General features: G+C 37.3%; 1 protein-coding gene across 2 annotated transcripts; it reads left to right on the top strand.

Moving 5' to 3' along the window:
- The first annotated feature begins 59,312 nt into the window (after positions 1–59,312).
- LOC134662444 (delta-sarcoglycan-like) lies at positions 59,313–70,939 on the top strand. 2 transcript variants are annotated; one of them, XM_063518672.1, is made up of 6 exons: positions 59,313–59,738; positions 64,418–64,678; positions 66,195–66,384; positions 67,216–67,408; positions 70,274–70,397; positions 70,662–70,939. In XM_063518672.1, exons 2-6 carry the CDS (start codon positions 64,451–64,453, stop codon positions 70,854–70,856), a joined length of 930 nt encoding a protein of 309 aa, XP_063374742.1. In that variant the 5' UTR covers positions 59,313–59,738; positions 64,418–64,450; the 3' UTR covers positions 70,857–70,939. The 2 variants fall into 2 exon arrangements, with proteins under 2 accessions (XP_063374742.1, XP_063374741.1); XM_063518671.1 differs by lacking the exon at positions 59,313–59,738 and adding an exon at positions 60,091–60,199.
- The last annotated feature ends 1,150 nt before the right edge of the window (positions 70,940–72,089 follow it).

Genomic DNA, 72,089 nt, shown 5'->3' with positions numbered 1-72,089 from the left:
AACACTTGGAATAAAACACTTAGCTAAACGGTTAAACAACGTGAGAATCTATAAGCTTTCCGAATAATCCTTCAGGTGTAAGCCTTCAGGAACGTAGCGAATTAGGCACGAGCTTGGCTAACGTCCGATCTCTAGCGCGGTCCGATCAAGAAGAAAGAAGCCAGTTCCAGCGGCGGAGCCAACCGCTCCCGCCTCCAATTCAAGTTGGTAAACCTGCCTGACCAGTCTACCAACATAACGACAAAAATGCCTGCCCGTGCCTACGTTCACTCAAGATAGGTACACATCTTGACGTTCCAAAGCCTTCTACCTGTCATTTTAGTTCAACAATACGCCAAACATTGCTAATCGATTTTATACAGGCGTCTAACTATGAACTGTAATGCTGCAATACGTCTTTCTGGTGTCTCGCTCCGACATATATATATATATATATATATATATATATATATATATATATATATATAATTTCGGGGATCTCGGAAACGGCTCTAACGATTTCGATGAAATTTGGTATATGGGGGTTTTCGGGGGCGAAAAATCGATCTAGCTAGGTCTTATCTCTGGGAAAACGCTTATTTTTGAGATTTTATATGTTTTCCGAGCAAAGCTCGGTCTCCCAGATATTATATATAAATTCTACCTCACGCTTTATAACAACCGTATGTAATATTTGAAAGCTAATGAAAGTATTTACCCAAAACTCAGAACCTAACTGGTTTGCACCTTCGGTCATCATTCGTGATGTGGTTGAATTACTACTAAAACTTTGCTTATAAATATTTGAAATGTTAATGTGATATGTTGCAAAAAATACTGCCGTCGAAGTTCAAGCTTAAAAAGACTTATGGGTTCGTAACTCACAATGCATCTCGCAAATTCCCTCTATCGTATCACGAATACAAACTATAAGAAATTCAGTTAAAATTTAGAAAGTTTTCCGCGTGAATACGGTAAACAATGCAATAAGTTTCTAAATTAATTATGTATTAAGCAGAAACGTCTTAAATTCGTCGTCTCGAAATTAAAAGTGGAAAAATTCACTGTCTTGGGTGGGACTTGAACCCACGACCACTGGATCACTAGTACAGTGCTCTGCCATCTGAGCTACCAAGACCGTACCCAATTCAGCGAATATTTCCACCATATATGAGCCCTAGGGGGGCAGATGGCAGAGCACTGTACTAGTGATCCAGTGATCGTGGGTTCAAGTCCCACCCAAGACAGTGAATTTTTCCACTTTAAATTGATTTCGAAGCTTAAGTTTCTAAATGTTATGGTTTTTATGCGTGGTAGGGTAAGTATAAATAAAAGCATTTCAACTAATCAAAACAGTATTCAATTCAGATTTTTAGAGTTTGAACACGGCTCTTGAAAGCAAAGACATGCGACAGGAAGTAACAGCGGGAGCGCGACGCGTGTACTGCTGCGAGCGCGTAGCCCCTCTACGAGTGCTACGACGTACGACGAAGCATTCTTAATACATTTTATTTTTAGTTGCGATGATATATGAAAATTATTATTTATTAAATTTATTATTAGTTAATTATGAAGTGACCCCTTATAATTAAATTTAGAAATTACCTTACGTAATTAAGTCATGATTAAGTTCCGTTTTCGTATTCAATATTAATGTGTAAAAAGCATGATAGTTTACATCAATGTTAAAAAAATAAAAAAACAGTATCTGTAGCAAAACAATTTGTTGGTGTGCAACTGTGTACACCGATTTTAACGATGTTTATATTATGTATAAGTAGGTATGTAGGTAGGTTCCGTATATGTATTAGCGCGACGAGATAGAGAGAGACAAATGATAATTAACTGACATCATTCAGACATAGTTTTGATGTAAAGAGTACGTTCGAATTGGCCTCTACTTCAAAGTAATATACCTAAATATTTTTTTTTGTTTCGGAACGTATGTATGTAATATCATTTGATATTTACCAGTTGCTTTTCGGTGAAGGAAAACATCGTGAGGAAACCGGACTAATCCCAAGAAGGCCTAGTTTCCCCTCCGCCGGGTTGGAAGGACAGATGGCAGTCGCTTTCGTAAAAACTAGTGCCTACGTAAATTTTTGGGATTAGTTGTTAAGCGGACCCCAGGCTCCCATGAGCCGTGGCAAAACGCCGGGATAACGAGAGGAAGAAGATACCTAAATGTTAGAATAAAAGCTATAATTGCTGTAGTAACAGGGTTTTAATTATCACTTGTAACGTCTTTCAGCTGTGCAAAATTACAGCCATAAACCATTTAAAAGACGGGTAAGTGATTTGAAATAACCAGATTTTAAGATATTAATATATAAATCTACGTAAATGGTCCAGCGATTTGATTCTATAATTTAACTGACGAAAATTTACCTTTAGTTTACTAAGTAAGTCAAATAAACTTCACTTGATCTAACAGTATGTTTGCGTAAAATTTGCCTAACTAGTTTTCCGTATCGCCTTGGTGAAAACGGGTTTTAAGGCAGCATATAAGTACCTACATTAAAACGTTATAACAACCTGATTTAAGTGTTACATGATAACATGATACCTAGTAATTCTGGTCTGCTTTAAATTGTCATATATATGTACTACAATATAATAATTTATAAAAAAAAAACTTAAATTTCGAGTTTTGGAGCAAAGTAGGCACATTTTACTGTATTCTTCAAAAACAAAAGACATTTAATTCAATTATAATTCAATAGTAAACCGAGTTTCATATTATAAATATTCACTTATCAGCCGGGCTGGTTTGATTGAACATGCTAAACTGTCCGTAAAAGTGGGCGTAAGTGAATTATATTTATTGACATTCCCCTGTCTGGTCCTTCATTCAATCAATGCGGCTCGATACTGCATAACATTATCCCCCAATTAACATTTGTGGGTCGATTTTTAAGGCGGTTACAAACGCGGGCCGGTGTAGGCAATAAAGTGTGGTCCCTTATCCGTCATCCCGTCCTTAGAGATTTCTTCTGGGAGAATAATTTACGTTGATCGCCCAGAAGGGGAGCGTAACTGCCTCACTGAAACTTTAAGCTTTCACTCAGAACGGTTGCGATTCGACGTACTTAAACTTTAACAAATAAATTGCTTTTAATCAAGTATCTAGAGCTAATTATTTCCAGTAATTTTCAAGCGGCCTAGGTTTTAAATTAATAATAATTAAGCCTTTATTTTCATCCTTAATCTACCTTAACTACGAGGGGTGTTCAAAATATTCTCGGTATGAGAATGAAAACAAACAAGTACGAAAAGTTTGATATTTTTATTTTTCAATATACTCCCCCCCTATGTTCATACACTTAAAAGATCGATCAATTATTTTTTTTAATCCTGCATAAAAATATTTTTTATCTTTGGTGTAAAAATGCTCCTCCACTGCCGCCTTCAATGCTTCATCATCGGAAAATTTATTTCCACGCAGATCCTTTTTAAGATTGGGGAACAAAAAGAAGTCGCTGGGGGCTAAGTCCGGACTATACGGTGGGTGAGTAACAGTTTCAAACCCACATTCAACAATAGCTGCCTTGGCAATATGAGCAGTATGGACGGGGGCGTTGTCATGCAGAAGCATAACACCTTTGGTTAACTTTCCTCGCCTCTTTTCTTTGATTGCATCCTTTAATTGACGTAGAATGTTAGCGTAGTACTGTCCTGTGATATTTACACCTTTTTCTTTATAATCGATCAGTAATACTCCTTCACAATCCCAAAATATCGTGGCCATGACCTTGCCAGCTGAAGGGATGACCTTGAACTTCTTGGGATGAGCTGAACCCTTAATGTGCCACTGCATGGACTCTTGTTTACTCTCTGGGTCATAATGATGAACCCAGGTTTCATCTCCAGTAACTATTCTTTGCAGCACCTCATCAGGATTTTCACCGCACAGGTCAATAAAATCGGAACAACAAGCTACACGCATGTCTTTTTGAAGCCGAGTCAGCATTCGCGGAACCCATCTTGCACTTACTTTTGACATATTAAGATGGTCATGGATAATATCATGTACGGTACCAATAGAGAGATTGGTTACTTGTGCTATAGATTTTACCTTCACTCGACCATCTTCCAATATAAGTTTTTCCACTTTATCAATATTTTCTTGTGAAGTAGCTACTACAGGCCGGCCAGGTCTAGGGTCGTCTTCAACACTCTCCCTTCCACGTTTAAACTCGCTTGACCACTTTTGAATGGTAGATAAAGAAGGAGCAGACTCACGGTAAACACAATCCATTTCCTCTTTTATGGTTTTTTGATTTTTACCCTGTTTTGTCAAGAATTTTATCACGCATCGATGTTCTAATTTAGTTAACATTGTCAATTCCCACATGATGTTCATGTTTGTTCAGCAATTGCAGAAAAACAAAAGAACATCTCGGTTCGAATTATACTTTTTTTTAATGTCAATGAATAAACCTTAGCGGCCAGTAACGAAAGAAATTTTAGAAGAGGTTGTAAGATATCAATACCGAGAATATTTTGAACGCCCCTCGTATTACATACTGAATATTAATTGTATATTATATTAATGGTAATTAAGGCCCCTGACGGGTGAAGGCCTCCTCCAACAGTTTCCAAGTTGACCTTGAATGGGCTTTCTGTATCCAGTTTTCTCCGGCAGTTTTTTTAATATCATTAACCCAGCGATCTCTAGGGCGTCCTTGGCCTCTCTTAGTCCGTGGGCCCGGCCACGCAGTAGCAAGTTGTGTCCACCTTTCATCTGTCATTCTTGCCACGTGACCAGCCCACTTCCACTTCAGGCGTTTCATATGCTCAAGAGCATCAATGGCGTTGGTTTTTTTAGGTATATCTTTGTCTGTCCTTCAGCCTAATATTCAGGTTTTAAATTATCAACAAAAAATCGTTAGGAATAAAGTGAGCAAACAACATAAACTGCACCAGATGGGAAATTTATTTTTAACGCACGCAATGTACTCGGAATTCTTTTTTAAAATTTGCAGCGGACGCCGCGCTGATGGCGTTCCGTGTCGATGACTGGGAATAAAGCCTTTGACGCCTTTTGCTGCATGTACAGCAGCAAGACACTTCAATTTCGGCATACATGCGATCACGCCCGCAACAGCCATTAACAAACTTTTTGATGAATAAAATGTGTACGTCTATTTTGGTTTATAGCAAACCTAGTCTTCAAATATTTGCTCGTTTCAAACTATAATATTATACCACAATAGTAAATTATAACCTTTACGTAACAAGTACCGCTTCCATTTCATTTTTACTGACATTTGTGAGATAAATAGTATATTCTTATGCAGGGTGATTCAGGAAACGTGAGCAGGATCAAGCCTACGCATACAGTAAGTTATAAACAACTGCTTCGTACCAGTATTTTTGAGATTAACTTTAATTTATTTTAAACTGTTTAAAAAAAGTTTTAATTTATTCACGTCATTTATGGTCACCCTCTTTGTTTTATCCATAACAAGTGCCAAATTGAAAGTCATCAAGTCCGGTTACTTTTGAAAAATCTTATCTTACTCAAGTGTGACATTTTATTTTCTACATTCTGAAACTGTTGTCATAACGGTTAAAAAGGTTTTATCTTTGTTAATTAAATATTGTAGGGTATCCATGATTGTAGATAATTAAATTTGTCCTTACCAAAAAGTATAACAACAAAAAAAAGCGTGATTGTTTTACTTAAATATTTTGGTGAAAGATTCTTTTACATTTACTGATTGTATAGGCTTAGTCCTGCTCACGTCTCATGAATCAGCCTGTAGAGTTATCAACTATCACTTTTTAACTGATTAAAAAATACGTTCAAGTGTAACTAACCAATCTTTATGTACTCTCCTTTTCAGACATAAACTACGTGTACTTACCTAAGTATTTAAAGCAAGTGTGATCGAAAACACAAAGTTAGTTAATGAAGGTAATGTTTAACATTCAGCGCAGCCAACCTCGGCCTCGAGCGGCGTCTTGTTAGCAAAAACGCTAGTTCCACCCGTGGACATTTATTTACCTCATTTTCGCCTTATTTAGAAAACTGTTGACATTATCATCAAACTCTTTTTTATACATTAACTAAAGTGTCATTCTATGGAACTTGCTAACTATTTAAACAAACCGCCATATTGAAATTGTCTCTGAATGATGAATTTACTAGTGACTTTTGTTTACATAGTTAGCAAGTTCCATAGAATGCCACTTTAAGTAAGGACAATGGGTTGAAGACCGTCTATAATGTAAGACCGCCTAGAAGCTCTTTTATAGCGTCAAATCTTGCGTCAGTCAGTTACAGAAGGTCGGTAGAGCAGAAGGAGCGGAGCTCTTCCTATCCCTTCCCTTCTCCACGTACGTATGTATACAAATACGTTCTTGCCCTATGACGGTCTTCTCGACCAAAAAATTTATAGGTATTCCGGTCTGCCCTACATTGACCATTAAATAATCAGAGACTTGTACACATTAGAAATAACACCTATTTAGAAAATAAGATTAAATACTATTTTTAAGAAGGGGCCAGGAAATTAGAAAGGAACATACGGAAGATGTCGCGAACAAATGTTCTGTTGATAATTTTGCTTGTAAGATCCCTCGGCTAATATCACTAGCTGTTTTATACTAAAATTGTATTTCTATTATATCTTACTTTATTATTAGGTACACTAAACAGATATCGTACTATATCATGAGAAACATACAAACATTGCACAATTTAACTTAAAAACTAGCACGAGATCTAAAATTTGTTTGTACACAGCATGTTTTACAACTAACACACTCTTTGGGATAATAATGACATTTATAATAAAAAAATATCAAGAGATGTGACCGCTAGCGACTAAACGGTGACTATCTTTTTCGCGACGAGATCCAAAACTGTTTTATAATTAAGCGGAAATGTTACATATTAATTGAACACCATATCATATTGATGTGGTAATTAGGGCAACAAAATACAGTTGCAATTAAATTGTGTTATTTTATGCCACTCGAAGCCGCCTTTTATCTTTTTAGTTTGGACACTTTTTATTTAATACCTATTTACTCATATCTATGAAAATCTGTCGATATGTGTGTATGAGATCTGTCGTGGCATATATCAAGCAGTGCCTCATATAAGTTGATAGGATATAAAATTTATTAGCTAAAACATATTTTGGCTAACCAATATATCGCGTAGGTCTAATAAAACGGGAAGCTTTATCATGTCACCATAAAGAAGAGTGCAGTGCTTGGTCGATGCAGGTTTGGCATTAATTCTTGTTTACGGCATTTGCTTTTAGTAGCCGTGCCGAACGAGCGGCGCGTGAATGGTATCGGACGCTAGTACACAGTTACTTAGAACTCGTCTCTGGAGTTTGGCCAACAAAACGTGATCCTGACCTTGAAGCGCACCATACCAACCATATAGGGTAAATGTGGGATAGATGCTATAGAGGGATAGATGCCCAAATTTGCACATAGCGACTTGTGCGAATTCAACGGTTGAAATTATTTTTTTATTTGTTAACTTACTCCTTTCCTCCTTCTGGTTAATGACGAACACTTCGCTAAAATGGACGTATTGTGATTTATTGCGAAAAACTATTTTACGCCGCTTAAATGTGGGATAGTTGCCAGTTGATTACGTACAGTTTAAAATAAGTGATGATATAGGATAAGAGTCACGAATCGATATTAAACTTTCGTGAGACATATTTTCAAACTGTTTATACGACAACGGTTTCACTCACTTGAATTTTTAGTCGATGGCAGAGTTCAAGTCTCATCCAAGACAGTAGTTGCCATACTTTTTGAAAATGGTGAATAAAATACAGAAGATAAGCATTTAAAAATCTTATAACATAGTGTTAGTTTGTATACTCATTAATAAACAATATTTTTAAAGTGGCTTGATATTATTTGTTTTATTTGTATACTATCCCACGAGTCAAAATATCATCGCGGCATCTAACCCATACAGTTGGCATCGATCCCCGTCCAAAGGAACTTTTTATTTTGTTTATAACTAAACAAATAATATCAAACTAGTTACCTTGAAAATATTGTTTATTAATGAGTATACAAACTAACACTGTGTTATAAGATTTTTAAATGCTTATCTTCTGTATTTTATTTACCTTTTTCAAAAAGTATGGCAACTATCCCACATTTACCCTATTTGGGCTAAAAGGCCGATTCTATTTTTAAGGTAATTTTACGGTTTAACTCAGGTGTTTTAGTCACTCGCGCGACATGTTTCGGAGAGCCTAGGTCTCCTTTTTCAAGCACTAACAGTGCGAGTAGCGTTCACGACGTCCTCGCTCTGCGTACTGTATTTGAATCGAAGATTGTATTTTTACAATTTGTTAAGTTTATCATCTTGTTTTGATCCCTTGCGTGTATCTGTGCACCAATTAGTGCGTGCGAGTACGGCATGCCTAATGAGACGCCTTTAATTGCATTTCGTAAGCTAATTAGCGTGAGTCTGACAGATCATATCCGTTACAAATAGACTAACTAGGTGTATGCTTGATATTTCAAGACATTATACAATGTTCAAGAATAACAGAACCCTTGGTAAACCGCCCAAAAATTACTCGTTCATCATTTTAAAGTGAAGCTTGTAATTAAATATTAATTTGCAGTCAAAACCCACCCTCTCATCGTCATCGAGGTAGAAAATAACGGAAGTATTTAAAAATAAGACGGTATTTTTCAAGAGGTTGAAAAAACAATTAATCATACTGTTCTTTTATGGCGCACTCGATTGTTCTATAATAGTAGGGTGGATCCATTGTTATCAAAACAGACTGGAAATAACAAGTGTTCAACAAAACGTTGAACTATAGTTTCCGAAAAGGTCGCAAACGGATTATGTTTTTTTAATATTCAGTTCCAGGCATTATCATGATTTATGCTTCTTGAAGGACGTTTGTAAATAGAATCAGCAGAGTGTTCTGTCGGTATTTAGATAATACCTTCAAATAATGGGCGCCACGATGCGCATTAATATTTAGGTAAATCTTATTAGGGCCGCCTAAATGCTGCGATAATATCATATTGTTTTGGAATCACCGTCCGCGTTTCCTCTCTTATGCTCAAAAGGGTCTCGTCCTCGGGGACAACGAAAGCCCCTGAATATCCATAATATTATTACAAACCAACTTACTAACTGAGCATCGTCATAAATATATAATACCTCAATTATGATATATAGGTGGTCAAGCAAATCTTGTCAGTAAAAAAAGGCGCGAAATTCAAATTCTCTATGGGACGATATCGCTTCGCGTATACATTTTTAAAATTTTCCTTTTTCTACTGACAAGATCTGCTTGACCAAGTATAGTTAAGTTTTTAATGGACATTGCCGTAAGTCAAATTTCCCAAAAGTTAAGGTGACAGTCCATTTCCAACCGCAGCTGCACTACTGTTCATTTTACTATGGAAATTGACAGTAACAGCGACGCGTTCAGTACCAGTAGTGCAGCTGCGGTCAGAAATGGAATGTTACGCTTAGATTACTCTATACAGAAGAATCCAAAACATAATAGAAAAGCAGGTATTGGTGAGTTTTAAAGGTTTTCTGAGTTATTATTGGGAGTAGCATTTTAGATGTAATTGTTGTGCTGATTTCCCCCGGGAGGAGGTTTCCCGCGCCTGACGAACTAACCGGGCCCACGTGCTTCCCACCCAAACAATACACCTACTAGCAATCATTTTCGTTTACCTCGTATGTTAAGTTGTTGTATATTTTTGTTATTATTTAACTACTTTCTAGTTCACTAATCGAAATGTTAAGAAATTATAAATTACGTACACGTTCCCTATTTAGATACAAAAAGACCCGCTCCGTACGTATTATTGGTAGAATCTGTGCGGAAAGAGAAGAGTTGTAGAATGTGTTACACCTTACTGCCGTATTCGAACGAAAGTGTCAAATGTGACGCTTTTGTTTGAAGAAACGTCACTTTTGACACTTCTTAGACACTGACATATCCGATCCATATCGTTTCAATATCTAATATTTGACGTATCTTATTGTTCGAATACGGCTGTTACTCACCGGCTTATTTCATTAGTATGCTGTCACAGTATTATATTGCGTAATTTGATTTTTATTTACATTTAATTTGTATGAAAATAACAAAATTAAGATCCCACATATTTTACGACGTTACAGTAAAAAATTGAACTTACAAAGAATAAAGAGTAGAAATTACCCCTTCATTTATTTAAATCTATATAGTCAAAGACACCCTGTTTGTAAATCAGACCTCGCCTGCATATGGTGTGCAACAGCAACATAATTTTCAATACGTTGAATTAATCGTCGAACCACTTTGATCCTTGAAATATCATCAATGTATACCAATTATAAAACGTGCACGTGTAATGATGCACCATTAAACATTCCTCGTGAAACAATTTTTGCCCTGTCAAAGTATCGCAACTGCTGTTAATTCCGGCTAATATTTGGAGCAACCGTTACACAGTCGCCATCACAGGGGCTGATATAAACATGATGGATAACGCTCATATAAAACGAAATAAGCTGGCGTGTTATCAACGCAACGCATATCCAACTCTCCAGCACCTATAACCATCACACTTTTATTGGATGTAAATCGTTTTTATTCATATAATCCGGTGAAATATTGCGTCAAAGTGTTAAAGAATAGAATGCAAATTGCAATATGATCTGACCAACGGCAACCTCGTCTGTTAGACTTACCTCTTAATCATTATATAACTTTGTATTACATTTTTTCATGGTAAGTAGTAGAATAAAATTCATAACTAATTAGACCTCGCCAAAGAATAAATGCTCTCAGCTAAAATTAATTTGTTGCGGTAGAGTAATTTATGATATTAATTTTAACCGTGATTTTATGGGAAGTTAGCGATAGGGAAATATACATTTTATTTGACATTAAATAGTTAATGATGGAAGTAGGTATAACATGTGTATGATATGAATGGAGGCTTCACTTTTACAGAAAGTATAACCCGGCATCTATCGGCAGTTGCAAACAACATCAATCATACACATAATGGCCACGTCCCCCGACACGTTCTTTAATAATTTGTCAGCAGTGACTCTCCACGCCTTTGGCACCTACATATACATATCCTATTCCTATAGTCGTATAGGTCTATGGTAAAACTAAATAATGTTACTGATGTTATGGTTAAATTTGATGAATGAATGTGCACACAGCTGTTTTATAAACTGATATAAGGCATATGAAAGTTTGTATTCCGAAATTTGTCACCTACAAGGGTGGGGTTACATATCAGAATAACGAAAACTGATTTACCTAATGTTGAATCACCTATGCTTGATTCACCTATTTTTAAATTACCTATCGATAATTTTACCTAAACATTGACTGACCTAAGTTTATAATACCTAAGCTCAAATAATCTAATGGACGAAACACCTAATGCACGATATACCTAATGCACGTTTTACCTACTGCACGTTTCACCTAAAAAAATTAAAAAAATTATAATTTAATCTGTTTATTTTTTAATCAAGACCTTAATCAAGACCTAATGCACGAATCACCTAAAGCTGATATAGCTAATGAACGATGTACCTAAACTTGATTTACCTAATGGACGAAATACATAAAACTGTTAAACCTATCGAGCGATACTTAATGTCGATATCCCTAATGCACGGAATACCTAAAAACTAAATACCTAGCACAAAATTCATATCATTTTGCCGAATGATTAAGTGGCAACTCCACCCAACAAGTCGTATGATTTCCCAACCTTACAGTAGAAACTGTTTGTTTGGATAACCAATTTATTAATTGGTTATAAAAAGTTCAATTTATTAATTGGTTAAAGTGGATTATTATACACTTTTAGAAACGCTACGTTTTAGGTAATAGAACGATTTCGTAAGTCTAATACAAAACACAAAAACTTTATTTTTGTAAGTTAACATCATGACAATGAAACTAAAGTCAGTTTTGGTACTGTTTGGTCGCAGTTAACCTAACACGCTCCTCCTCGCTTTGCCTTATATTATAATAAAAAATAGTAACCCAATTGAATGTTTTGGCTAAAAAAAATTGTACCAGATGTTCTATGCCCTAATAATATTCTACTAAACAATAATTATATTTTTGATTTTGATTTTAGGTATTTCGTTCATTAACTGCATCGACTTCAGATTTTAGGTATTTCGTGCATTAGGTATATCAATATTAGGTGTTTCGTGTATTAGGTATATTAGCTTTAGGTATTTCGTGTAATAGAACGTTACAGAGAAATTCAATACTATAACACCTAATGTTACCACTGTTACAAGAGATTCCCTTAGCCTCCTGGGGACTCCAATTTTTGACGTCTATTTTCCAACATTTATCAGTAACACCGTTTCCAAATTTCAAAATTACGCCGACCGTCTTCTAGAAATCAGCCCCCATTCAGCCCTCACCATTCTTAAATTTTGTCTTTTTGTTCCCCAGTTAATGTATGTGCTTCGCTGCAGCCCTTTCTGGAAACATGTAAATTTGCTGCTACCTATAGACTTCATGGTCCGGACTACCTTAGAGCGTATTCTTAATATAAAGCTATCCGATCAATCGTGGTTACAAGCGTCTCTACCCGTTCGGTACGGCGGGCTGGGCTTACGCAAAATCTCTAGCGTTTCACTGCCGGCATTTCTATCGTCCGTCCATAGCTCTGCTGATCTTGTAGGAAAAATCCTAAGGGTTTTACCCACAAACTATGAGATCACAGGCTTGGGCGATGCTAGAAATGCCTGGCTGTCTGCATGCCCGGGAATTGACCCTCCATATAATCTAAAATCACAGAGGAGCTGGGATGATGCTTTATCGAAATTAACATATACCACATGTTTAGATAACAGCGAAGGAGCTGAACGCGCTCGTTTGATCGCAGTTGGTTGTAGGGACGCTGGCCACTGGCTCAACGCATATCCCTCACCCAATACTGGCACTCATCTAGACGGAAACACCCTCCGTGTGGCAGTTGGTCTACGCCTGGGGGTTCCAATCTGTGCGCCGCATATATGCCACTGTGGGAGTGATGTGGATCAGATGGGGCGTCATGGTCTGTCTTGCCAGCGAAGCGCGGGGCGATTGTCTCGTCACGCCGCGCTCAATGACATTATCCGCCGGTCTCTTGTCACCGTCAACGTGCCTGCGATACTCGAGCCGGCCGGTATAGCTCGGGACGATGGCAAGAGACCTGATGGTATGTCGCTGATTCCGTGGAGGATGGGACGAGTGTTGGTGTGGGACGCGACCTGCGTGGACACACTGGCACCGTCTCACCTTCACGGTACTACCAAGAAAGCGGGTGCTGCTGCCGAAGCTGCCGAGACCCTCAAGAGGCGGAAATACGGGGGTCTCGACGCCAATTACAACTTTATTCCTTTCGGTGTTGAGACCCTCGGTCCGTGGGGTTCGGGAGCTCAAAATCTATTTACATATTTGGCCAAACGGCTGGTTGAGGTCACTGGGGACAAAAGAGCTGGCAGCTTCCTCGCTCAACGAATAAGCGTTGCAATTCAGCGAGGAAATGCTGCCAGTATCTTTGGTACTATGCCCCAGGGGCCCTCTTTAGATATAGATTTTTAGTTTTCCTTTTTTAAGTAGTAGTTTTAGTTTTGTAGGTAGTTTTAATTTTATTTAGGTTACTTTATGTTGTTTATATTTTTCGTGTAATAGGTAAATCGGTTTTAGGTATTTCTAGCATTAGGTGTTTCAATCAATCAATCAATATATTTTATTTCGGACCATGTCCATAGTGTTAGTGTACATTCCCTTAATCTTATGTTAGTAAGACTTATACTAAATTACCTATAATAAATTATAAACTACGCCTCTGGACCCCATATGTACATCGTCCCAGTGTTTCCAGAAGGCGCAAGCAGGCGATTCTAGCACTAGACGCAAGAGGCTGTTGGAACTGTCACGCACGTGACGCATCAGGGAGGCCGTTCTATTGCGTATGATCGCACCGAAACAGTCAGTGCGCGCCTCCGCGAACATACCTGACGCGCTGCAAAAACGAGGCAGTCCCAACAGCATCCTGAACCCATTGTTGTACTGGACGCGCAGGGCATTGAAGGCTCTTTTAGTATAATTTGTCCACAGGCATGTGTAAAAGGTCTGGCAAAATGCTTTAAATAGCGTTATTTTGACATTCCCATTACACAACTTTAGGTAAATCGACCATAGGTATTCTGAGCTTAGGCAAGTAAGCCAATTGTAGGTGAAACGTGCAATAGGTAATTCGTTCATTAGGTGTTATTATCTTAGGTTCATTGATCATTAGGTATTTTAAAAAATAGGTGAAACGAGCATAGGTGATTCAACATTAGGTAAATCGATTTTCGGTATTCTGATATGTAACCAAGGGTGGATAGGGGTTGAAAGTCAGTCGGTAGCACTAAGAGGAATGAGTGAGTAGCTGCAATAGCAAGATCTGCATTTCATCAATAGGTGCATAACATTAACGTGGACACTGTAACAGCGAAGTGCGTGTCGGACCACTCATTATTGCAGGGTTCTGTAACTCAGGAATCTAAAGGCTCCACCAGCAAAAGGGTGTATCATTGCGGCACTAGGGCCTGGTTTTTTTTAAGAAATAAAGTTATTAATTCCGTATAGATTATTCCCAAATAAAACATTTTTAGAAAACTTTGGGATTTTTTGTGTTCCATGTTCGAAGCACTTTTACATGGAACATTTAGTTATATGTTCGAAGAAGCCGAATGCAGACAATTCCAACAAGTTTTATTTTAGGTTTGATCTTTTCTCTTAATTTTCACGTTATCAAGGGTAACGGCACCAGTGGCCAGCCGGGTACCACTGGTCAGCCTTTTGAGCCGTTTATTGGTCATAAATATCTGGTATATTCGTTTAAACAAATCGCGAGTACTCAAATAGGAGCTTTGATTCCTTATTGGTTAATACGTCACACGACAGGTGCGGTGAGGGAACGGGGGGAAGAAATATACTCGTTCATACAGGTGCTGTTTGTCGACGAGTGCAATAGTGTCATGTCCGCCATATTTTTTACTGCACGTGGTGTTCTCTTAATAGGCAAGAAAAACTATGTTTTAATGTTAAAAGTTAATGTTTTTGTTAATGATTGGTTTATTTATTAGTGTATCTATTAAATTGCATTATATTTGAATGAAAATATCAATTTTTCACTTATAAATTGAGGGGGCTGGCCACTGGATAACACTTTTTTCCAAAGAATCCAGTGCCCAGCCCCCACGGCTGACCTTTGGGTTATTCGTTTATTTTATTATTTTCGAGCCAATGCGACCGTTAGGACCGTTAAATTTACATTTTCAAATTTAGTTAGGCATGCCCTAGTCAATTTAAAGTAAAACCCAGTAGTCAGCCGCATTTGAAATAACGTTTTAATGCGGCTGAGCACTGGGTTTCGCGGATCCAGTACTCAGCCATTGACCTTGCTTGGTACGTCGCCGCCAAAAATATGACCACATTTTTAAACCCTATCTCATTGAAATAAGGTTCAAAAGTGTATACATATTTTTGATGTTAACTATACATAACTATCATTTTGCTTTTTCCTGGTCGGTATCTGACTTTGTTTATTAATGATAATTAGATCTGCATAGACTCGATTAATTATTTTTTACCAAATACCTACTAGGAACATAATTATATATTACCTGATTTAAGTTCAAACTTAAAAAAGTCGTTATAAGGCTGACTACTGGTGCCTTTACCCAATATAAAGATACAATAAAGATTATGATTATGAATATGATTATGATTATGATCAATAAAAACACTTGTACTTACCACGATTCCATAAACGTATCCTACGAATGTTACCTAATCTCAGCCAGCAGTAATTTTAATATATGTACATGTAAATGCCTGGTAGTTTCATGAATGCGAATCGGTCGCCGGTTTTAAATTCATAGATCAACCGGCAACACGAAACCATTACACTTTGTTGACACTAGGGCTTGCAATTCGAATATTCGAATATTCGAATTTGTCGAATATTCGACCTGTTTTGATATTCGAATATTCGGCCGCTCAGGTTTCGAATATTCGAATATTTTTTATTACTATAAAAAAATCGATGTCATCCGCTGTAGTTACAGTTTCTGTGTGTTTTACGGGTATTTACAGTGAATGAGGAACGGTAGGTACCCAAATACGAAGGAAATAATATTTTTACTGTATTCCTCTCGATAGACTTCGTGAATACAGTGAAACCTAACTCAATTTAAAAGAAAACGAAATCAAAAAGTATGTTATTTTTACGGTGCGTAAGTTTTAAGTTAAAGGGTCATTCTGTTTATTCAGTACAAGCGTACGTTAAGCGAATTTTTGAAGTCTAAACCTTGCCACATCGCAATTCTCAAATTTAATCATACCAAACCTGGCCAACTAGGTAATCTAACCATGCACCTTTAGCTGACGAATAATCCACTCAGTACTCAACTAACTTTTTCCCTTAAATATTCCAATATTATATAATTAGCCGACCATTAGGAATAATAACTTGCCAAAACAAATGAAGTCAATAAAGATTCAAAATACAATGAAATTAAAGGCCTTTTTACAGGCCTCTGAGTGATTACAAGTTAATTTAAATCGGAAAATAATTACCTACTAAAAAAAATATCTCACATACCTAGGTGTTTGCATGGTTAAAGTTATATTATTTCACGCAACGACGCATTTATAATAAGTTTTATCTAGAAATATTAAATACGTCTAATTTTGGCGTTTTACTTGTTTTTATAAATGTGGGCATCTTATAAATAGTAGGATGATAAAATCTAGTCAATTAAGTGGATTTCTACCAAATATCCTTAGTTTTAGCAATATGTGAAAAAAGCTTTTGAATAAAACGATAATAAACCGATTTCTCGTTCATTTTCTTATTTTTTATAATATTCGAATAATTATTCGAATATTCGAATACGTCGTCAGAAAAAGTCGAATATTCGAATATCTGAAAGTTTCGAATATTTGCAAGCCCTAGTTGACACCAACGAATGCCCTTTACATATCACCCCGAGCACACAAAGATTGAGCCGTGAAATTGAAAATGGTTTCTATGAACAAAAATTTATTCAGCTCACGCTCTCGACATATCGTCACTGCATGAAACTACTTATTTTTGTTTCATTTAGGTACTTATAAACTGAGCTGTGGAATGGAAATTGTTTTCCGTTGCCGTTCCTTTGTTCTCTTATCTCATCCAATGAGTTATTATGGCTTATTTTGTGACGCGTGATTAAAAAAAATAGGCGTAGGGATGTGATAAGTAAACGGAGGGCTGCTTGTGGCAAGCTGTAGGGGAGTAGCGATTCCACGTATCGGAGTGCACCTGAGGGATCTATGTCACTCGACAAATGGGTGCGATGCCTCTGGCAAGCCTTAGCTGGATAAATAGCATCACTCGGATTCGAACCCAGGACCTCCTGCTTCGTAGGTAGGCCCATTACACACTAGGCTGGTAGATTAGGCTATTTAAGTGTCTAAATTTGTAAGAAAGCACAGAACACTTTTTAAAACTGCTAGTGATTTATATCCACGGAACACAAGAAACGGTAGCCGACTTGTGGTGGACAAACAACAAAAAACAAGCCGATTTAAGAAGAATTGTACGGTGACGTGTGTAAACATTTATAATAAAATACCACAAGAGCTCAAAGAAGTGCCCGATAGCCAATTTAATAAAAAAATACGGGAGTGGCTTTTAGAACGCAGATTCTATAAATTGAATGATTTTTTGCTATAGTAATATAAAGGCTTAAATAAAATAAAATGTAAATTATAAATATTGTAATGTAATGTTAGAAATATTTATTATTTAGGTATATAATATTATTTAGTTATTTAGTCAATTTTCAATGAATTTGTACATATGTAAATAATTGTGAATATTTTGCATGCTATAGAATATGGCTAATTAAGGAATGTACATAACATTGTAATAACACCTGTAAACCAACCCTTATTATAGCAAAATAAATTGATTGATTGATTGATTGATTAAACAAATCTTTTTTGAAAATAAAAGTGAGCTTAAATTAAGGTGACATTTGTTATATAAGTATAGGGTATTTGACTACTAGTCAAATCAGTTTCTTTTTTCGAACTATCAAAACGATTTTGCTGCTATCTAATCTAATACCTTTAAACGAGCAATTCTTGTTTATTTATATATTTATTTATTTATATATATATTTCGGGGATCTCGGAAACGGCTCTAACGATTTCGATGAAATTTGCTATATGGGGGTTTTCGGGGGCGAAAAATCGATCTAGCTAGGTCTTATCTCTGGGAAAACGCGCATTTTCGAGTTTTAATATGTTTTCCGAGCGAAGCTCGGTCACCCAGATATTTTAAATTATATGAAACATTAGCATGTGACGTCACAATCAAATCACCTACTACTCTGTATAGTTTTAAAATAGAAATTGTGTCAAAAAATAACTGCTGTCTACTTTTCTCTATGAATCTTCCGGTGGTTTATTTCATGCATGGTATAAAATAATTTATTTGAAATACATTAAAATACCCTGTAATTAGGGCGAGCGAAGCGAGCCCTATCACTATTCGACAAACTATGCATTCTTGTGGTACACTTTACGGAAAAACTACTGCACTGTTAGGTTTGAGATTTAACATAGTAATTTAAATTCATGTCTAGATGTGTTATCAAACATAAAAATATCATTTTATAAACCTAAAAAAATTTAATAATGTAATAACACTTTGTATTACTACTAGCGCCATCTGTTGGCAAAATAATGAATTAACATTCGTGCTAATGTTAATTATTTATTTCTCTAACAGATGGCGTTAGTAGTAAAAAAAATAAATATTGGACGTCGTTATACAAATTGACTAAGCTCCAGAAAAGCTCAAGAAGGCTTGTGTTGTGGGTACTCAGACAACGATACCTATGTGGTGTTTTCAATTTCAATAATGTCGATGGCGCTTATACGCCATTAACAACGATGAATACAAAAGTGGGTTAAAATTTTGGATTCAGACCCACCTCGCTTCGCTTGGTTTGATTCCCAATTTAGCAATTAAGTTTCTGTGAATACCTACTAGAACAATCAATCTTGCTGTATATTCACTGCGGAGGTCAATTTACTCATGTGTTTTGTGACGCTGATGAACTGATCAGTCATGTTGTGTTAGCAAACGTAAATCGGGTATTTTCAGTTCGAGAAACAGTTTTGGCGCCATTCATTTATTACGTAAGACGATTTTAGGGTGGAGGGGGTCGAACATATCTTATTTTTTCCAATTTTTTCTTACTAGGGGGAGGGAGGGGGTTTTTATAGTTCTTACGTAGGTAAGTAAGATCACAAAGATGCGATATTTTTTAATTTCTACGAAATTATGACGTTTAAAATAATAATAATACTTCCACACTCTATGCTATCAAACACGGTGCAGAGTTAGCTTAAACGAGCTCAAGTACCTGTGTCCTGTACAAACGTAAGTACGTACAAATAAACATCCATAAAAATATTTTTTTGAATAATAAACACAAAAAAAACCAAACGTGTACTCATTTTTTCATTTAGATTCTTACGAAATATATGCTATTATAGGGGTAAGAGAGGGAGGGGGTCAGCCTATTCTTATTATTTCTTACATATAGGGAAGGGGGTCAAAAACTGGCAAAAATTGTCTTACGTAATTAATGAATGGCGCCTTTAGTGTTACTATTGCTTGGAACAGCTAAAATTATAAATAAAGATCATATTATAATACAAACTTCAGCGACTTAGGGCCGATACACGACTGCAACTTGTATGGGAACTACACGCCGACTGCACGCCAATTGCAACGTCAGCGTGCAGTTCAACAAAATGACCCAGAACCCTGGCAGTTCCTAGTGGAACTCAGGTTTGGTGCAACACAGGCACACGCTGTCTTAATCAATCGACACGTCTTGATGAGCACTTATAGAGCTGATACTGAACCTTGGCTGTACCTAGTGGAACTTAGGTTTGATGCAACATAGAAACACACGATGTTTTGGACATCCGACTCGTCATGATGAGCACTTGGAAGAGCAGTACCCAAGATAGAGCTGATGCTGAACCCTGGCAGTACCTAGTGGAACTCAGGTTTGTTGCAACATAGGCACACGCTGTTTTGGTCATCCGACTCGTATCGATGAGCACTTCGGAGTGTTAAGTAGTACCCAAGATAAAGCTGATGCTGAACCCTGGCTGTACTTATTGCAACTCAGGTTTTGTGCAACATAGACACACGCTGTTTTGGACATCCGACTCATCATGATGAGCACTTCGGCGAGCAGTACCCAAGATAGAGCTGATGCTGAACCCTGGCAGTACCTAGTGGAACTCAGGTTTGTTGCACTTAGGAGATTAAGTACCCAAGATAGGTTTGGTGCAACATAGGCACACGCTGTTTTGGTCATCTGACACGACTTAATGAGCACTTAGAAGTGCAGTACCCAAGATAGAGCTGATGCTGAACCCTGGCTGTATCTAGTGGAACTGTGTGTGTGTGTTTATGTGCGAAGCAGCGTGATTACCGCCAGTAGGTGTCCAGACGGGATAGTTTTTCGCTCAACTGTGTGGTGTGGACACAAAAATTAAATTCAAGGACATTGGCTCGCTGACCCAACATTATGTAGGAAAGCCAGTTGGCTCCCTTACAAAAAGTACTGGGCGACCGTGTAGGATGTAATAATAAGCGCTTATGAAATTATTGTATATTAGGTATATGTGGATGATATTGGCAATTTGATTTTGTCGTCTGGACACGTTTTTAATGGACAAAGTAAAAGCTGTAACAGACAGGCGTACCAGACAGCAACCGGGGTCCGGTTAGTATATTTCTTTCTCGCTCTCACTTATAGCTGCGTCCTTAACGGACTTATTACGTACCTACTCGATCGAACATGGAACAAGCCTCGGACTGGATCAAAGTCGCGGCCCGGTACGTTTAGTTAGGAAAACTCCGCGAGCCCTTACAAAGCTCTGCTTTTTGCTAGTAATATATGGTTATGACTGTATATGACAGGTAGATTAATTGTTCAGTTCCATTTTCAGACTCTTGTAACACATGACACATGTCATTAGAGATAAGTTCTGAGACTACAACTCCAAAGAGCTAATAGTCGAATAGTGGTTAGCATGAGGGAGTTCCAGTGGCAATCTTTTGGCTAAATTCTCAAACCTTCTTCATCATAAGTAATGCAAGATTCTCGCGACAACAAATCAACCGAGGCTCGACTATGGACGAAGAAGTTTTAGTACCTTAGAAATCTTTTGGCTTCATCTTCAAAACCTCATCATCACATATAAAGGAAATACAACATAGGTAAACTAAGACATACCTATTAAAACAAAATAAATTATTTTCAGATTTTTTTTTATCCTGGGGCACTGGAGGCTTGGGTCACTTTTTCGTAGTATATGACATTTATTTCAGTTTATAAGACAATATCTGGGTGACCGAGCTTCGCTCGGAAAACATATAAAAACTCGAAAATGCGCGTTTTCCCAGAGATAAGACCTAGCTAGATCGATTTTTCGCCCCCGAAAACCCCCATATAGCAAATTTCATCGAAATCGTTAGAGCCGTTTCCGAGATCCCCGAAATATATATATAAATAAACAAGAATTGCTCGTTTAAAGGTATTAGATAGATTAGATACCTAATAAAAAATGAGTAAGTAACCCTTTATTTTACTTTCTTTTCTTGCGTATTAATTATTATTCTTCGTTTATCTATTTATAGCGAATCCGACATAGATACCTGAGAGGACTTGTCGGTAAGATAAAGTAGATAATATCTATATTATGGTCCTGAATTATGTAATAATGTATACAGGTACTAAAATAAAATAAAAAAACTATTTATTCCTTATGAGCCTGTAAACATGTAGTGCGCTCAACTATGTATATATCAGACGCCAGCCCCTCTCAAGCTGTTTACCCTGTAAGTATTGGGAAAAGATCGAACTTAATCCCAGCGGGTTCGAAGCGCTGCGCTGAGTGTGATAGATACTGAAAATTGCATAAAATCCATCAACACAACGACTTTGTGTTCGTACAGCGATACCTTTAAGTAGCTCCTTATCGCTAGCTGCACACATTTATTTAAATCGCTTCTAAAATGAAAATTGTATCAAAAATAATCTCGTGTGCGCTACATAGCTACATACTCCAGGCTTTCTCTGCACTTATATAAACTACTTAAGCCATATTAATGTTTTTTTCGTCAGAATAGATTTTTGTTTTTGTCTTGTAGCTTTCAAAAACCCACTATGCTTAGGTATATAGCAATTCGGTATATGAGTGTATATGCATATTTTTAAGGATGCCTAACACTGTGGACGTTACATTACGTATCGTACATAATAATATCAGATAAATATTATAATATAGTCTGGCACGCCAGTTTTGTCAGTAGAAAAAGCGGCAAAATAGAAAAATGTAGACGCGAAGGGTCGATCTCCCATACGTTTCGCGCCGTTTCCCACTGCACTGACAAGTTGGTTGGCCAGTAATTTTTCATATATAAATTGTTGATGTGAATTGTTTATTATACATACTACTTACTATAACGTACGCTTTTATATGTAAATCTGCATTAAATAGGTCAACCACCACGTAACATGAAGTGAGCACGAAAAACAGTAATAAATCGCTTCAAATTTCGTCTCTGGATGAAAACAGAATCATTGAAAACGAACGTCTCTCGTTGAAAACAACATATTTTTCCGTCGCTTGTATGGCGAAACAGAATCACTAAGTCAGCGTTTGATCAGAGGGCACGGACCCTTGCACATGTGGCGCACCGATATAAGTGCGTCAGGCCTCCTCCTGTAAACATCTTGCTAGCTGTTTATATATTATTTCTCACCACACTATCTTGTAACGGCTCTCTTTATTCTCCTAAAACTGATGATACATTTGCATTTTATACATAGATGGAAAAGTATGTTGATGTTTATTTAGAGTTGTTTCCTCATCTTGGCTGGTATAATGAAATATATTTTATTTAGCAAATTACGTTAATGGTGTATAAATACAGTCCTTAAAAAAATTACATAAAAGTATCTAAATTTATCAATAAACTACAAATAAACTATTCAAAACGCCAATACCATTCTCATTTTAAGTTAAGGTCACTTCAAAGTATTTAGTCTCACGCTCACAGCAAAATCGAATGTTGCGCACTGTTTTTAAGTTTTATTCAATCCTTTTTGAGCTACTGAGCTACTGAGGCTAAAATGATTTGCCATTTCAAAATTAATTTCTTGTGAAAAATTTCAGTACCTATACCTAATTTCGAAGAACTTTTCCTACATTTTGAAAACCTTGTACGATACAAGTGATAAATTAGAAAAAACAATAGGAACATGCTTCTTCTAAATGTGTTACCTAAGTTAAGTCTGAAGCTTGTTACGTTTAATGCACATTAACGACTTTGGTATATGTGCTGAGTTATTATTCATATCACATATGTATGATAGGCAAACTTCCCCATAGAACATCAGGTTGCATTAGCAACAATTCTCTGTCCACCAAAGAGAGGCCATTATGAACTACTAAAACAACATCAGTGGCGAAGTAGGACTCGAACACACTCAGGATTTAACTGGACTCGTTAAATGTTACTGTCTGGAATTGAAATTGCATGTACAGTTAAACTATCAGCTAACCCCTGCATATATGTTTGCATGCAAGCTAATAGTTTTGCTAACTAACTAACCATAATTGTCCCTTTAAAGACTTCTACCTATCTAACTTTTCGCTATTAACATGCGACAAATTAGTCATGTTATTTAACCCGAGTTTATTTATTCATTACTCCAAAACTAGCTCGATATCAATGGGTCGAATTGTGTTAGGAATGATTGATACGCCGACTTTACACTGGTGATACTCAGTATTGACGTTAAGTGATGGATAGCCACATAACGGTAGTTTTTAGACCAGTACGGATATGATGGTCGTTCTTGTCTACGTGACAGCGTGATAAAACGGTGTCCGTCACTTTCTTTCCCACGGTGTTAAACAGTGACAGTTATTTTATCACGTGGATAAAGATGGATAAAGCTATCCATAATAGGCTGGCAGAAATTACATCCTGTTATAATGATATATTTATCGCCTGTATAAATATCAAGTATTAAACATGGTCGCTCACTTTTAAACAAAAATTAAATTCACGCTTGTAAAGTGCCAAACAAATTACTAACATATGAAACAGCAAAATAGTACCAAGTAAATTACATTAGGTACCTATTGACTGAATATCCAGGATATACCAATTTTATCGTTTCAAATATGATCGGATACTATCGCATGTATATCATGGGGACAAATAGTTGCAAATCACAGAGAAATTTTGACAAATCTATTAAATACGCGTGTTCGTGCTCGTATCCACCCGCTTGCGCCGCCACCGGCCGTGATTGATCGGTGTTATAACACGGCTCATCGCCCGTCGCGACACTAAAGCCTCTCGACAACACAATCGGTTTCAGCCCCCACGATTCCTTACATCTGAATTCTTAATGAAAAAAATGCATATTTCACGCCAATTCACAATGAGACCCATGAATACTAAAAACCTCATCATTTGTGGATCGTGCGTGTCGTATGAAATTGAGCCGTAAGCCAGTAACACAAATGACTATGTATGTCATAAATTTACGAGCATTTTGCCATGTGCGATTTAGTACACAAGTTACATTCGCGATGAGCTATAAATCATGACATCTGATTTAAAGGAATGATACTCGTCGTCAGAAAACAATTGGAAAAACGTGAGCAGAGCACAGATTCGCCCCAGCGGCGCGCGGGGCGATCGCTATACGTCTCGTACCGCCCAATGCATACTAAGTTATGCCTTCAGTTTCAATTTTACATCTCTCTCAGATACATCCATATAACACTTTAATATGCACGTTTGGCGCTTTGTTGGTGTTGATTTGTATTTTTTTATGAAGTCGGATTTAAAACTAAAATGAATGCAGAGCGCAAGATTCACAGCTCGCTCGGCGCACTCGTACGTGCATATATCTGACACCAGCAAGTCCTCTCGCCTCTGTTCGGAGCCGAATCCTTATAAATAACTTATTACATGTTGCATGTTCCCAGCGTGACTGCTCTCGCGTCGCGTGCCGGCTTCAATCAACTGACGTGTAACAAGGACCTTGCTTTAACGCTACTATTTTTGTTTTATAGCCATGCACCGTACCAAAAAGCTAATAACTAATCAAATGTAATAAGCTTTTGGCAAAAATTAAATTTATGGTACAAGCTTTTATCGCTGACTGTACTTTTCTTACGACAGACAACTAATACTCATCGAGACAATTCTAAAAACCCCTAACACAATTAGGTTGCGTTGTTTCATCACATAGTTCCTATGGCCACCTCCTTTCTCCATCATCAGATCAGCTCGATGGTACCATAATATTGCATTGTCACCCGACTTACATGTGTATGCAAAATTTCAGCTCAATCAGAAACCGGGAAGTGGATCAAATTTAACTTGCAAGATTCCATAACATAGTTACATAAGGTCGACCTAATAAAAGCTTGTTAATAAAACAGCAGCAATTCTATATTTAAAAATGTACTTATTTTTTGGATATGTACCTTCTTTATCTAATTACTAAATAATAATTATGATTTATTTTATTTCGATACTTATTAGAACTAATTGGAATTGCTTTTTTACATCCAAAATATCACCTGTGTCCTACTCGTATCAATAAAACAATTTTCTCTTAGAGTTTGTGCGGAAAGAGAAAAGTCGTGGAATGTATGGGGCCCAATACATTCCACGACTCTTCTTTTTCCGCACAGACTCTAAACAACATTTTTTAAACAAATGAAAGCCCAATACAATTCATAATTAACTGGTACACAACATCTCGTCAATAAAATACCAAGTAAAATCAATAAGCATAAATCGAACTATTCAATTAAAATGGCTTGAAACTGTGACGGCGGTACTTGCTATTCAAACATATGCAAATTACAGAGGTACTATGCAATAAATGCCGACACACGGATCACAATTCGACAATTGCCATTTACGTGGCATCTACTTAACGAATACCTACCTAACAGGTATATATGTACATTCAATGATTTATAACTCAAGATAGGTTATAGGCGTTCCAAAATTGAAGCGCTTACCTTGTGACAAATTGGACAAGTTGGCTTTAGTCGCGGCTGGACAAGCGAGAAATGTGCACGTGCTAGCACACCAAAAGAGAAAGAGACGACCTTATGTTTAACAACGAGTGTGACGAAGACGGATAGAATGAGAATATTAATCAAAAATAACAGATTTCTTCGTAGGCACAGAAATAAATATGGAAGTATTTTTTGTGCTCCTCAAAGTATGATTATAACATATCTATGGATATAGGTATAATATCATTGTGTACATTACATTTCTAATTAGTTTGTTGACCAGCTTTCCCTTGTTTGATAACCAAATCGGTGAAATTGATTATCTAATACTTATAAACGAGCAATTTTTGCATATATTGTAATATGAGCATAAACCAGGTAGGTATTTATTTATTATGGTTTATGTTCAGTCGAATGACATTTAAAGTAATATTATCTTATACCTTTAAACGAGCAATTCTTGTATATTTATTTATATGTTTATATATTTAGAGGATCTCAGAAACGGCTCTAACGATTTCGATGAAATTTGCTATATGGGGGTTTTTGGGGGCGAAAAGTCGATCTAGCTAGGTCTTATATCTGGGAAAACGCGGATTTTTGAGATTTATATGTTTTCCGAGCAAAGTTTGGTCTCCGTTCCTAATACTCGATCATTAAAAGGCGAGATATTCTGTTGTTCTAATTGTAACTGCATAATTTATTGAATAGTTTAAACTAAAAACTAATTTAATCTTCCCTGAGATCAGCATTGGATCACCTATAACTGGAATAGAGGAAATTGTTCGTGTGTGGTGTTGCGATAGAGCGGATTGTGCAAATCGCGGCGAACACCGCAGCGCGCTCGGGCGAGTCTTAAGCCCGCTGTTATGTGGGCCTTGCATGTGGACCGGGCCACTCGTCTGCGTACACTACACACGAAACGAATCGGTTTACCTAATGTTAAAATACCTATCCTCGAAAAACCTAATTTTAAAATACCTAACAATTACTTTACCTAAACATTGAATGACCTAAGTTTATATGCCTAATTTAAGATAACACGATAGAAGAAACGCCTAATGCAGGAAATACCTAATGAACGAAATAGTGACATTTTGGTAATATGGGGTCAAATTTAAGAGGCCTCAAATATAAATAATTTATATTTAATACAGTTTACATAATTATAATGTATTACAAATTACATATTTAGTATGTATTAAATATGTAGCAGTATAATATGTAATTATATATATTTTAGTATTTTTATTGTGTATTCGTAGTTTATCTAGTTTTTCAGTTGTTATTTTATTTTATTTTTATTTATTCAGGTAATTATAACACATTATCTAAACTTAATTACAAAAGTATCGTTTGTCTCGATACTCCATCCGCGATAGATTTTATACAATATTTTTTTAAACAACATAATAAACTAGTTTTAATACTAATACTAATACTAATACTCTAATAATACTTAATACTGTGATAGGTACTCTTATATTTTAGTTTTATTATCATATTTCTCTTAGTTTATTGTTGTATGCACAAATAGCTCTGTTTTACTCTGTAGAAAACAATTTGAATTAACATGATGTTAAAATATTTTCATTAAGGAAACTGTAAGTCTAGTTTAAAGAAAATTTCCAGTGTTATAACTATAAAAGACTGTTTGGTTCTTGAATAAATAAATAAATACTTACATATTAATAACGATGTTAAGGATGTTCTAATAAATACCTTTTTACTTTTCTCCTTGCATCATTTTTCACGTCTTTGTTATGGGCCGATATGGTTAACTGGTATAGAATACCATTAGGCAATAAGTCCGCCATTTGTAGGTACATTATTTTTGTATTTTGTGCAATAAAGTTTAAATAAATTAAGTTAATTGAATCGAAACATTGAATGGCCTAATTTGATAATACCTAATACCTAAAGTACATACATTTAGGTATTACGTCCATTAGGTTAATGGGCTATTTTGTGCGTTAGGTATATCGGCCATAGGTCACAATTGTACTTAAAACGTGCACTAGGTATTTCATTTATTAGGTCTTATGAGCTTAGGTTAAGTTAGGTCATTAGATATTAAAAACAAGCAACAACGGTTGCACTCCGGGAGTGCCGATAGAAGTGAAAACTCACCTCACTATGTTACCGACGCCCGGTAACACGATACATACGTTTAGCGGAGGTATTCTATTTATTTATTATATATTATTATCATTCTCAAATAAGATCACACTTTTTCATTGACATGTTTATTTACATACTACCATGACAACGTCAAATTATTTGAACATAGGTAAAGAGTCTTGAAAAGGAGTCCGCAACATTAATGTCGAATAACATTGAGTTTTTGTTTATTGAGTTAAATGCCATTTAAATTATGAGTGGCCACCTTACGGGGCTTACGTCACGTGATCGCCTTACGCTGTCTCGAATTTATCATTTTTCCCCACCTCAAAAAGTGCCCAACGCCGCTAAAGAAGAGCATAGGTATTTTAATATAAATTAATTAGTATTTCGATAGTCTAATAATTATGTAACCACAACCTGATACAAACATAAATAAACAAAGCAGGAAAATTACACTACCTATTAAAGTCTAGCTACGTACTTTATATGAACAACTCACGAGCCAACAGGATTCACGTTAATGTTCCCTAGTTTTTTTGCGAAAAAGGCAGAAATGTAAGTCTTGGGGTCTGTTTCTTTCCACTTACACTATCGATAGCACCCGCATTGCTATACCAACGACCATTAGCGTAAATTATTGCGGTCCGAGCATTGAACGGTTTTCTTATAAAACGATTAATATTAAATGAAAAGAACGAGTATTGTATAAGCTGATTTAAGTCCGTACCCAATGAAAAAAAGTATCTAGGGGGTAAAAATGAAAATGCAAACTGAGAAGGACAGTCTTAGAAGGTAGAAACAACTGCATAATCAGCTTTGCGTCGAGTAATATCGTCATGCCCGCGGGCCGACCGCGGTCTACGCTCGATATTGCGAAGACAAAGAAATAAATTATTTCCACCATTTCTTGAACGTCTCTTTGTTTTAGATACAACACGATCATTCTAATAGTTTTTTTTTTTAATTTTCCTCTCCGGTTACTAATTAAGGTATACGATCTATTTTAATTTGTTTTGCAAAGACATAATATCTGCAGTAAAATAACTTTTTTAAGATTATAAACAAGTGCTTTACTCTTAGATTGTGTCATTTACGTAACGTGCCTATTATCTTCATTAAAAAAAACCGAGGCTATTCCTGGTATAAATTCAATACAATTTCAATAATATTATGTTATGCTTGCATACACAGGCTTTATGATACAAATAATAAACAACGCGAATTTAAGTATAAACGCGACAGAACGAGTATTGCACATAGTGGGACCGGAGAACGCCCAGTTCGCGGGTAAGTCCCACGATATCGAAACGCCACTTCCTTAGGCAAGCCATAAACACAAATTTAGCGCAGGAGTAACAGTGAAAATATTCTAGGTTGTTCAACGAGTGGTAGGTAGTCACTGTTGGTCCCGTGCCAAACTGTGCATGCACGGTAATATAATTGTTTGCTGCGACGTCTAATGCACTGGTAACGACGGAGGTAATGGGTCTGCTCCACCTTTCAAAAAGCAAGGAAATGGGCGCAAAAGTATTAATAACCAAAATTTTCCTCCAATACCAAAATTTTCCTCCAATATGTCGTCAGGTGACAAGCAAAAGTCACTAATTACTATAAAATATTTAAACAAAAATCAACCTTCTTTTCGTAATAATATGGTTCATGGAGTTGTCCCACCGCAAGCGATGAGCTATAAGCGAGTAGAACGATAAACTAGAAACGAGTGGGCGAGCGGCGAGAAGCGAGTGTTAGCTTCAATAGTTTTGTCGCTCGGCTATAGGCGAGTGTTCGAGTGCGACGGGCTATTACTCGCTTCACTCGCTCGGACAGTGCAGCCGAACATGCAGACGTCGCAGATTGGTCTCGCAGCTTGAGTTCAACTACCAAGCGAGCATCGGCGAGTACCGCTGAGCTAGTTTTATCTCATCGCTCTTATCTCGGCTACAAACTAGTAGAGCGAGTGTTCTCGCCGGCAGTGTGAACAGCCAGCGATGAACTATAAATATATGTATCTCTTTTACTAACACAGGATCCCTATCTTTCGCGAATCGCCGATAGCTAATCGCTTACTCGCTCTTGGTGGGACAACTGCCTAAACGGTGGTCGCCTGATCAGTATTTATTATCGGCCTATAGTATAATACGAGTAAGCCACGCGCCCTAGGCTTTTGCAGATATTTATAATTTATTTTGGAATCAATAAGATTAGGTGTAGCAGAAACGTTATGAAGGTTACTTTCATAATATACACAATTAAAGGACCAACCTCTATTTAGCGAAAAAAAATTTACTCAACCAAATAAAACATCTATAGTCCTAGAAAGTACTTGAGTTTAGTAGCAAATCTATGAACTCGTACTACACTAATCATCAACATGTAATCAGGCCCTAAGGTAAGTGTACACGCTCGTAAGAGCCTTATAAGGTGAAAAATTATTGATTATCATCAAAACAAAGTTAATTAAAATAACAGCGTCTTAGATTAATTAACTTCATTTATGCTCAGGAATGCACCCTTAAAATTATAAGAGTTCAAACAACATAGTCACTGCTAATAAACCGGCCAAGTGCGAGTCGGACTCGCGTTCCAAGTGTTTCGTACATTAAGTCCGACTCACGCTTGGCTGCACATTTCTAATAGGTTTTTCTGTCATCTATACGTAAAGAACTATTTTGTGTAATTTATTCAAAATTTTAGACCCAGTAGTTTCGGAGATAAGGGGGGGAATGGTCATTGTTTACCTATTTTCTTGAATAACTGCTAAACTATTTATCCTAAAATTATAAAAAATATATATTTGAGATTGAGATTTAGAGCTCTTTCATTTGATATGTAACACGATATAGTTTGAAAAACTTAATTTTTTAAGTTTCTCATTTTCCCTCCAAATATGGCCTCCATATTTAAAATTCATTTGTTTACGTTACACGTTCGTCTTTGGGTCACAAACTTACATATGTGTGCCAAATTTCAACTTAATTCCAATTAAGGACCAAGGTCCAGTAGTTTCGGAGAAAATAGGCTGTGACAGACGGACGGACGGACAGACAGACAGACGCACGAGTGATCCTATTAGGGTTCCGTTTTTTCCTTTTGAGGTACGGAACCCTAAAAACTAAGTAAATAGTGTTAAATTTAAATCTACTCATATCTTAATAAATAGGAAAAAAACATGTTTCAGTAACTCATGAATGTTTTCTTATATTTATTTAATTTAACCCAGATTAAATAAAATGTGATATTATTTAACCGCAAAAGTTTTCTGAATTAATATTGTAGGTAAGTACCTACTCGTAATTACCTATATCATATTTTGATTAGATTAGTATTTGGAACGTACTCTTTTGTGTAATATCTTAACAAGAACTACCCGGGCAACTAATATTTGGTCGATATCAAACATTAAGCGACTACAGCAAACACAATTGAGCGCACCTTATCCATAACTCATAAAAATGAACGAGCGATCCAACAGCGGGTCGAACAAACACAAAACGTCAAACAAGTGACGTATATACTATTAATCTATGGATTGGAACGATAGAAGGGAAAGAGTGCCATGAAAAAGCCAGGTTTTTTTTAATAGAACAAAGAAGTCTTTAGAAATTAAATTAAAAAATTGTAAAAATGGTAGGTACATATTACCTACTGTAAAGTCCTGTACTTTACCGCACTAGTGCGATAATTGGCAAATTACGTGACTGTCGAAAACTTAAAGGGCCATTTGTAGTGTAAAAAGTTGTACGATACATCTGTTGTGTTTTATTTTATGGGATTTGGCCTAAAGAGCTATCCGGGTCATAACATTTTATTAAAAATAAAAGAAAAAAGAACATGAATTTAAACACTCTTCGTAGAATTGACAGGGAAACCTATATGGCGCCATCTGTCAAAGGCTTCTACGGGTCAACCCTTTGATAAACTTCCGATAAAAAAATGTATTAAAACCCGGCTGTTTCAGACCACTTGTCTCCCTATCTACACTGTTCAGTGGACAACTGGATATGCCTTTAAAACAGACAAAAGATCTCCTAGGACAAACTGCCTTTGGTGACGTGACATCGAAGTTTTCCTTTTCATTGTACGACAATAACTTCCATTGATTATAGAGTTACCTGCGAAACCGTTTTGGAACCAAAGCGTAGTGACACGGTATTTTCATTAAATTCGTTGTAACAAGTAAAAACTTGGTTTTACTAAAGAATTTCTAATTAAAAATTTAAGCTCTTCACGACATAGCAATATTTCAGGCTCGTGAAGGTATTTCCAATAAAGGACTTTGCCAAGTCATAATTCTTGAAAGTTCGGGTAATGAGATGTGGATGTTACAGCATCTTAAGAGTAAGATATTGTCTACGCTTCCATTTTCCTAGCTACCTACTCACAAAGTTTAAAGATTGGGCTGCATTCTATTCTATATAGTAAACGTCAGTTTGCGCAATTAATGAATGAATCTTACTTAAGGCACTTGAGTTCAAAAGTTTCGTTGAGTTTCGTTTGCAGAAAAGAAACGCTAAGATAAACTTAAATAATGTATGGAAATGATAGCGTTTCGTTCTGCAATCGATTGTCATCTTGGCTAGGCCCGACCGTGCGTGCGTGCCAAAAAAAAGTAACCGTATTTGTTTGATCAACAATGAAATTATGAATTCCTAGATTTTTATGTTAATAGCTTTTGTGCAAAAATAGTTTCAATTTTAACGCGCGTTTTAATACTAAAACTAAGTTCTTGATTTTTTTCAAGCGAACGTTGTGTAATCAGGTTTCATGTATCAATTAAATTACTAGAGAAAGGCCTCAAGACTGCTATTCATATTTTTTGGCAACCGTATTATCAAGTATTATGATCTAAAAAAGTGCAAAGATTTTTCAAACACTCTGCTGGTTAAACCCACTGCATCTTAATAAAAGCATATAATGAGCGCGGAGTAGTATCATAGAAAAAATAACTTCATACGCCCGTTATGAAATAGAAAATTATGTTAAATATAGCCTAGGTCGGTACCTAATTCCAGCGAGGAGAGGAATGGCGCTGCAAATGGCGCATAAATTTAACTTCGGGAATAAGTCGAGAGCATTAAGAAAATATAGATTACATGTACGGAACATAAAAATGGTCCTGCAGCGGTAACCTACTGCTTCTGGATTTATGTCTTACCTTCACTGTAGCTGCATGGAATATTGTTTATGTCCAGAAAAGAGTTCAGTAAAAAATAAGTTTATGTATTTTATTGATAATACTTACATGAGAGAGGGGTTTGTATGTACCTAATCTTATGTTAGGTAACTGCTCTATCTCAGGTAACAAATAGATACATTGGCAATGTAAGAAAAAAAGGGTTTCTACAAAATTATCACTCTATTATCTATTTTAACAAATGTCACCATTGTATGCCGTACAAATGTAATACCTTTAAACGAGCAATTCTTGTTTATTTATTTATATATTTCGGGGATCTCGGAAACGGCTCTAACGATTTCGATGAAATTTGCTATATGGGGGTTTTCGGGGGCGAAAAATCGATCTAGCTAGGTCTTATCTCTGGGAAAACGCGCATTTTCGAGTTTTTATAATTATGTATTCCGAGCGAAGCTCGGTCACCCAGATATTAATGAATGAAACGTCACAGTTACTTTTATATCGATACTTAAACTGCCCTCCATCCTTTCCCCTTAGTAAATGTTTCACCTGTACAACTGTTTCATCGAAATCCGATCAGACGTTTTTGCGTTAAGGAGGACTGAACAAACAAAAATTTTACAATATTTCATATTTATAATGTTAGTAATATTACTGATATATTTATCTATATTTTTTCCGTAGACAGACATAATGTGTTGCGATGTTTTGATAAACAAAGGTCCAAATATTAACTGGTACTAATTATCAATTAGGAGTCAAAGTTTCATAATAGGTACTCGCACGCCGCCCGCCGCCGAGAGACTCACTAATGGGCTTTCCAATTTTCTTCACCACATTGCTCTCCCTTATTATTTCTTCATACTGAGCAATATTTGCCATAGTTTATCCCTTGGAGGATATAATCAAACGGAGACGCCATGTCTGTAATTTTCTGTACAAAACAGTCTGCCGATTTTTGCGGGGGAGGGGAACGTCAAATGTATGCGTAACGTAAAAATAGCCATGTCAGATAAATGTCAGTCCATACATTGTGTATGACCGTTGGCCGCCTATTTTCGACAGAGGGGAAAGCCTGTTAATGGCTACTCCGTTTAGTTGTATCCTCCAAGGTTTATCCTGTAATATTTATAAACTTTAATATTAACGTTTTTACTATTTCACTGTGTTTATCCTTGAATCATTCAATGCTACGGGCCTACAACGCGGCGCCGTAGCCCATAGCAGGGTTTTTCCGCTACATAACAATAATCGTCCGTAGACTCATAACAAACAAGTGTCCCCACCAACTTGAAATTGGTTAAACACTAATAATAATACGTCTTCAATAACATTACTCTCACAATAATGACAGAGAATTCCGGGCAATGCAGTTCTATACCGAAACGAAAATACAGTTCGATAGCGGTGTGCCATCAAGGTAAGAGGATCAAGCGTCCGTAATGCCCGGCCTGCTCACTGCAACTCGTCTATAAACTACTTAAACTTATACTATAGGTACATGAATAAAATGCTCTTCACTAGTTGTTTTTGATCTCGTATCTATTGCATTCTTTGATACTTATTTGTAGTGATTGAATCAATTTTAGTTTCATTTTTATTTAATTTCTTCTGAAACTTGAAATAACATTTTATTATTTATTTTCTCAGCACTATTCCATTTTGTAGGCCAATGGAAAGTAACTACTTACTAGTTAAGCTTTTAGGATAGATAATTAAATAGACCTTCTTGTTATTAGCTCTTTTTCTATAAATATCGACATACTTCAGAGAAACTTAGGTATCGTTTCCAGAATGTTTTAACACTATACACCCAACATAACCCTAACGTTTCTTATACAAGGTGTTTCACAATTCATGACCGGAACAACGTCTATGCCAAATTGACTACGTTTCGTCTCTTGGATTACCCGGGTGCTATTAGAACGATAACCATCATATCCATCATATTTAATTTTGTCTACAGCAGTGTAATAATTTTAAAGTATTTCGCGACTTCTGAACGCTAGTATCTTTAGTGCAAGCGACGAATTTCCATAATACGCCGGCGTACACGAGTGATCAAAGCTCTGAGATGGCAGCAGTACGCAATTTTGTCCCGAAAGTCGACATTTGGAATGTGGTCACGTAAAATTTTACGTTTGAGCTCAGCATCGGTGCACCGACGGCGTTTCAAACCTAATCCAATCAGAAGCAATGGTGCTGGACACGGGTGTCAATTTTGCAATGCACTGCCGCGCTCACACAAGCAACATCATAATAGTCGAGACGTTTAAGGTTTACTATTATGAGGTTATCGGTATTCCATGTGCAGTTGTGCACCATGCAGACTCGGGAATCGCGGGATAAAGATTGTAGAGTCGGACCAAGCTAACTCTGCATCCATTTGCAATGTCAAAGTGTGAATACCTATGTCATCATTAACGTTTATAATGACAGTACATCGCCTTGTTTTATTCGAATCGGTGCAAAGTTTGCTTAGACGATTCTGTTAAATAAGTGCAACATAATATACATACATTTTACTTACTACTTAAAATTATTTTAGAAAGTAAGTATGTAATGTTTTTGTTTTGATTTTACAGTAACTGTTAAGTACTGGATATACGCACGGGAGGAGACATTAACAAGAAATACTAGTACAGACGTTAATAAGTAAGTATTTATCGAAAAGCTACTAATTGCGGCTTTCATTTATGCACGATACAGGCTGAAGCTTCGCCAATTATTTATACAGAGGCTGTACACGTAGTGTCTGTAAATAAAACAGGCAGGGAAGCTTTTAATAGTTATTATTTACGGGCCCTAATAACTGGCGAGACTGCACGCGCCGCGCTGCCCGCTCCGAACTCACCTAGAATATTTTAAGGGCTGCTAGCCAATTTCTTTGCGTGGCCAGGCAAAATGCATGCAAATACGAACCGGCTATAGAAGGTAACAGAATAGTTAAATTATTCTATAACTTATGTATAACTATTAACTCTATTCAGCTTCTTCTGATGAGGCCTAACTGGCTGCTTTATAAAAGTAAAATGTATACTTACTACATATTTAATAGAGCTAATGAGGCGAGAATTTATTTATTTTTGCAATCATTTCGGATAGACATATTATTTAGGTTAATTAAATTAAATTAAATAATTATTTATTTCAGAAAATAGTTTCCATAATATTAGTTAACTTATTATTATAACTCTTAACCTATGTTAGTGACAGTATCTATATAGTATATATATCTAATCTATGTATAATCTATTACTATTAACTTTAAATAATAATTGAGAACCTAATACAATAAATAGATAAAAAAAATATGAATTTATTATATTCCAAGTACATTTGTTTGTTTGTGTTGTGTATATATATGTAGGTATTTTTTTTTTGTAGTATGTATGTTTATGTATTGTATTATTGTTGTAGAATTAAAATTTAAAGGTATTCTTTCTAGTTTAAAGGAGATCGTCGATTTTGGGCCCAGAGAAAAACCATCACGTATATAGTACAGACTATTAAGTATAGTAATTATATACGCATTTTATTACTGAAAAAGATATAATATTGAGTAAAAATTTAACGGGAATTAGAAACACATAATTAAAAGACATTGTATTATTCATTTCCGTAAATCAATGTATATGTAATATTACCAAAAGCATTGCCGTCGTCAACATCTTTATTAGCATTGACATAACGCTCAACTTCACATAAACCGTGAGGTTTTTTCATTAAGGAGTTATATATTCTCATTGCATTAAACTATAAGGTGGGTAGCCCTAAGTCATAAGTAGCTGACATAAGTGCGTTTCGATACTATTCAAAATATCAATAGTGTCATTCATTATTTATTTAATATATACCTACTTTTAAACTCCAAATCGACTATAAAAATGTCTAAAATAAGTAGTTAAGAAATATACTAATTTGACTTTTATTTAGTTACATCGTTTGGAGATTTAAACGAGTTCAGAATACGACGATATCATCATGCTACTTTTATTTAACGAAAGGCAACCATTTTTATCAATCTGTCAAATATTTTCAAGTAACGACAACCTTAAATAAACCTTACTTCATTGAAAGAAGATTTAAAATGGTCAGATGTCAATCTGTTCACTCTTCGTAGAAGTAACAAATGTAACAATGAACTTCCGAACAAGATCAAAATATAACTTTTTTATTGAATGAGGATACGATTTCAGTTTCATTAACATGTCAGAATTTGTCTATTTTCTTTTAAAAATCCATAACACTTTTACAGAATAGTGTGAGTAGTATACGCTTTTGTATATAAAAGTTTTTCGTGTCATGTTCAAGTTTCTATTGCAGTATTTCTCAAAATTCCCGTTATATTTCGTGATTCTGTTTTTATCATCATAATCTAGCAATTATAACGATTAATTTCCTATATATATTACATGTATACATTCAATTTGCGAGGGGGCCCAAACGCCTAAGAAAATCGACGATCTCCTTTAGTTTTTTTTGCACCTCCTAATTATATCATTTTTCATTTCTCCACTACCTAAAGCTTGTCTGGAAGAGATCGCTCTTTAACTATAAGACCGCCTGTTGTTTACCTCTGTCTTCATGTATTATTTGTGTTTCCATGTACATTTATTCTGAGGTTGTGCAATAAAGAGGATTTGTATTGTATTGTATATTTAGTATTCCATTTATTTATTGTTTAGTTAAATTTAAATAGAAAATAAACTCTTCTGTTTAAGTATTATTTATCGTCCCAATTAATGTTTTGTGTAAGTAGGCAATTTAATTTAATTTCATCTTTGTTAAAAGTCAATTAAGATGCTTACTGAATTCTTAATTCACCAGAAAGAATCGTCCAACCGATGTATTAAATGGCCATGAGTACAATAAAAACCTTATTTGAATGTAAAACATGGGTTGGAGCGGAGCCGGTAGCAGTAAACGATTTGTCGGCGTATTAATAAAACGATTAAATGAAGCTCTCGGCGGTAATCTGAGAGCGAGCGGCGCGCGGCAGATGGCCACAATTCCCAAACTTTGATGACGAACGCCCGTCGCCGGCGCCGCGGAATCAACCGGCGATTTGTAGACTTTTGTTGCAGGCTACTCTACCGTAAAAGGAATGAGTTCTTTGAAAGCCTTTCATTCTTGAAGACGAAAGAACCCTCCAAAAACTTACTTACACTAAAAGACTAGCTTAATTTACCAGTGGCACTACCCCCAGATTCCTCATTAACGCATTTCAGCCTAATTTCAGCATAAAACAAACTACCATTTACAATTTGTCGTAGGTAGCAAACTAATGATAGCCATGAGTCTGACGAAGTGACTTCGATCGGTGTCTGTCGCTTGATGAGTCGTCAAAATTGCTTCCGCGCTGTTAAGTGCAGGAAATTGTGACATCTCCATCGACACTCCTGCCAAATATTGACTGCCTTTGCAGGATGTACCTGCCGTTTGTGTTTATTGCAGTGTTATAATTACTATTAGTTTCTTACAATCGGTCGAACGAGCACTAGGAATTATAAAAAAGTTTTTGAACTAAAAGCATTGCTGAAAACATAAGGAATAGTTATTTGTACAACAAGAGATCAAAGTTTGATATTTCTTCGAGTGCTTATTTTGAGTCCCGTGCAAGCGAAAGATTCTATACTAGATTCACGAGCGTAGCGTAATTTAGAATCTTGAGCGTAGTAAGGGACTCAAAAGCGCACGAGATGTAAATAACTTTTGATCTCATGTAGTTCACAAAACTTTTCACCTCAGCAGTGAGAACATATTAGAGAACCCGAAAAATGTATTCCTTCTTCATCACTTACCTCTATGGCTCTATTCACTCATGTTTTCTTAAGGTATACCAACAATTAAGTTTTCACCTCAGCAGCTCGAACAAGGGTACTTTGCTACTTAAAAACAGTGAGCAAAATCGCATTTTGCTCATTCTGTCTCACTCAGTGAGCAAAATGCGATTTTGCTCACTGTTTTTAAGTAGCAAAGTACCCTTGTTCGAGCTGCTGAGGTGAAAAACTTATTTTAGCGTCATCATTGGCAAATAGTTGTCAATTAGACGATTAGGCGATAAATCCCGCGGCCGCGATATCGAGTTGGCAGTAAACTTACTTACTTTTACGGATTCTATATCTTAGTTTAACGGATACTATATCGCACACGCTATTTCATACAAAATGTATGAGAAGTCAAAACCCCTGGAACTTGAGGGATTATAAACAAATTGAACTATATACATACACACCTTGACTATTGAGACGGACCACTCCGTACTCGTTAGCGACGGCGTAAATGCTTTTATGGAACTATAGAGATGTTTGCCCGTATTTAGAATTAATTCTTTTACACAGTTAATGAAATAAAAGACCAGAAAATTATTAGAAACCGTAGACTTAAACTTGTTGGTTGTTCATTTTTATTTATCTTAAGTAGACTTAGGTTTTTACTGTGCTCCGTATATATCCACGTCGGTGTGTGGTCCACTTTGATTGATATAGATTCAATATTATGTATTAAAACACGACACTAGGGTATTTGTAATACCGAGTGTTTATTTATACTCGTACTGAGATGGAATAACAAAGTGCTAGGATTTATAAATACTTTTATGTAAAAGAGAAAATCACCCGAAGCGGAAAATGGTATTTTGGGCAATATTTCGGTAACAGCAGCTGTGAAGTAATGGCGCCGCCACTTTACGCGATGCGATTACGACCACCTAAACATTAATTATATTTAATGTCCGTCATTTATCTGATCTAATCACTATGCGAGGAATTGCCCTCTACTCTACTGTTGCACAAATATGTAGGTATTTATTTAATCTTAACCTACTGCACAAAAGAAAAACTTATCATAAATACAATAGTGAGACTAAATGCATTAAAATTAGTCTAGTTCATTTTGGTATCATCTTGGGTCGTCCCATTCGTTTTTCGTCAAGTTCTTAAATTAGTCCTATTCTGCTTTCGTCACTCATTCTACATTGAAAGCCACCGACGATTGTGACGAATGTAGAATGAGTGACGAAAACAGAATAGGACTAATTTAAGAGCTTGACGAAAAACGAATGGGACGACCCAAGATGATACCTTCATTTTTCGCAGTTTGGTCAAGATTACTAAGACAATACCACTCAAAATAAATACATGAGCGTGTAGTGTCGTCAACATATATATAGGTAGTTAACCCAAGGAGTTTCTAGATGTTTATCTTTGAAAAAGGCTTGCAACAGCGATTTCTTTAAGACACTAGAATTTCCTGTTAGAATAAATAAAGTTTAAGAATCAGCACTGCTAAACGGCTATGTACCTACCGTTCGCGTGAAGGCGGCAGCAGTTGCGGGCCGGCAGGTAACGCTAAATGTTTCACGGTTTAATCAAGCCCCAGCCATCAGGCAAGACAAATAGTCGGCTCATCTGCATCTATACGAGGCGGCGAAACGTGATACGTTTCCAATTATTTTTCCACTCTATTGTGATTAGTTATCGAACAGTTTGCAATCGGACGGGGATCACGTAACATAACATCGTATGTTTTTTTTTTTTCATTAATAGCCCTGGTACACAGATTTTTATTTATTTGAGTAAGGGTTTTTATTTGTGATCTGACTAGTCGATTTTGTACGCTTTTAGCTGATTGAAAGTATTGTTTCTATACATTCTGAAAACAAGGCTTTTCACCTAATGAGTGCCCATTTTAAATTTACCTACTTAATCTCAGGCGCAAATAAAGCGCTGGTGGCCTAGCGGTGACTTGCGATCCGGAGGTCGCGGGTTCAAACCCCGGCTCGTACCAATGAGTTTTTCGGAACTTATGTAGGTACGAAATATCATTTGATATTTACCAGTCGCTTTTCGGTGAAGGAAAACATCGTGAGGAAACCGGACTAATCCCAATACCGGCCTAGTTTACCCTCTGGGTTGGAAGGTCAGATGGCAGTCGCTTTCGTAGTGCCCACGCCAATTACTGGGATTAGTTGTCAAGCGGACCCCAGGTTCCCATGAACCGTGGCGAAATGCCGGGACAACGCGAGGAAAATGAATATCAGGCGTAAAGATTCTCAGGAATGTATATGTTGGAAGTAAATGGTTAGTAATGAGTAATAACATTTCTATTAATAAGATTTGCAGGTGGAACTGCATGTATTGGCGTCTTTGTTGGGTTCACATAGCGGTCGGCGGCGGCCGAGTGCTCAATCGCACTAATGGCAAGAACCGCAAGCGCAGTCTCCGGGGACAGACTAACTAAATATGTAATGGTTATTCGGCGCGCTCTCGTTACACTTAGACCCCACTCCCATTGACCAGTTAAAGTTACCTAAGTACATGCGCCTAAATTACCGTCTAGGCACGGAACCCCGAGTTCGCTTAATAGCATCCAGCATTCACTGTCGGCACACATTAATAATACACGTTAGGTACCTACCTATTTGTAAGTTCCTTAATATTAGGAAATGCTCGCATTAAAATGAAGCTGTAAAACAGCCGTCGTAATGAATAGCATTCCTAAGTTCAAAAGGAATTTCAGAAAGTGTGAGTGACTGCAGTAAAACAACTTTTGAGCCTTATTTACTCGTTCCGAAATTGCACTGGGTTTAAGCGAGATTTCATTTGTATGGGAGCCGGTATAATCTGGAATAATACCACAGTGGCGGCGGCGCGGGCCTTCAAAGACGGCACTCGTCCGCGCCGCGGCTGCCGCGTGTAATGAGTTTTTTTTAAATGCGCAACACATTCGCACCACGCCGAGCTCCACCGGGCTTAACTCCTCCAAGAGCAGTCGTAAAAGCAATATCGTTTAATTATAAATTGAGAGCATTTTATACAGCTAAGCGGAAATAGGCTCTTATTAAATCTTAAAAGTCATCCTTTTAGAGCAAGTTTTGCCATCGAAGGCGCACATACTTCCCGCTGATAGCTCAGTGAATGTAACTGCGGGTTGAAAATGTTGAAATCCAAGGGAAGCCGTCACCCGACCTCCGCTAGACTACTCAAAATTGAACGGATTATGAGGAATTTAAAGTACAATGACTGAGTATGAAAGAGAAACGTATTTTTTAAATTAGACGATTTGTCCCTTTGTGCGATGACGATCCCTTGTAAATGAATGCATTTCTTGAAATCACACTGATTAAAATACTTTGTTATGCTGATTATGAAACATTCACCGTAATAAAAGTAAATTATTTAGCGCGGGAGGAACCTAATAGAACTTTTCTTTGAAATGTTTGCAATTTCTTGGGTCATGTTAAGAAAACGGTATTTGTTAATATGTAGATCCTCGTAGCACTACGCCGCGCCGTAGCCTTTAGTGCATAATTATAATTATCCTATAGGCGCGTGCCGCCACTAGCACCAAAAGAGTTAAAATAAGTATATTTAAATACCTATAGATTTTAGTCATACCTGAGCAGCACAATATAGTTAGCACAATTAGCGCAACCTTGCAGGGTGAAATCAGAGAAGTTATCACAAAGAAAAGAACTAAACAAGGTACTGGCAAATGTAAACGAATTATAAGATTTTCTTGATCTTAATACTTAAAATATAATACAATTGGTATTTCTCTCTACACTGATTTAAGCTTTCACATTTTTACACTTCATTTAGGATAAAGCCTAATTCGATACCCGAATTTTTTGAGGAATAAAAAGCCAAGCTTAGCCAAATGTGTCCATGGACACAATGGATGGATCCATTCACAATTTTCATAATATATTTTTGATAATCTTAATCTTACAAATAAATATAAATTTGAAATCTAATTTAAGTTAAGTTGGCTTATATAAATTCTATCCATTGTTATGTGTGTAAATAAACTACGAGCATTTATTATGTGTGATACTTATAAGTATATTCCATATATGTAATCCGAAAAACAGCCTGTATGTGTGACGAAGGCTCGGATGCACACGCAGCACAGAGGGCGCGGAAGGAACACAGGGTAATTACTGGAGCCCGGGGGCTCAGGGCAGGGGAAGTGCGCCTTCGTCAAATAACGTATGACTCCACTTTTTACGCAATTTAAATATATACCGTTATTTTAAAAAACCGGCCAAGTGCGAGTCGGACTCGCGCACGGAGGGTTCCGCACCATCAACAAAAAATAGAACAAAACAAGCAAAAAAACGGTCACCCATCCAAGTACTGACCCCGCCCGACGTTGCTTAACTTCGGTCAAAAATCACGTTTGTTGTATGGGAGCCCCACTTAAATCTTTATTTTATTCTGTTTTTAGTATTTCTTGTTATAGCGGCAACAGAAATACATCGTCTGTGAAAATTTCAACTGTCTAGCTATCACGGTTCGTGAGATACAGCCTGATGACAGACGGACGGACGGACGGACAGCGGAGTCTTAGTAATAGGGTACGGAACTCTAAAAATAAACACGAAGTTCTTAAGGGTGAATCATCTTTTTTGAGCACCAGTATCCCATGGATACATCATCTGGGTAACACTTAAAAATAGTCATTAAGGTTCTGTGAGTTCATGTCCTTCTCGGAACGCAGCTCAGTGAGCACTGAGGGTTGTATTTTTGAGGGATATCGGGATGTATTTTTAAAATTAATTATACCTACGCAATGCCTAAAATATATTTATCGCACTGCTCTGAGCATCGCTACGTATAGTTAGCGCAAGACGGGCACAGCAGCGGAGCGGCGGCTGTGTGCTGTGGATTCTATTCCAAGAAGGAAGTTACCTTACTTATTAATCAGTGGTACCTATTGTAAAATATTGCTATTTAATACCTAAATATAGTCTTCTCCTTCAACCTAGCGTTTTTCCGGCCTAGCGCCAGGGTCCGCTTTCCTGCTCAGTCTTCTCCACTTTGCCCGGTCTTCGGCATCCTCAGGTGTGAGATTGTTCTCTTGCATGTCCGCTGTCACGACGTCCAGCCAGCGCTTCTTAGGCCTACCGCGGCCGCGTGATCTAGGGCCTTGGACATTGAGATTGAAGCATCTATATATCTAATTATATAGTATCTTAAAAAAAAAGTTAATGATAAGGACAGGGATGCACATATACACACGAGGCATGGCGGGCGCGGAAGGAAAGCCTCGCTAATTACCACGCCCGGAACCGTCTTCCGCGCTGAAAGCAGGGGAAGTGCGCTTCGCACCGCGTGCCAACTGCGCGCTGACATTTGCTGTGCATTGCATACGACATCGCGTTCAAGTCGTCACAACAGCCAGCCAGCGGACGCCGCGCCTCTCGATCGCGATGAAAATATTAATTGTAAACCATTACAACTCAAATCAAATTGAATGATTTTAAATATTTATCATTCAAAATCATAATTTAAAAGTCAATTACATCAGCCAATATGAGGAAATAACTCAGATTTAGCTTCAAATTACTGTGCTACTCTTGTGTATTTAAAATGCAAATATTTCATCAGTTTTTGAAAAATATAGAATGCCTTTAGGTACTAGCTGGTGTGGTGAAAAACAACTTAGGCATCCTACTACTACTTTACTGTTGATAATACGCCCTAGACACATGCCCTATGTACGGTGACGATGAGCGCGTAAAAGTTGTCGGCAATAAGAATAAAAACCGGCCAAGTGCGAGTCGGACTCGCGCACGGAGGGTTCCGCACCACCAACAAAAAATAGAGTAAAAAAGTCGTGTTTGTTGTACCTATGGGAGCCACGCTTAAATATTTATTTTATTTTATTTTTAGTATTTGTTGTTATAGCGGCAACAGAGATACATCATTTGTGAAAATTTCAACTGTCTAGCTATCGCGGTTCATGAGATACAGCCTGGTGACAGACGGACGGACGGACGGACGGACGGCGAAGTAATAGGGTCCCGTTTTTTACCCTGTGGGTACGGAACCTTAAAAACGACGTTCAGAAGTAAACTGCTGTATTCGAACTTCAAGATATTCACAAGAGACGACACGTACTAGATCCATTCTAGATACGTTATAGTTTAGATTTCAACTAGTTCTCTTTAGCACAATTCGGGCAACCAATGTCACTTTTACGATAGATCGTGATAGATATCTATTAGATGTGAATTAGATCTCTAAGTAATATCTTGTGGAAATCGTTCAAGAGTATCTCCAGAATCGCGGAAATGTCAAATTTGACAGATTAGATCTTAAACATATCGTTATCGTATCTTGGCGATGTCTAAAAGATATCTAATAGATGTCTATTACAAAATCCGAATCGGGCCCATAGTATCAATTTGTGGGCGAACATCACTTACGCAAGAATGATGCAATGCGTAATTAGGGACCGCGCACACGACTCAACCTTGTGTGCCTACCCACTGTATTTACCCCAAATTGATGTTAAATCGCTTTCTGTTTACGCATCCAATCCCGAAGTAATTTCACTGTTACAAACAATTTTATGGAATCACTGTCTCTTTAAGCCCCCGGGGAGTATTTAAATTGCGACATTTGATTTTATACTTAGGTTTAATAATAGAAAGGAAAAATAATACCTAATATGCAATAAGCATTTTTTTAAAGTTCAAATTAAAATATATACACACTTTTGAGGAGCCTGTTTTAAAATAATAGGTATTACATAGATTGTTAAGGGATGAAAGGCACTCAATTAAGTCGAGGTAGTCCGAGGCTGAAATGATGCCTTTCACCCGAGTTAAACACTCTACTTTTCATTTTGAATACGAGAAAAGTAAAATACATGTGTTTAAAAAACCATGACTATTAAATAAACATTTTTATAATTTCTTAAGGGTACTTTCAGTTAACAATTTAGTTAAAAGTATCGTTATTTATGGAATGAAGAGTTAAATATCAGAATGGAAATTGTACAAGAAATCAATTACAATCAAATTTTAATTGCTTATCATAAAATAAATTAAAAAACGTACTTGGAAAGTAAAATGCTCTAAAGCAGAACCCTATCACTTTCTGCACATTTCGTAGATAAACAATGAACCAGTTTCTGCAATTAAACAATCTCACTGAATTTGATTTGGAATTCTATTTCCCAACATAAGTAGGTACCTAATATTATACATAATCGCATGGGGATATTTAAGACCCCTATAACTTGAATACCTACCTTAATATTTATTTACTAAGTAACAACTACTTACACATATGTGCAATTTATACATTAATATTTAAATGAAAAATATAAACTGCAACAAATATCACAAAATATCAGAGCAGAAATAATGTTATTTTCATTTTAGTTCATTTTATTGATACGTTTAAGATTAGAAAGCATACTGTCACAACGAAGAGCCGACGTGAGTCAAACCTAGGGTTGCCAACCGTACTATATTATATAGTATTGTACTATATTTTGGCTCTCTGTACTATATACCTTTGGAAAAATATAGAGTACGCTAAAATACTATATTTCCGATTAAACGTATATTACGTATATCACTTTATGTTTAGTATTTTATCTAAAAGTACTATATTTTTTTGAAATGTGCTATATTTTTGATGCCTTATTCTGGAAAATACTATATTCCACCTAAAAATAGTTGGCAACCCTAGTCAAACCTGGTGGGTTAATATTAGAAACAGCGCTATGATATTTTTAAATTTGCACTTACTTTATGAGTAGGTATTCCAGTTAAATTTTTAAGTAGTTGGCATTTATTTCGACTACACGAAACGTTTACTACGGATTAAGATTAATTGATTTAGTTATTGAACAATTTAAGATAAGATATATTAAGCTTGGGTAAGTTGAGTCGACGATCAACAGTCGGCAAAAAGAAGGAATTGAAAAGATCAAACACATTTAAGCAAACAAGGCAGTAAGTATAAGAGCCTTCGAAGTGTCGGCGGCAAGAGGCAGCGCCGTGGGGGAAGCCATTCATAATATTGTAATAACGGCTTCCAGCAGCAGTTATTCCGTGCTTAAACGTTTTACTGCGGTCATTATCTACCCGCTGAAAGGATATGCAGGCGATAAATTGTAAGCGTTACCTACACACGAACATCTAGCCTAACCGGATACTAAACTTATCCGAATCGACATGAAAGACTATATTATTAACAACTACAATTATTAACCTCTTAACAATGTTTTATTTCAACTGTAAAAAGGGTGGTAACTTTTCTATTGTATTATTTATTTTTGTTAAGGTGAATGTTGAAGGTCCATTTTTATAATACGTTCAAGTGACCGCTTTATGCCATGACGGTGGCCTATAGATAGGGTGTACGGTTAATTACTATTTAATAAGCCATCATCATCTATCCTGCAAAAGCATAAATGTCACCTGATGTGTTGGATGTAATGCTTAATAAAAGACAAATCAGTTTTAAATTTAACTTACAAGCTTTTATCGCTGACTGTACTTTTCTTACCACAGGCAACTAATACTCATCGAGACAATTCTAAAAACCTCAAACACAATTAGGTTGCGTTGTAGGTAAAAGAGGTTGTCTTTTCATCTACATAATGTAGCCTCGTCGAGATGTTTTGAAACTTTATTCACTACTTGGTACTAATTTAAAGCATAAAATATTGTATTATTTTTAATAAACTTAACTTATGTAAGCGGTGGTGGCCGAGTGGATATGACGTCCGACTTTCAATCCGGAAGTCGCGGGTTCAAATCCTGGCTCGTACCCATGAGTTTTTTGGAACTTATGTACGAAATATCATTTGATATTTACCACTAGCTTTTCGGTGAAGGAAAACATCGTGAGGAAACCTGCATACATCTGCGAAGAAATTCAAAGGTGTATGGTGTATGTGAAGTCCCCAATCCGCATTGGGCTAGCGTGGGGACTATAGCCCAAGCCCTCTCGCGCATGAGAGGAGGCCTGTGCCCAGCAGTGGGACGTATATAGGCTAAAATTATTTTTTATTATTATTTATGTAAGCAAAACAGTGACACAAAATTTTAAAGCAGAACTTTAAATCTGGCAAGCAATCTTTTCCAAAAGCAATGATATCAGTTAGACATCTTAGTGGTAGCCGTGCACGTGTATCGGATATCTCAATGTGCACATAAAGGGACGCGCCTTTCCTTTGGCAATAAAGAGACCATTTAATCGAAGCTTATCTGCCCGGAAGCATTCATTAGATGATTGCCTTACAGTGGCCTGCTACTCCACCCTGGGACATTACCTATTAAATCCGACAAAATACTCGACACCGGTTTTTAATAGCAGCGCTCAAGTGAATTAATGGTAACAATTATTTAAGCAATTCGGAGTGAGTCAATTGAATAAGTGGATAAGAAATATTTGCAACTTTAAGGGTGACTAATAAAAGTAATGAATTACGGCGAAGGCGTGAGGTTGCGACGAGATCGAGGGCTAATTATTGTAAATATTTCCCAGAACCTGCTTATTTCAGATACAAACATAATTCCAAAATTCTTAACTCACATGCCAATTCGAACGTACACTGACATCAGAATGATATCATTTAGTCATCATTCATCGCTCGCACCAATACATGTACGGATAAGTACGAGCGAAATGCACGATATCTGAAAGATCTTAATTTAGATATCCTTCTGATATCAGTGTACGTTCGATTCGAACTGGCCTGTCAGTGCCAGTGCGAGCTACGCGCTACGAGCGTAGCCGAGATCAAGGGAAACCGTATGTAGCAAAAAGCGCCTACGAACAGAGAACACGCGCGCCTACCGGGTCGCTAGCAGTGAATGTGTTGAACAGTATATTATTTTCAGCGTTCTCTTTTGTCATAAAAGTAATTTTTAGTTTTTGTTAGTTACCGAAAAAACCCGTTTTAGTGAAAACACGTTATCCCTAGGTAAAACTAGTTTTCCATATCGCCTTGATGGAAACTAGTGTTCACTGATTAAAGCAACCGGAATGTCGTGGTGAACAATAGTATTAACTAGGATTTTTCAGTCAAAACGCAAAAGGGCCTTGGTGAAAACTAATTTTTTTTTTTTTTCAAAATTTATTTCAGTTTAAACTAGGTTTGACTAAATAAAACGTCTTTTCACTAGTTAAAACTAGTTTTCACGGCATTTTGCTAGATCCAATTTTTTTTTAGGTGCAACGACGAGCGAAGCGAGAAGAAACGTGTTAGGTTGACCGTGACCAAACAGAACCGACGTTATATATTTTATAATGTTGACGTAGAAAAAAAGGTTTTTAATGTTATGTGTATCGTCTAGTCAAAACACATTACATACGTTTTATTGTATTTAACAATTCCAAAATCATTCCAAAAATCATACAGTTAGGTATAAATGAATGTTTTCTTACTAAGGCTAATAATCGTAAGTAGCTCCTATCTTTGTACATCTGTCCTAAACCAATACATGTGAATGGAGGGTCAGTGTAAATGTTTTTGTAAATACGCGAGAGCAAATAGGAGGAGACACGACGGCCCTTGTGTCGGACACTGCGCTAAACGAGGCCGCGCGAGACCAAATAATTCTATTAGTGGAACTTGAGCGATTTCTCTTGCCGGTTGATGTATCGTGCTCTTTAAAATCTCGGAGTAATGCAATTTAGAAAGTCTTATTTTAATTTCGCCTTTTATTATACAACCTACCTATATTTTAAATATTTATTTATTTACGAGTAATGAATGGCAGACTGATTTGAATCAATTAATAAATTCTACTTACTGTTATTAAAATATGATAACGTTGTAATTGGTAACATTGAAATGATATCATTTAACTGCGCAAGTTTGCAAAAGTCTTATATAGGCCTAACTACTCTTCATATCAGTTTTTCCCAATATACTCGTACCACCGTTTGCGGTAAAAGGGTTACATTAGGTAAATAAAAGAATAGGTCGCTATTCTCTCGTTATTTTTTGTGAGTAGATAGTATTTTGGTTCCAGAGATGCGAGAATGAGAATGACGAATGTTTAATGCATAACAATTAACTAGACATTGGATTGAGATATTTAGTGATCCACGGTGTAAACTATCCGAAGTTCTTTATTTTTTTAGTCAGTTTATTATAAGCTTCTAAGTCATGTGACTTAGAAGCTTATAATAAACTAGCTTGAGTCAAACTTTGATAGTGCAACATAAATCTCAATCAAAAAATAATAACTGTACCTAATAGTAGGAAAGCACAACATAAGGTAGGAAAGCAGTTCAAAAGTGGTGCATAGCGGAGAGGATCGCGCGAGTCGCGGCCGCCGGCAGGTGGCTTAAATTACCGCATTTGTTACACGTTTACACGAAACTGTATCAATATTTCATGCGGATTTACACGAGCTATCGCGAGGGTTTGCATTTTGCTGTCCTAAAAATACGCGCACTTGCTATCACCCACACGAAGCCTCTCCTATTTGAATTACAAACTTTTTTTTAATAATGAAGCACAACAATATGAATAGAACGTACGTGAAGTAGCTTATCAAGAACACTTTCACGCAACCAAGGCTTTCAGATAAGTCTCGGCAACCTGAAAAGTGTTCAACTGCTCTCACAAACTATCATTTCAATGAGACTGGCTGTGAATCCTTACAATGACAACTCACTCAAACGTAAAGCGAACTATTTCTGTAAGAATGGCATTGCAAAAGTTTTTCAATTTTCAAGTGACGCAGGTATGATGGGGAACTTTGGCTTTGGACGACCACGGTGCGGCGTGTTCGCGTCCCAACTTATCGTTTCGTAACCATTGCTGAAAACAATGCATTTCGGATGGAAATATCTTCCATTGAATTATCAGTTGATATCTTTGCCGGTAATGTAGTTTTGGATTCTTTGTAGTGTAAGTATGTTATTATCAGTGATCGGCATGGACAGTGCCACACCGCGGGTTTCCGAGTAGAAATCTTATTCAAAAACTCTTAAAAAGCTTATTTAAAACAACACTCAACAGAATTACTTTTTCTTACATTTGAGTAATTTCCATTCATGTCCATATTTATTAAGATTTGTTTTGTTGGTATTATATCTAATTTGGATACCGATTTACGAGGATTTAACTTTGTGATACAATTAAATGCACAATTGCACAATAAACCACACATTTCCTGTTATTATCAATCAACTTTAATTTGTTATTCATTATACAGGGTGGTCCAAACCTTGACGTCCAAAAATTTTTTTTAGATTCCTCTAGTCGTGGGCTATCAGAATATACCCCATGTATATTAGCCGATTTTTTGTAGTTTTCGAGTTATGAATTTTTGAAGTTTTTTTTGGTGAAAATTTTGGGGGTGAAGTAATTTACTCATAAAAAAAACTATTAGATTTTTTTTTAATGTTTCTTCTTGTAGCATACTCCTTAATAAATGACGTAATTATTAAAAAAAAAATCAGCGTCCTCACGTTGATACAAGTTGTAAAAAAACATGACAGAAATAATTTTTTTACGCTCAGGCATGTCAAGCTTAGATTTTGCGCTTAAATAAAAAAAATACAAGCTGTTACAAGGACTTCTGCTGATTTTAAAAACTGATAGACCCTAAGTGTTTTAGAAAAAGGTAAAAAAAAGTGACACTTAATAGTCGAAATTTGTCAGAATCGGCACTCAAAGGAGCTGAGGTCGAAAGTTCCCAAATTAGTGAATCACAAAAAAATACGGTTTTATTATTCCTAACTTTAATAAAACACAGAAATGACCACCATGAGTCAATGTTGTGACATGCGATAAGCGAATCATCATTTGGGTAAGCTTAATCATTATCTTAACTGGACCCGTGTCGCGGCGGGTTGTTATCTACAAAGGGTTCATTTTTACCTGCTCCCACCCCGCCGACTACTGTCTCCATACACACTATTGTTTAATAAGTTCACCTCTTTACACACCCACACACACCCACACTCATACACACACCCACACACACACACACACACACATACACACACACACACCCACACACACGCACGCACGCACACACGCACGCTCGCACACACGCACGCACGCACACGCACGCACGCACACACACACACACTTTAATGCGTGCACGTGTGTGTGTGTGTGTGTGTGTGTGCGCGTGTGTGTGTGTGTGTGTGTGTGTGTGTGTGTGGGTGTGTGTATGAGTGTGGGTGTGTGTGGGTGTGTAAAGAGGTGAACTTATTAAACAATAGTGTGTATGGAGACAGTAGTCGGCGGGGTGGGAGCAGGTAAAAATGAACCCTTTGTAGATAACAACCCGCCGCGACACGGGTCCAGTTAAGATAATGATTAAGCTTACCCAAATGATGATTCGCTTATCGCATGTCACAACATTGACTCATCGTGGTCATTTCTGTGTTTTATTAAAGTTAGGAATAATAAAACCGTATTTTTTTGTCATTCACTAATTTGGGAACTTTCGACCTCAGCTCCTTTGAGTGCCGATTCTGTCAAATTTCGACTATTAAGTGTCACTTTTTTTTACCTTTTTGTAAAACACTTAGGGTCTATCAGTTTTTAAAATCAGCAGAAGTCCTTGTAACAGCTTGTATTTTTTTTATTTAAGCGCAAAATCTAAGTTGACATGCCTGAGCGTAAAAAAATTATTTCTGTCATGTTTTTTTACAACTTGTATCAACGTGAGGTCGCTGATTTTTTTTTTAATAATTACGTCATTTATTAAGGAGTATGTTACAAGAAGAAACATTTAAAAAAAATCTAATAGTTTTTTTTAATGAGTAAATTACTTCACCCCCAAAATTTTCACCAAAAAAAACTTCAAAAATTCATAACTCGAAAACTACAAAAAATCGGCTAATATACATGGGGTATATTCTGATAGCCCACGACTAGAGGAATCTAAAAAAAATTTTTGGACGTCAAGGTTTGGACCACCCTGTATATTACGTTGCCATAAAAGATTTGTTTATTTTCTTTTATTTTTTCGTAAAATATTTTGAACATAGGTTTTCTCTCAAATTTAAGCATTTTATAATTAGTATTTTTATACACCTGTTACAATTTTAACCGACAGTGAGTTAAGATTTTAAATTGATAAGCAAGCTTGTGCAGGGGCGGGCATGGACGCCATTATGCAACATCACGCCGGGATCACGGGATTGTTTCCTAAAACAGAATTGAAGCCCGGTTTGAATTAACGATCCCATACACTCTGCCACTCAGCCGCCAAATAAGACTTGACACAAATATTTTAATTGTTTCTTGTTTTACTGGCTCTGGTCAAGAGTGAAAATATTCACATGCGTTTAAGAAACTCGTATTTTCTGATTTCAATTTTAATTCTTTAACAATCTTAGTATTTACGAAATATTTCGTGTATAGGTAACACAAAAGTAGGTATTTGTACTAGTTTTCCCAGAATCAGTAAACAATTGTGTGTCACTTTACCTATATGAATTTTAGGCAAAAATAAAAAAAACATGTATTTCAGGATTGAAGGTTTTACGGCTTAATGCAAAATAATATCGTCAAACAACTATGGAACTTACAAATAGGAAATATGCACCCATAAAATGTCATTCAATAGAACTTGCTAACAATGTAAACAAACCGCCATACTAAAATTGACACTAAATGTCAATTTACTAGTAACTTTTGTTTACATAGTTAGCAAGTTCTATTGAATGACACTTTAGTCGACCATAAGACTTCACTTTGCTCGGTCGACGAAAGTTACAATAAAAACTACTTACAATAGACACAAGAAGGCTACGTATATGTTATAGTGGGGAATCTGAACGTAGTAGCACTGGATGCCAACATAAGAAAAAGCAATCGGACAAGTTTACACTGTGTCTGTTTTACTACTGATGTGGAAGAGCGGCCTATCCCCCGAGGCTTGCATTTATCTACCCAATAAAACTCCGATGAAAACACTCGATGACGTCCAATATGATCCGGCCTTCCCGAAGGGTCCTTATGCGCAGTCACATCAACTATTTTGCTTTATTACGCCATGTTGTACGACTTTATGGGCCCATTTGAAGTAATAGGATTTGTTCTGCACAAATTTATCCACATTTCAGTTTCATACGCGATTTGCTAGGAAATCTGAGGCTAAAATATAGATAGGCATAGGTTTGGAAAATATAATATTTTTAGATAAGGCCGTTTACCGTTTTTTGATGATACCTCTACTTCTCGAAAATAAATGAATATTCGATTTTTTTAAAGAATTAATTAAATAACTTTTTTAATTTCATGTTATTTACCTTATAATTTGCTTTTTAAGTTATTTTAGAGCATATTATAATTTTTATTTAATTTTGTTACTAGCTTACCAACATATACTTGGTCAACCAGATCTTGACAGTAGAAAAAGGCGACAAATTTGAAAAATGTAGGCGTGAAGGGATATCGTCCCATAGAAAATTTGAATTTCGCGCCTTTTTCTACTGACAAGATTTGATTGATCAGCTATAGATGTGCAAATTTTGCATTGTGGGTACTTACTATATATAGTTAGATATGTATTTAATATTCATTTATTTAACTATAAGTATGTAGGTATTGTTATATTTATTTATTTAAATTGTAAATGTAGGTACTGTCTGCGTAAATTTCCTATTCCTTCATTACTTCCATAACGAGGCCACGTACTCGTCATTTTAATAAAAAAAAAACGAAAATTGATACTAAACACAAACGTCCGCACTCGACCGCGTTCGAGCACGCACTGTGGATTGGGCCACGTGTAGATGCGTACCGCCATCGTTGGCCCAATCCCTTTGATGTGCGGCCGAAAAACCGACACCGCGGCCAACCCATCGCCACCCCGCGCGCCATAAGCCAACCGACACCACTACCCCCTCTACACGTTGGCCCAACATATTGGACCAATAGGTTGGGCCATCGTGTAGAGGAGCCATAAGAAGATAATACTCTGCACAACATTCAACGCCCTCCGACCCCCTGGGTGTCCACAATACCCGATAAACTCCAAAACTATTTTATTTTTTCCTCCAAATCTATGAGACGGATGGATCCCCAATTTTACTCAAATATTATTGGAACTAAAGGCCATTGTTGGTAAAAATTACAGGTCTCTCTCTCTCATTCCTTTGTGCAGAATATTATCTTCTTAAAAGGCATCGTTTGGTTATAGTTTCGAACCAAAAGCTCTGGGGGTAAATTTTCAAAGGCTATCCTGCTACACCCTTTAAAAGTGGAAAAAATACTGTCTTCCAACATGATGTGTGTGTCCAATATGACTTGGAACTCCACTAGCCGTTCAAGAAGAGTAACGCTCTTACGGTAGATGTCGCTCGGGTCCCCGTGACCCGTATGGTGGAGAGATTTGCTGGCTATGGATGAGGCCTTGGTGGCTCAGATGGCAGAGCGCTGGAGTATCGATCCAGAGGCCGTGAGTTCAAGTCTCACCCAAGACAGTAATTTTTCCACTTTTAAATTTATTCTAAGCTTGATCGCAGAGGTTTCTGCTTGTTAAAAATTAAAAAAAATTAAGAAGATGATTAGCTTTTAGTACCCCATAATATTTCAAGCCGGTCTTCAGTTTTTTTGATAGTTTTACCTATAGTTGTGCATTTTCTAGAGAACGTTATCTGTTTTGTATAGAGAAAGTTCTAACTCGGGAATATTCAGCAACTAATTTTTTCCAAGCGCGCAGGTAAATCTTTCGTTTAGATGTTTAGGTAGTATTAGGAAGCCACATTCAACGGGCAGCACATAAAGTGCAGTAGGTACCTATTGGCGGCGAACCTAGCTCAAAATAGCCGAATTATCGATTCACGAAACTGTAGCTATGCGAAACAAATTAAACCGAATGATGCTTATGATTCATTGCAGTGTGGGAGCCAACTTTTCAGCACATTTTCCGCTAGTAGTATTTTTTCAATAAAGTTATAATATATATACTTATGCCGTTTGTTCTAGAAAATTTTATTTTCACAATAGGCTATTTATTAGGGCGAGCGAAGCGAGCCCTATCACTATTCGACAAACTATGCATTCTTGTGGTACACTTTACGGAAAAACTACTGCACTGTTAGGTTTGAGATTTAACATAGTAATTTAAATTCATGTCTAGATGTGTTATCAAACTTAAAAATATCATTTTATAAACCTAAAAAAATTAAATAATGTAATAACACTTTGTATTACTACTAGCGCCATCTGTTGGCAAAATAATGAATTAACATTCGTGCTAATGTTAATTATTTATTTCTCTAACAGATGGCGTTAGTAGTAAAAAAATAAATAAATATTGGACGTCGTTATACAAATTGACTAAGCCCCAGAAAAGCTCAATAAGGCTTGTGTTGTGGGTACTCGGACCACGATATCTATGTGGTGTTTTCAATTTCAATAATGTCGATGGCGCTTACGCCATTAACAACGATGAATACAAAAGAGGGTTAAAATTTTGGATTCAGACCCACCTCGCTTCGCTTGGTTTGATTCCCAATTTAGCAATAAGTTTCTGTGAATACCTACTAGAACAATCAATCTTGCTGTATATTCACTGCGGAGGTCAATTTACTCGTATGTTTTGTGACGCTGCACGCTGATGAACTGATCAGTCATGTTGTGTTAGCAAACGTAGATCGGGTATTTTCAGTTCGAGAAACAGTTTTGGCGCCATTCATTTATTACGTAAGATGATTTTGGGGCTGAGGGGGTCGAACATATCTTATTTTTTCACATTTTTTCTTACTAGGGGGAGGGAGGGGGTTTTTATAGTTCTTACGTAAGTAAGATCACAAAGATGCGATTTTTTTTAATTTCTACGAAATTAAGACGTTTAAAATAATAATAATACTTCCACACTCTATGCTATCAAACACGGTGCAGAGTTAACTTAAACGAGCTCAAGTACCTTTGTCCTGTACAAACGTACGTACAAATAAACATACATAAAAATATTTTTTAAATAATAAACACTAAAACAAACCAAACGTGTACTCATTTTTTCCTTTAGATTCTTACGTAATATATGGTAATATAGGGCGAGAGGGGGCGGGGGTCAGCCTATTCTTATGATTTCTTACATATAGGGAAGGGGGTCAAAAACTGGTAAAAATTGTCTTACGTAATTAATGAATCGCGCCTTTAGTGTTACTATTGCTTGGAACTGCTAAAATTATAAATTATAAATAAAGATCATATTATAATACAAACTTCAGCGACTTAGGGCCGACACATGACTGCAACTTGTATGGGAACTACACGCCGACTGCACGCCAATTGCAACGTCGGCGTGCAGTTCAACAAAATGACCCAGAACCCTGGCAGTTCCTAGTGGAACTCAGGTTTGGTGCAACACAGGCACATGCTGTCTTAATAAATCGACACGTCTTGATGAGCACTTATAGAGCTGATGCTGAACCTTCGCTGAACCTAGTGAAACTCAGGTTTGATGCAACATAGACACACGCTGTTTTGGACTGGACATCCGACTCGTCATGATGAGCGATTGGGAGAGCAGTACCCAAGATAGAGCTGATGCTGAACCCCGGCAGTACCTAGTGGAACTCAGGTTTGTTGCAACATAGGCACACGCTGTTTTAGTCATCCGACTCGTATCGATGAGCATTTAGGAGAGTAGTACCCAAGATAAAGCTGATGCTCAACCCTGGCTGTACTTATTGCAACTCAGGTTTGATGCAACAAAAACACACGCTGTTTTAGACATCCGACTCGTCATGATGAGCACTTGGGAGAGCAGTACCCAAGATAGAGCTGATGCTGAACCCTGGCAGTACCTAGTGGAACTCAGGTTTGTTGCACTTAGGAGATTAGTACCCAAGATAGAGCTGATGCTGAACCCTGGCTGTACCTAGTGGAACTGTGTGTGTGTGTGTGTTTATGTACGGAGCAGCGTGATTACCGCCAGTAGGTGTCCAGACGGGATAGTTTTTCGCTCAACTGTGTGGTATGGACGCAAAAATTAAATTCAAGGACATTGGCTCGCTGACCCAACATTATGTAGGAAAGCCAGTTGGCTTCCTTACAAAAAGTACTGGGCGACCGTGTAGGATGTAATAAGCGCCTATGAAATTGTATATTATATGTGGATGATATTGGCAATTTGATTTTGTCGTCTGGACACGTTTTTAATGGACAAAGTAAAAGCTGTAAGTGCTGTAACAGACAGGCGTACCAGACAGCAACCGGGGTCCGGTTAGTATATTTCTTTCTTGCTCTCACTTATAGCTGCTTTCTTAACGGACCCACTCGATCGATCATGGAACAAGCCTCGGACTGGATCAAAATCGCGGTCCAGGTAGGAAAACTCCGCGAGCCCTTACAAAGCTCTGCTTTTTGCTAGTATATATAATATACTTACACACGCGTGTTTCGGAGGTTCCGGGGCAAACTGCCGAATCCGACACAAGACCAGACGGTTCAACGGAGCCATGCCGTTTTGTCGCCTAAATAGTGTTTAGTTTTTAAGTATAATTATGTGTTAGTCTGTAATATGGGCCTTGTTGCCAAATAAAATAAATATATAACGCCAGCAACACCAAGAAACGATTTTGATTCAAAGCTGGCAACTTGAAGCTTCGTGAAAATGCATTTTTTAGATAGGTATTAGAAAAGTTATTTTCGCTTTTTAGGGTTCCGTAGTCAACTAGGAACCCTTATAGTTTCGCCATGTCGGTCTGTCTGTCCGAGGCTTTGCTCCGTGATCGTTAGTGCTAGAAAGCTACAATTTGGCATGAATGTGTAAATCAATATATCCGACAAAGTCGTACAATAAAATCTAGAAAAGAAAAATCATGCACGATGGAACTAAACATTTTGCTTCAAATGAGAAACCTGCGTAGTTAGGCGTAATATTGAAAAATCTTCCTCTAGGTAAGAGGACGTTGAAAGTTTGAATCGAGAACACATATTACATTGATTAAGGAACTTAAAATTTCGGTGAAAGACATTATGCCAGACAAGAAGTCGCCGGCAACAGCTAATCATACATAAACGCTCCTACCTATCGTTCGCTCTCTCCCTCTCACTTTTTTTCTGTCTGCTATAACTATATCCTAAGAGGCAAAAAAATACCTACATCCGTAAAGCAGACTGACCCACATATATCGGCAGAGCCAAACGACGTACAGCTGTGGGCAATGTTGCCTACAGGCGCGAGTTGATAGGGGTCCGCGTAAATTATTAACAAGTCTGCATGAAGGTGACGGTTAATGATAACGTTAACTAGATTTTGTAATAGAGGCAGCTGTGAGCGACCCGGAGTTATGTCCCGCGCGAGACGGGCAGCAGATTAAAAATTCAACACTTCAAAACGAGTTGAATTCGGCATGGGCTTGGGCGACGCTGGCGCAACCGGCGAGCCCGCCAGTGCTGTTATGACGCCGGGACCGCGTGGTTGACTCCGTCACTCGGACTGCTCACACCACCTTTACTGTTACTATAAAATAGCCTACCTGTAATCCACAACATGTTTTGATCTGAGTGCCCGTGATCTGAGTGATTGAAGGATATTGTCAATTTTGATGGTAAGCATGTAACCAAATTAAATACTTTCTTTCATTTTGGTGAATTCTAGAAAAACTAACTGACCAATTCGAACGTACACGGACTTTGAATTTGATTTTGAATTGAAATTGTTATTTAGTTATCGTGCATTTCGCTCGTACTTGTCCGTACATGCATTGGCGCGAGCGAGACGCACCAAAACGAAATAACATGATTCAAATATCATTCTGATGTCAGAAATTAGATCTCATGCAACATACCTTGGGCACCTTTTTTATTTAAGTTAAAAGGATCGGTAGTGGCAAATATTATATAGAAAATAATTTTGTCGGTATCGTAACTTACAATTACTATAACCTACGTATTTTTGAAACACCAAATTGCAGATCAGATTTACTGCAGCACCGACGTTTATAAAGCAGGAACACAGCTAACAGACATGGACGCTACAAACGTCAGTATTTACGTGGATAGAACAAGGGTATCCGCTCCAGAGCTTCTATTTTTGCGCTATGTCGTTTATTATGAGGACGGGCGGGAGCGCGGCGGCGGCGGTGGGCCGGCACGGCGCCGACACGGCTCGGGCACGCGGCCGAAGCGGGCGGGCGCGCCGCGACTCTCGCCGGCCACTACACCTGATATTATATTCTGGAGCACGCCGCCTAGCCGCCTCGCGCCAGATATTTCGAGTGTTGCATGCACCACCTATGAATTTACCTAGTCTCTCAGTCACAAGGTAGCTCCGGCACAACCTACCGTATCGCGCATTGCCGCATATACCTATTTTGTAATAATATTTATTTACATCTCATTAAAACTGAAGGTAAACGCCGCGCGTCGCGGTCAAGAGCCCCTTTATGAAGGAATGCATGGTGCAGCCCGGCTAGCGTAGCGTCGGTGGCGCGGTGCGTACAAAACGCAGTTTTTTAAACTTTGGTTCAGGTACCAATTTAATATGCATGGCCCTAAGTTGTCAAGTGTTTTATTTCATCATCATTAACAAAGCATTAGCAATGATTAATTAATAGAGATAAGCAAGGGAAGTTACATAATTATATGTGAAAACATAATTTTACAGAGAACCTTCAATATTAGTACAGTATGTGAGGTTAAAGTATGCGCTTTGAAGTGGGGTCTATTGTATTAGACTTGTAGAGCTCGCCCAACAAAGCCCTGTGATATAGCGTGATAGAAAGATGACGTACATTCAAGCTCCATACTCTAGATAACACTACACATTTTTTTCGGATTCGGACGAAAATATAATTACATTTGGAATATAGTAGGTATATAATATACATGTACTTAACGTATGTAGGTATTTTTTCATAAAATAAGCAAATGTAGGTAAAATAATACATAATAACTTAATAAGCCTATAGTAATTTCAAACATCACAATGTCACTTAATGAAAGTGCATTAAAGTGCCGTTCCTTGTAACAGTCCGGATATAAATAATTTAGCGCTAAATGATCTGCATTGCAGACCTGGATTGGCTTATTTTGTTAGGGCTGCGCATTTGAATTAACGTTTTATAACTGTTTAAGATAAGTCAGTTGTTGTCAAAGCGTCAACCTTTATAAAACGGCGTATGTCGTATTATCCACACCTTTAATTAAAGGATTAATTACGAGTAACTAAGTTCATTGTCGTAGGTATTCGAATAATAATATCTCAGGGTGCTACTGGGAGAGCTTCAATTACAACATACTGAATAAATCCAATATTTCGTTGTAAATGCCAATTCTATGTTTAAAATTTAAACTTGATTTTTTATTAGTTATGATATGACATATGACTCGCAGTACATTTCGCGCGCACTCTTAAACGTGAACGTATCATATCAATATCAAAACCATAATATATATAGTTGGTCAAACCAATTTGTCAGTTAGTAAGAACCAGGAAAACTATACTCATCATTTGGGTGCTAGTACAAGTGTAAGACAAAGATAGTATGATTCTCTCTGTCTATGTTTGACATGCGTCAGTCCTTTGACAAACTATATTTTAAAATCTTGAGGCCAATTCGAACTTACATTTTTATATCAAAAATTCAAACATCAAACCCGGTGATAATAAAGAAAAATATACTGCCCACCACGCATAACAGCCGTGTCTGTCAGAGCAGTATTATTAACATCGGCCGATTTCCCGTTGTTTTTGAAAAGCCTCCGTGTTATTAGTCGCCCGGCGCCGCGTTCATTAGCGCACTACGTTGCGCTTTATCCGCGCGCGTTTTGTCACAACCTTGTTATTCATTCACTTTAAACCGACTAATTGTAAAACCGTTGCAAGGTTCCATAGCATATAATATATGCTCGTAACTAGGGTTTGCACGACGGATCCGAAATGTATGGGAATATCCACGGATCCGGATCCAGATCCGGATAATTTCATACATTTCGGATCCGGATTGCAAACCCTGCTCGTAACAAAGTAGTTGATAAACTTTTTAATAAAATATCAGGATAGCGGCAATTTACACGCGTTCTTCCTTCCAATCTTGGTGTTTATTCACTTTGAACCATTTGTTTGTATAAAACCCCAGATATCTTTGCTTGTAATATGGTAAATAGTAATAAGTACTGAAAGTTCTTGTATGTGCCACTTGGAGATAATACATACAATATAAGGATGTATTGAATTTATTATGAAAATACATCTTAAACATTTTTGAGGTACAGTCACGCTCCGTGATTGTTATGCCATTCTAAGGCTCCTAACTCAACTAGAATGACTTCATTACGTTGCCAAAACGCTTTAGTGAACTATTATAATGAACTTGAACAATCGTGTGTCGCCGCGGTCAAGAGGATAAAAGTAAACGATAGAACAAAAGATCAACGAGCTGCTTTTTACTGAGAAAGAAGCTCGTTGATGTCTCTTGTTCTATTCTTTTATCTACTGAGATAGGTACTAACCTAATTTTGGTTTTAATTATTTTGGTTGTATAGTAGAAAAAGTTTAGTATTATTTTAGGTGACTCATAGAAAAAGTATTGATATAGAATAGTGATATAATCAAGCTTTTCAATCTTGTACCTTACTTAGGCCACTCGGCGCGTTGTGGTCTAAACATGGTACCCGGCTAAACAGCTCTCTATTATAACGCGATTGTATAAAATAATATTTTATGCGTAAGTAGACTTTAATATCGATGAGGATGACCCGTGTGATTTTCAGGGTGATTATATCCTAAAGATAACTGTATATCCGATAAAACTGTATAATATGCAGTTAATGAATGAGGTTTCGTCACACAGGCGCGTTTTCCGGGCGCGGCGTGAGCGGGCCGCGCCGCTTTTACATACAAAATGCTCACGCCGCGCTCACGCCCCGCCCGGAAAACGCGCCTGTGTGCCGAATAATGACTATATTTTATTTATTATTAAAAATATATATATGCCCCATATGTAAGGAACGAAACGAACCTTTATCATAATAAACAGTCATAGAATGCCTTTGGAACTCCGATGATGATCATTTTAAGTCTTTACCAACAGTTCCACTTTACCAAATGGTGCTTTGAGAGAGCAAAGGGCAAGTCACCTATAAAATAGGTATACAAATTACTGGGTGTTTTAAGAAGTCCTTCAATTCGTCTAGGAACAATTTTTATTATAATCTGATGTTTTTTATAAAAATATTTTCATATCTTGGTAAAAGTACAGAAAAAGAAAAAGTCATTTTTGTCTATACCTATAACAGTAAACAAGGAATAGTACATTACTGCAGACGCCGGGAAAGAAGGGCTTGGAAGGGTGAGTAGGTATAGCCGGCCGACCGTAGGGAGGCCGGATAGTGATACGAAGCCGGCAAGACCTTTTCACGGCTAGGCATGTATAGTGCTTTTCTCAAACATGCAATGAAATAAAAAAATACACCACTCAAAAAAAAAAAACAAATTTATAATCTTTATAATAAAAATCTAACTTCACAACAAAAGTTTTTTAATTTTCCTTCCAATCCCGCCATAATTGTTTTTTTTTACGGAAGTCGTCCGTATTTTGCGTGTGTTCGAATAGACCTTATTAGGGCCATTATACACAATCCGATAATAAGAATCTCAATTTCTATAAATAAAATAAATGCAGAGGATTTTAAATATTGTCTATGGTCTCTGATGAATTACGTATAGACAAAATTTTAAATTTATTCATCAACACATTGAATCATACAGATTCGTATTCTTAATATCAGTACGTTCGTGTATAACAGGCGTTAACACGGATATTTTGGTCCGATAACCATTCATTCACTAAAAATATTAAAAAAAAAATATAATTCGGCTGTTTAGCCTGTTTATGGACACAGACTCCATGTTTACATTAGAATTTAAAAAAAAATTACTTCCCGGCCTAGGCCTTCAATTTCGTATGAAATTCCTTTACAGTTCTCTGGAGTTGCTCCGCCCTAAACGTGATACTTCGAAGCCTGATATAACGCCCGGAGCGACGACATTTCAGTGCATGTTTGAGAAAAAAAATTTTGCCTCATCTTTTTGTTATGGGATAGAGTATGTGACAGCACGAGGCTCTCAGCTGTGTGCTAATAAAAACAATTAACATGTTTAGAAATTACATATTAAATTAAAACTTTTATTACGCGACTGGTACGCTCCTCGTACCTAAGCCGCTGACACTCCATTAGAGTCTAATCATGTCTAATTGCAATTAGTTGTAATCCTTTGTTGCAGGATAATAGCAGATTGTTAGCGAGGGTGTAAAGGATGGCGGGGGAGGCCCCGGGCTCGCTGCACGGGTGGGGCTGCACGCCAACCGGGGACACGCCGCCAACCGTGGCGGGTCAGAACGCCAGCAAACCGGCGTGCCTGCCAGTACTACTCAGGGGCTGGCGAAAGACTGCCCTCTACTGCATCCTAGTGTTCCTCATGATGCTAATTTTCTTAAATATCGGACTGACCCTATGGATCATTAGCAGTTTGAAATTGAGAATGGTACGTGATAATGATAAGTTATGGAACTTAAAACTATAGAAGACATTTATAAAACAAATGTCACTTGTTTGCAACTGCTTTTTTTAATCAAGTCAAATCCAGGAGACAAAGAACATGAGTCTTGAAAAACCTTTTGTAGGTATAACGATGTACTCGTTTTACTTACGAAGTTTTTTTTCAACGTCGTCAGGCGCCGCACCGTACATTGATCATAATAATGTATATTCACTGAAAATCTTTATTTCCTATTTTCATGTTTTTTTCTCGTATTTTATACCCACAATTCAAACGGTAGAGCGGGGGAGACACGTTTTATTTGTTAATGCGTGTTATTCTGTTTTTAACCTAATATAATGACTACATTGGAAAATTTGGAAATAATCACTTTTTATTACACACAAGTCGTATTAAATATATTTACTGTAATTAATATCTTAAGCATTCGTAGTAAAATTATTCGCCGCATTTCCTCGTAATAATATTGGGTAAGTCCTTGCCAAGAACTTACCAAGAGCCCGTGCCTACATTTACAGTTGGTTAATAAATCGCCAAATGACTTCATTAAATTTATAACATTGGTGCAGCATCTCTTTGAGCCAAGTAATAACCATTAACGCTACGCCGCAGACTACAAACTGCATAAACCGATGCATTCATCGTTGAATTTCATTTGTTACCTTACCTACCTCCTCGCCTTTCTTACTCATCTTTTTGAAATATCTTCGCCTTTAAAGCGATTATAATGATACTGGAAATTATAAGTACTAAATGAATTGTAACTTTTCATTTCTTTTATGTACGTGGCGTGGTGCTTATTTTTGTGGTTAAACTGGCAAACCCGGAACCCTTATAAATCTTATAATACTCGTATCGTCATATTATTATTAATTTTTCTGTCTCTAAGTATGAATTAAAATATGTATTTATGTATGTATTTCTTACTAATATAGGTTTTTACGTAGCAAATACGACTTGGTGACAAGTCGACGAAGCCCCGCTTTGGAAGCACCTATTTTCCGCCCTGAGGGGCAAAAGATACCTAACTAACCTACCCAACTTAAAATAACGGTTGTACTTGTCTACCCTATGCTGTCAATCAATCTTCAGGTGAGAACATGATGAGAAAGAACGGAAGAAGATGACGTCTGTGGCGGTTCCTGGGTCTAATCCACTGGTTTGCTTTGAATAAGAAGTGTAACGTGTGCTATGATTTGTAATCAGTCTTATCCAGTAAAGACTGTGAGTTGAATAACGTATTTCATTGACGAGGGCTCGTCATCCATGATTGAAGGTCCTGATGTGCTCCTGATAGTATGATACGCCCACGATTCCGACATGTACATAATACCTACATATACCTATCAATTAGCAACCAGCAAAAAGTACTTTTGCGTATAATATGCCTAATTAATAGTATGTATATGTATTCATTACGACTGAGTTATATATTATATTCAGACTATAAATAAGTAGTTATATATGTGATTCATAAAATCTAAGTTGTTATTTGTTACAGGGTGGGTTTGGTCCAATGAACATCGTTAAAGGTGGCATAGAGCTGCAAGGTCAGGCGTTTGTGATGAACAACTTAATCGCGTCGACAATAAGCTCGCGCGCTGGGCAGCCCATAACGTTTCACTCGCACCGGAACTTCAGCATACTGGTCACAGAGTCCGAGCGGAAGGAAACCGCCAAATTGGTGCTCAGTAAGTTGTTGACAACTATCAACTTATCAACCCTGTCAACCCAATTCACTTTAAACGTTTGGTTCAGCTCTGAGTAGGGTTACCAGATGACAGGAATTTTCCTGACATGTCAGGAATTTTGGCCTTTTGTCAGGAATGGGGACGGAACACGAAAATGTCACGAAATTTTTGAATTGATAGACTTTCGAATTTAATCGAATTTAAACTTGAATTGATAGACTTTATTATAAAGTACCTTTTTATTTACTTAACTTTATTTTTTATTTGCTTTACTTTATTAATCAAAAACATTGTTAAAAAGTAATAAATGAGATCCACTCAACTTATCAATAACTTCATAATTATTAACAAATCTTTAATCAAGCATACATATACATCGCTAACGGCTAGAGAAGTCGTCGTGAAAAATATGAATGTCAGGAAAAATATTCGGAAATCAGGAATTTTGTCAGGAAATTCTAAATTTGTATCTGGTAACCCTAGCTCTGAGCTCGCTAAACACTGAGTGGACAGCCGTGCGTGACCGGGATCGCGGATATCATTGTTATTTTTTAGAACTTTAAACAAAAAGAAAGTAGATGAGTTCGATCAATAATAAAATTGCGTATTTTTTTAGAAGAAATTTTCTAATTTTAGCTTTTGTACGAAACATTTAATGGGGCTTTTTAGACCTATGTTCATGTTTTTTTCTATCGAGCGAAAATTGCTTAATCAGGTTTCGAATCAATGAACTAGGTTACTAGAGAAAGGCCTCAAGCAAGATTGCTGTTCATATTCAGATTAAAAAAAAACCCTGTTGTTGAACCCACGCCACCCTAATTTGTTTTTCAGAAAGAGATAGCTTTGAATGCAGTGGACGCATGTTCGAGGTGCGTGACGCGCACGGCGGCGAAGTGTTCCGCGCGTCCCGCGACGAGGTGCGCGTGTTCAGCGACGCCCTGGCAGTGGACGGGCCCGGCGGGCTGGCGGTCAGAACGGCCGTGCAGGCGCCCAGCGTCAGGGCGCCGCCTGGATCTGACCTGCAGTTAGTACTACAATCAGTGGCGTAGCTGGAGGATGTGGTGCCCGGGGAAGGCACCAAATTTGCGCCCCCCCCCCCCCTAAACGGAATGAACTAACGAAAGAGTTAACTTTTTTACTTTTAATTTATACAAATACAGTGTATATGTGTTTTTTTTGTACATCGGTGGCTAACAAGCTTACGACCCACCTGATGGTAAGCGGTCACCGCATCCTATGGATGTCTACACTCCAGGGGTGTTACATGCGCGTTGCCGACCATTTTAAAACTTATACACTTCTTTTTTGGAAATCTCCATACTGTAGCCTCTCGAGAAAAGGGAATTTATTCAACTTATTGTGGAATGAGCTCCCTTTTCTCGATGAATTTTCTCTCGCTCGCTACTGGCTGTGGAGGAAATTCCTCTTAAACCGCACAGTGCTCGCCGACCATTTAGGTTCTAGAGCAGGGATGTTGCGGATGCCGATTTTTTGACATCCGCGGATGCGGATGCGGATGCGGATTTTTAAAGGCTCACATCCGCGGATGCGGATGCGGATGCGGATGTCAAGATAGGTACATAAAAAACGTCAAATATTACATTTTAGTCATTTTTATTTCAAAAAACCGGCCAATTGCGAGTCGGACTCGCGTTCCAGGGGTTCCGTACATTAAGTCCCACTCACGCTTGACTGCTTTTTTTTTATACCACATCGGTGGCAAACAAGCATACGGGCCGCCTGATGGTAAGCAGTCACCGTAGCCTATGCACGCCTGCAACTCCAGAGGTGTTACATGCGCGTTGCCGACCTTTTTAAAAACCTGTACACTCCTTTTTTGAAGAACCCCATACTGTAGACCCTCGGGAAAACCTCGGAAGGGAGCTCATTCCACAGCCGGAGCGTCCGCGGGAGGAAATTCCTCTTAAACCGCACAGTACGCGACCATTTAGGTTCTAGGGTGTGTGGATGAACACCCTGCCGATGGCGAGCGGTGCGGTGATAGAAAGCTGCCGTTGGCATCATGTCAAACAATTCTTCAGAGCACAGCCCATTGTACAAGCGGTAGAACACACATAAGGAGGCAAGGTCTCTCCTCAGACTTAAAGGTTCAATACCGCTTGTGAGTTTGGGATCATCGACGATTCGTACAGCGCGCCTTTGCATTGAGTCGAAGGGTCCAAGCTGGCATCCAGGTGCTCCTGCCTAAAGGTGACAGCAGTGCTAATTTCTAATAGGTTTTTTTAGCTAATGACTAAATTACCGAGCAGTCTAGCACTTACGCCGATGCTAAGATGTTCCTGTACCGAACTGTTCCACATCCGCATCCGCATTAAATCCGCATCGATTTAATGCGGATGCGGATGCGGATGCGGATGTTGAAAATAATGCGGAAGTTCCGCGGTTGCGGATGCGGATGCGGATATTCGCAACATCCCTGTTCTAGAGTGTGAGGATAAACACTCTGCCTACAGCGAGCGGTGCAGTGATGGCAAGCTGTCATCACTGGCAACTAGGCAGCATGTCAAACAATTCTTCAGACAACAGCTCATTGTACCTTCGAGCGGTAGAGTACACAGACAAGGAGGCAGTCTCCTTAGACTTAAAGGTTTAATATCGCCTATTCATAGGTACAGTGCGCCTTTGGACTGATTCGAAGGGTCCAAGGTGGCATCCAGGTGCTCCTGCCCAAAGGTGACAGCAGTACTCAATATATGGGATGTTGGCTGTTTCATACATTTTGGCTGGTCCATTTTCTATGGGAGGGTAAACTTTTTTTCGCGATTTCGGGGTTGATCACGCAGTAAAAGTTGCTCAGTATAATCCCAAAACCTCCTTGGCAACGGGAATGTAGTTATTTTTTGCCACCCTGTATAGGAATCCCCAATACTGTCCGCATATCGATGAATGTTGTCGATAGACAACATGTCACAGATATGCAGAAGCAGCCATTGGAGTAGGTTCCGTCTACTATGGCTCATATGCGCCTGCCGGACAAAGGGCTAGCGATCCATTTGCATAGGTAGTCTCTTGGACAGTCCATAAGATGGTAATTTCGACAGGAGACCCCTAACGGAAAAGACGCGCTAACACGGGACACAACTCTGAAGCCCGCTCGCCTTATAAAACGAAAGCATAGCAACTCCCGCCGAATATCCCTCTGCTTGATAGAAGTTTCAGGCATAGAGTATTCGCACTGCGGGATGGTGGGCGGTAGGGTGCTACCGTCGTCTTTCAAGGTCGAGTTCGAGGCAAAAAGAGTACCTGAAAGATCGGCTTTCTCTTTTGCGCTGTGGGCCAGATTACCATCCGCATTTCAGACTTCACAATGGTGGTCAATACGACTGACAAAAGTTTCCCTGCTACCTTTGGCAAGGCGGAGAGGTAGTCTTTTGCCCATTTTGGCGCCCCCCCTTGGACGGCGCCCGGGGCACGTGCCCCCCCCCCCAGCCCCCCCCTAGTTACGCCACTGACTACAATCCCTACTAATATTATCTCTGTCTGTCTATTACCTCTTCACGCTTAAACTTGAAACACTGACCCACTTCGATTAAATTTGGTATGGAAATAGTTTGGGGCCCGAGAAAGGACATAGGACAGTTTTTATCAATTATCATCATCATCCCAACATCAAAGTCGCGGACGGAAGCTAGTGTACATATAAGCTTGATAAATCTCACGTTAATAATACGTATCTACATAATAAATGTGATCAAATGTCTATTACATTAGGTTTACTATTTTCTTAAAAAAACTCTTTTAGCGGTAAAAATTATACTGCTACACTATACATGCAAAGCATGACAAACTGACGCTTAACGAAAGAGTTTTGTAAGACGGTTAAACATACCTAAAAACCCTGAGGCAATGATTTGTTTGTATTATTCAGGTTGGAATCTCTAACGAGACACCTGGAACTGATAGCCCCGCAATCCATACACCTGGAGAGTCGAGCGGGTGGCATTGATATCACGGCTCACAGCAACATCAAACTGGATTCTGTTGTCGGCGCCGTAAGTCAGACTCAATTTTATTTTCAAATGTGACATTCTGATGACGCCTGCAGCAGCCATGCTTTTGCAACGTTACTGCTGCAGAGTTAACGCAGGCATGCAGTGTCACTGATAATTATCTTGATAAAATGAGTGACAGATTGAAGGTTGCAATCGCGGAAGTAGTGAGACTGTGACTGTAACACAATTTATAAAAAAAATTGACTCGAATATTAAAAATAAATTCAATAAAAACATTTCTACACAATCTGATTTTTTTTTCAGCTAAAAATCGATACTCCGAGTATTTTCATTTCAAACCTTAAAGAGGCCATGAAAGCAGAGTCCGCGCCCCCGACCAAACACTTGAGACCGCAGAAAGTGTACCAGCTGTGCGCCTGCGCGTCGGGCAAGCTATTCCTCGCCGCCGCCGACGCCTCCTGCGCCGCCAACAATGCCGACACGGACTTTTGTAGATGATAAAAAGAGTTATTAATTAAAAACCAATAAATATTCAATAATAATCCAGTCCAGGCACAATCACTATCCGAAAGAAAATTCGTGTGTCAGCTAAGATACCACAAACCAGGTTTATGCCCTTAGTATGTGATTTCGACTAGGTATGTGCGAGAAGAACAAATGCATTAGTCAGTCAAAAGAGACTATAATGCTATTTGGTCCATACTGAAAATATTCCATTCAATTTTGAAAGTTTGGTACTATAGAAAAAATTGTCGTATTGAAACACCGAATAACTATAGAATACGGTTAAAAAAAATTAAACTTAATGCAAGAATACTAGTAGTATTTATGTCATGTACATTGCACAATGCACAATAATTACATTTTAGTACAAAAGTGTGATCATAGAATACTAAAAAATAGGATATTAATTATATAATTGTGGATATAGTAACTTGTATTTTATTCCCTCGAAGTTTTAGAAATATAATTATTATGCGGTGTTAAGTAAAAGGCTACCTCCTTATTGTTGGTACTCACCAATTAGCCCTTTCATGAAATAGGTAGTGGCCAAATATATCCTGATACCTCAATTTTTCTGTGGTGACAAAGGTCTGTCACAATATAATTGGATATATTTGGGTATCTATATGATGCAGATTATTTACCTATGTCTGTTCTTATTTGTCTGTGTCGAAGTATCGCTAATATAATCAATAATCAATATTACTAATGCGAAAGTAACTCTTTCTGCCTGTTTGTTTGTCTGATATCTCTTCACGCTTAAGGTGCAGTAGATTCAGCCAGCAAAGTTTTTGAAAAATCGAAAATGAAAAAATAATTTTAATAGTTTTAACAAAAAAGTAATTGATAAGTTCGATGAAAAGTAAAATTGCGTATTTTAGAAGCAATTTTCATATTTTTTACACGACTGCCCAAACAAAAAGAGTGTATTGTTTTCAGCGTTCATGTTTGTATTTGTATGTATATATTTATGTATTTATGTGAGTTTCTTTATTCCACGATAACTTCAGAATGCCTTAACCGATTTAGATGTATGATATATCATTAGAATCCTTACGTCATCCCGGGTGACATAGGCTATGTGACGTCATTACAAAATCAATATGGCGGACTTAATACGCCATATTACGCAACCTTAAGAAAAAAATATCTTGCAGACCTATCGAGTAGGGTATCAAAATGTAGAGCTTTGAAAGACGAGTAATAATATATATGCAACATGTTGGT

Source organism: Cydia amplana, chromosome 3 (genome assembly GCF_948474715.1).
Source record: "Cydia amplana chromosome 3, ilCydAmpl1.1, whole genome shotgun sequence".
NCBI classification, from domain to species: Eukaryota; Metazoa; Arthropoda; class Insecta; order Lepidoptera; family Tortricidae; genus Cydia; species Cydia amplana.
The sequence above is the reverse complement of the archived record's forward strand: the minus strand, read 5'-3'. Positions and strand labels throughout refer to the sequence as shown.

Coding starts and splice junctions, on each gene's coding strand:
- LOC134662444 (XM_063518672.1), top strand. CDS start 64,451: ATGGCGGGGGAGGCCCCGGGCTCGCTGCACGGGTGGGGCTGCACGCCA. Junction 66,385..67,215: donor AACCGCCAAATTGGTGCTCA/GTAAGTTGTTGA, acceptor TTTGTTTTTCAG/AAAGAGATAGCTTTGAATGC. Junction 70,398..70,661: donor TGGATTCTGTTGTCGGCGCC/GTAAGTCAGACT, acceptor TTTTTTTTTCAG/CTAAAAATCGATACTCCGAG.